Source organism: Pseudoliparis swirei, chromosome 10, assembly GCF_029220125.1.
Source record: "Pseudoliparis swirei isolate HS2019 ecotype Mariana Trench chromosome 10, NWPU_hadal_v1, whole genome shotgun sequence".
In the NCBI taxonomy this organism is placed as follows: Eukaryota; Metazoa; Chordata; class Actinopteri; order Perciformes; family Liparidae; genus Pseudoliparis; species Pseudoliparis swirei.
The window spans coordinates 16,194,422-16,255,802 of NC_079397.1; the positions used below are offsets into that span (position 1 = coordinate 16,194,422).

The following is a 61,381-nucleotide window of genomic DNA, read 5'->3' on the forward strand; positions in this document are numbered from 1 at the left end:
GAAAAGCTTAAAATGTCAACCGAGTACAAGAACAAAAAAATACGGGTAACATTTCCTCAACATGTAACAAAGTACCAAAAAAGAGCTATTAAATTATGTGTTTTTCCTTTGGTTCAGTTTTTGAGGTATTTAACTTTTTCGGGGAAATACATTAATAGATGCAGTGCATAAACTGTATTGAGTTGGGATCATGTTTGCCTGTTTTTAATTTTTATTTTTTATTACACTTAAAAAAGGGGGGGAGGTACGTTTTGTTGTTTTTTGGGGCTGACAGGGCCCCCAAACTGATAAATCCTGGTTTCAAAATTGAGAGCCCTAAAAAAACCCGGGGAACAGGGAATCCCCACCAGGACTGGTGAAGGAGGATTGAGCGGGGTTTGCCGGGTGGTCAGCTTTTTCCCCTTTGGGGGAAGATTTTTGTTTTACTGAAAGATTTTGGGGACTGTGGGATGGGGATTATATTTTGAGGGGGTTTTGATTTTTTTAGGGATGTTTCTTTTTCTTGAGATGTTAATTTGTTTAAAAGGGCAATTGTTTGATGAAATGATTTTTTCCCTATATCATTTTTTCAAATGTTTGAATGGGGAGGGGATGAATAAAATTTGTGACAACCCCAAAAAGCTTGCATTATACTGTACTGTGGATAACAGGGTTCACTCCCAAAAAGCAGGGGGACATGGGGGTGAACCCTACATAGGTTTTTAAAGAGGGAAAAACAAAAGGGCCATATTGTCATTGAAAAACAACTGTTATTTTAAAGGGACAATTTTACATAGTGTTGCTTTGTCGGGGCCAGATTTGATTTTAAAAAAATGTAGTAGTGTATACACAACAGTGGGGGCTCCAGTGTTGCCAGATTGGAAAAAATTGTAAAAAGGGTCAAAAGGTGTAGGAGGATACTTATCTTGTTTTAAATGCCAATAGGGATTTACAAATTAGAAAAAAAATTTTTTTTCGTTTTAAAGAAAAACTATTGTTGTGAATCTCTCAGGTGACTCCGCCCTGTCAGCAGGTTACGATAGCCTATCATATTTAAGTTTGACAGCGGAGGCATGCGTCGTGTTTGACTGCGTGAACCCGTGTGGAGCACACCAGTCAGGTTGGGCGCGATGGGGAGACCGTCACCGGTCCCCTGAACACGTGGAGACCGATTATGACGAGCAGCCTGAACTCAGATTAGTTCCGTAACGTTGATTGCAAGTCTTGCATTCATAAAAGTAGCCCAAGAAATAATAAATTAGCCATTATAACCATGCTTAAGCTAGCTCGTAGCTAGCTCGTAGCTAGCGTTAGCTCGTAGCTAGCGCTAGCTACGAGCTACGAGCGAGTCTGCCAGCAGATGTGTTGATGTACAGCGATCCCGGCTGTTTACCCGGTGTTACCGGGAATATAATGACGGAGGAATAAAGACCGTGGGGCATCACTTTGTTTCAGTGGAACTCTCGCTGTCAGAAGCAACACTTTATTTGTCACGTGTCATCTTCAGTACCTCTGATTGGTTGTTCTCTTTGCCCATCAACACAGTGACATGATTAACCCTATAAGGTCTGCACATGACAATACATATCACATCATATAATGGAGAACATATATTGTGTATGTTAACAGTCTGATATCCGTTGTGTGTCGGTGCTCCATGATAGCTAGTTTACAGGAATATGGCCAAAGAGGTTTTTAATGTCCTCATTGTGCGTTAAAAGAAGAAAGTATCGGTTCAGGCACCTGAGCATATCGTTTTAAAAGGACCAAGGTTTAGCACAATCGTATCGGAAAAAAAACCCAAACGATACCCATCCCTACTTATCGTGTATCTGGCAACCCTGAGATCGGTCGACCAATGACTGTTCTCTCTCCAGCCAGAGCTCGCGCAAGAAGGTGGAACATAAGGGAGATACCATTTCCAAAACTTGTAAGGCGTAAATAATAGTTTGTGAAAGACCTAGAGAAACACAAATATCCGACGAAGCAAAATCCCAGACGTTTTTGGAATCCCTGCCGGACGCATTTTTTAGGTCTCAAAAACAGGACATGTCCGGGGAAAAGAGGACATCTGGTCGCCCTAATTTAAGTGCCACTGAAGTGCTAATCTGTGTTTTACTCCAGATATAGTCGGAAAAGATGTGTTTTTAGTTTCCGGCGGAAGATGTAGAGACTTTCTGCTGTCCTGATGTCAGCGGGGAGCTCGTTCCACCAATGACGAGCCAGGACAGCAAACAGTCTGGATTTTGAATGATTAGCTCGAAGTGCAGGAGCCACAAGTCGGTTGGCTGTTGCCGAGCGGAGCGAACGTGCCGGATGTAGACGGGGCCCGATCCGTTCGTAGCACGGTACGCTAGAACCAATGTGTTAAAGCGGATGCGAGCCGTCACCAGTAACCAGTGAAGAGAGCGGAGGAGTGGAGTGGTGTGGGTGAATTTCTGGAGGCTGAAGACCAGTCAAGCTGCTGAGTTCTGGATGAGCTGCAGAGGTCGGATGGCCTTAGCAGGTCGACCTGCCAGGAGGGAGTTGCAGTAGTCTAGGTGTGAGATGACCAGAGCCTGGACCAGAACCTGTGCCGCCTTCTGAGTAAGAAGATATTCTTCTGATGTTGTGCAGCATGTACATTCCAGGAACGCTATCGCACTGATGTTGGTCGTCAGGGAGAGTTGACTGTGCAGTGCTGACATGGGCAAACTCGGCTGGCCACATCCGCCCGTTAGGCTTTTTAATCCGCCCGCCGCGAACTTGTCCAAATCATACTTTGATTTACTTCCGGTGTGCGTGCGCTAAGGAAAGAACTCGTCATCTACGAAACCCTTCACCGTGATTTGTCAATCCGCTTGTCTGTCAAAATTTCTCGAAAAATACCAACCAATGAACACTCAGTAAATCACAAAGGACCTCCCACCACACAGGTGAGACTCATTTAGAAACAGCCGCAGTGATTCTGGCGAGCATGAACCTGGAGGGCTGCGAGCCACGAGGAGGAACACGCAGCCAGAAGAGGTCCACCTGGACCGGGTAAGAGTCTTTACTACACGTTACGTGTCACGGTGTCCGTAACGTGCGCCCAGTGCTGACTAGTCTTGTATTCTACAGAGAGGATTCACCAGCGCCTTCAGCGCAGCCTGCAGCTCCACCTGCCCGGCCAGCACAGAGGTCTCGTGACACGATGACATGATGTTATTATAGTGAAGCTATATTGTAAATAGTCAATAGTTGTGTTCTGTTTTCTATTTCTCAACATGTATATAATGTAGAATTTTTTTTATTTTATGTACAATACATATTTCTAAAATAAATAAATGTAATGGTCATTTTTTATTTGCACACACCCATGAAATCTTTATCTGCAATATGAAGTCATTTCTCAGTCCCATCTTTATAATTTTGGTGATATGTGACAGGCCTCATTTTACTCAAAAGCAGTAATACAAAATGTGGTTTCCTCATTTATTTAATTCAATTCAGTTTATTTGTAGAGCCCAATTTCTAATTACAAATTTGTCTCGGAGGCTTTACAATCTGCATACAGACATCCCTGACCTTTGACCTCACATAGGATCAGGAACAACTCCCAAATAACCCTTCAGGGGGGAAAAGGGAAGAACCCTTCAGGAGAGAACAGAGGATGATCCCTCTCCAGGATGGACAGGTGCAAGTACATGTATCTAGCATTGTATTCAGATATTACACTGCTTTTGTGAACCTATGACCTTTGGTAAACTAATTTCAAACACCAAAACAGTTCGTCCACATGAGTAAAGGTGTGTTTTCAGAAGAGATATGAATAATTTAAAAAAATTGAACTTCAATTGTCAGCTTTAGGGTCATATTTTCTCGAGTAAAGCGCTGTCAGTCTGTTTGTGACGGGTTCATACACATGCTGACCAGATGACGCCGCACATCGCCTTCACTTTAAAGACCCCTTTCTAGTTTCTGCTGCAGGCAGGATATTTAATACAGTCTATCTCTCAGGACAATCCGTCCATTATTTCGAGGTTTAAAACAATTAGAAATTATTGAGCTTGAGTATTTCGTTGGGTAATTTGTTTTGAATGTTGAAAGTGATTCCATTGATCTCTTTCCAGTAAATAATGATTACTTTAACTTTGCACCTTAAATTGAAATGTATAAAAAACACGCAATCTCCAGGTTTAAAAAATTACATTGCGTGTCCAAAAATACTCTGGCCCTCTGTCACATTTTAGAACAGAATGTGGCCCGCGAGTCAAAAAGTTTGCCCACCCCTGGTCTAGTGTCACCCCGAGGTTCCTGGCAGTCAGGGTAGGGGCCAACACAGAGCTGTTGAAGGTGGTAGTCAGGTCGTGACTGGGAGAGCCTTTCCCTGGAAGGAATAGTAGCTCTGTCTTGTCAGGGTTGATTTTCAGGTGGTGTGCAGACATCCACTGAGAGATGTCGGTCAGACAGGCAGAGATTCGTGCCGTCACCCGTGTTTCAGACGGTGGAAAAGAGAAGATCAGTTGGGTGTCATCGGCATAGCTATGGTAGGAGAAGCCGTGCGAACGAATGACAGAGCCGAGAGAATTAGTGTACAGAGAGGAGGGGAACCAGGACGGAGCCTTGAGGAACCCCAGTAGTGAGAGGACAAGGATCAGACACAGATCCTCTCCAAGTTACCCGGTAGGTGCGGTCGTTGAGGTAGGAAGAGAAAAGGGCGAGTGCAGTGCCTGAGATCCCCAGGTCCTGAAGAGAAGAGATAAGGATCTGGTGGTTCACGGTGTCAAATGCTGCAGAAAGGTCTAGAAGGATAAGGACAGAGGAGAGAGAGGCTGCTCTAGCAGTGTGAAGCTGCTCAGAGACAGCAAGGAGGGCAGTCTGTCGATTGGCCGGCCTTGAATCCAGACTGGTGAGAAGGTTGTTGCTGTGGAGATAGGACACTTGGTTCAAGATAGCTCGCTCCAGAGTTGTGGAAAGAAAAGGAAGAAGAGAGACCGGTCTGTAGTTGCTGACTTCAGACGGGTCGAGCGTGGGTTTCTTCAAGAGAGTGTTGACTCTCGCCTCCTTCAGAGAGTTAGGGAAACAGCCAGTTGAGAGGGAGCTGTTAATAAGATGGGTGAGAGGTCAGGAGCAATAGCCTGGAGAATGTGAGACGGGACGGTGGTCGGTCGAGCGTTGGTCTCCAAGCTAAGAACTTGATTGGGAGACAAGGGGGTGAAAGAGGAAAGAGAGGGGGATGAAGAAGAAGTTGGTGTTGGTGAAGTGATAGATGGATTAGTAAAGGAGGAGCGTATGTCGTCTATCTTGTTTGTAAAGTGGCTCGGTAAAAGGGTGGAAGGGGGAGGTTGGAAAAGATAGAGAAGAGTTTTTTGGGGTTAGAGAAGGAAGACTGAATTTTGGTTAGGTAGAACGAGCTTTTGGCTGCAGAGAATGAGGAGAGAGGAGATTGATAGAGGAGCAGGTCTTCCGCTTGATTCGATTTGCGCCATTTCCTTTCCGTCGCTCGCAAGGTGGCTCTCGCGACACCGAGTCAGACGACCACGGAGCCGGAGAGGATTTGCGAACCGGTCATGTCTCAAAAGGACAAAGAGAATCGAGAGATGAAGACGGGGAAGAGAGGAGAGTGTCTGCGGCAGAGTTAGGCTGCATGAGTGAGAAGGAGTCAGTTGAGGGGAGAGCAGATAGGATAGAGGAGGCCAGAGAGGAGGGACAGAGTCTGTAGATATGGGTGGGTTATCAGTACCAGAGAGTGAGAGAGTAAGAGATGAAGAAGTGGTCAGAGACATGGAGAGGAGTCACAGTGAGGTTAGAGGTAGAGCAGCTTCTTGTGAAAATGTAGTCAAGGTGGTTGCCGGCTTTGTGAGTAGGAGGGGAGGGACTGAGTGAGAGGTCAAAGGAAGACAGTAAGAGTAACAGGTCACATGACTTCTCTGTCTGGATGTTCAAGTCACCCAGAAGGATGAGCGGGGGGCCGTGTTCCGAGAAGTTCGACAGGAGGACGTCTAGCTCTTCCAAGAAATCTCCCAAAGAACCAGGGGGACGGTAGAGAACAACAATGTGTAGTTGAACCGGATGAGTAACCATCACAGCATGGAACTCAAAAGTCAGTGGGGTAGAAAGTGGAAGCGGGTAGAGAGAGAAACACCATTTGGGTGAGATGAGTAAACCTGTAGCTCCACCCCGACCAGAGGGTCTGGGTGTGTGGCTGAAGGAGAAGGCAGAGGAGAGAGCAGCCGGGGTAGACGTGTGATCCAGGTCTCAGTGAGAGCCAAGAAGTCAAGCGACTGCTCCATAGCGAAGCCAGAGATGAAATGGGCCTTGCGGTTGGCTGACTGACAGTTCCAGAGGCCTCCTGTGACAAGGTGCTGGGTGTGAGTAGAACGGGTAGGAAAGATGTTTCTTTATAACTTTAAACTGTCGGAAACAATTCTGGAGGAAGTATTCACATCATGTACTGAGGTAGAGTTACAGGTACTGTACTGCAGTATGTAAACACGTTCATACTTTTTATTATGATACATCACAAAGGTACATATTATACTTTTACTGTAGGCTACTACACCTCAGAGGTACATGGTGTACTTTTCAGATGACAGTTTTTCTTTTTTCAGGTTCTCCCTAAAGAAACCTGTCCTCACTCATTGATAAACCTCTTGAATATTATAGGTCAATATGAGATCCTTAAGATGTATACATGTATTGTATTATTCTGCACAGACGTCCAGCAGCTGTTGGTGACTAAACCAGAGGTTCCCTCTGAGCAGCATGACTGGAGCTCCAGTCTGGACCAGGAAGACCCAGAGCCCCCACACAATAAAGAAGACCAGGAAGACCCAGAGCCCCCACACATTAAAGAGGAACTGGAGGACCCAGAGCCCCCACACATTAAAGAAGACCAGGAGGACCCAGAGCCCCCACACATTAATGAAGACCAGGAGGACCCAGAGCCCCCACACATTAAAGAAGACCAGGAGGACCCAGAGCCCCCACACATTAGAGAAGACCAGGAGGACCCAGAGCCCCCACACATGAAAGAGGAACTGGAGGACCAGGAGGACCCAGAGCCCCCACACATTAAAGAGGAACTGGAGGACCAGGAGGACCCAGAGCCCCCACACATAAAAGTAGAACTGGAGGACCAGCAGGACCCAGAGCACCCACACATCAAAGAGGAACTGGAGGACCCAGAGCCCCCACACGTTAAAGAGGAACAGGAGAAACTCGGGATCAGTCAGGAAGGAGTGCAGCTTCAAGCGCTGGAGGAGGCTGGTATCAAGTTCCCATTTGCTCAGTTCTCAAAGTCCACTAAAAAAAAAAAACATTTGAAAACAGAAAGAGATGGAGAGGAAGTCGGATCCAGATCAGATCCAGAAAGTCCTTTACAACCGACTGCTGATGAGACTTCCCAATCCTCTGAATGTGAGACTGATAACAGTAATGATTGGAAGGAGACTCAGGAACCTCTGTCTCATGTAAACCCTTTGCAAAACAATGAAGTACTTGAAAGTGACGTGGACTGTAATACTGGAAAAACATCAATTTGCTCCTCTGGAAGCTTTGGCCACAAGAGACATCCGAAGAGACACTCTGGAGTCAAAACAGGAGAGAAACTATTCAGTTCAGTTTGTGGTAAAACATTCAGACAAGCGCACAATCTGAAACAACACTCAACTGTCCACACTGGAGAGAAACTATTCAGTTGTTCAGTTTGTGGTAAAACATTCAGACAAGCACACAATCTGAAACTACACTCAACTGTCCACACTGGAGAGAAACTATTCAGTTGTTCAATTTGTGGTAAAACATTCAGACTAGCGCACAATCTGAAAGAACACTCAACTGTCCACACTGGAGAGAAACTATTCAGAGGCTGAGCTACAGGACGCTCTGAGTATTGTCGACTGGGACATGATCCAATCCAGTTCCAGTGACGTCAGCGAGTTTGCGGAAGTAGCAATGAGCCTCATAGCAACGCTTAACGGACACCATCGTCCCACGGTAAAAGTTAGGGTCTTTCTAATCAAAAGCAGTGGGTTGATAGATCCATCGTGAAGCTGTGAACGCCCGTGCTGCCTATAACTCCGGTCTTGTATCCGGCAACATGGACGAGTACAAGGCAGCGGTCTATGGACTGAGGAGGCGGTGAAGAACGCCAAAGGAGGTACCGAGACAGAGTGGAATCACAGATGGAGCAGCGCGACACCAGGCGCCTATGGCAGGGCTACGGACTGTACAAACTACCAGAGCAGACCCCACAATGGTGAGTGCAGCGCATCCCTAGCGGACGACCTGAACTCATTTATGCACGGTTTGAGGCTAGCAACAACAGCGCTAGCTCGCCATGACTAACAACAACACCGTTAGCGTAGCCGAGGTGAGTTCTACCGCTGGGGATGAACACACTCTCTGTGACCGAGCACAGTGTGAGGAGGGCTCTGTTGAGGGTGAACACCAGAAAGCTGCAGGTCCAGATGGCATATCTGGGCAGTACTGAAGACCTGTGCTAACCAGCTAGCTCAGTGTTCACCACAATATTCAACCTCTCCCTGGCTGAGTCCGTGGTCCTCCCGCCTGCTTCAAGAGATCCACTATTGTCCCTGTGCCCAAGAATGCTTCTCCAGCATGTATGAATGACTACCGACCCGTGGCCCTCACCTCGGTGGTCATGAAATGCTGAGAGGCTGATAAAGGACTACATCTGCGCCTTCCTCCTTCCTCCATGGACCCGCTGCAGTTTGCTTATCGCCCAAACAGATCCACGGATGATGCTGTCTCCCAGGTACTGCACCACACTCTCTCATCTGGACAGCCAGAGGGGCTATGTGAGACTACTGTTCATTGATTATAGTTCAGCTTTCAACACCATAGTCCTCCAGACTGGCGGCAAGCTGATTGAGCTGGGACTGAACACCCCCTGTGTGCTTGGATCCTGGACTTCCTGACCGCCAGGCCACAGGTGGTCAGGGTACAGAGACACCTCCAAATCCCTCACCCTGAACACAGGATCCCCCAGGGTTGCGTCCTCAGCCCCTACTGTACTCCTGTACACACATGACTGTGTGGCCAGGTTCAGCTCCAACACCATCATCAAGTTTGCGGATGACACAGTGGTGGTGGGCCTGATCTCCGACAAACGGCGAGAGGCCTACCTGGAGAAGTTGCTGATCTGTCACTCTGGTGCCAGGACAACAGCCTCATCATGAATGTCACCAAAACTAAGGAGCTGATTGTGGACTTTAGGAAGGTACAACAACAGACATGACTCACCACTGGGGATTAACGGGACTACTGTGGAGAGGGTGAGGGTATAAATACCTGGGAGTCCACATCACCGGATCTGACATGGTCAGCAAACACAGACACTCTGGTGAGAAAGGAGCAGCGCCTCTACCTCAGGCAGCTGAGGAAATTTAAAATTTCCCAGAGGATCCTTCAGTCCTTCTACTCTGGAGCTGTAGAGGCGTCCTGACAGGAAGCATCACAGCCTGGTTTGCAACTGCTCCGCTCAGGACAGGAAGGCTCTGGAGAAGTAGTGCGTTCGGCTTACACTATTCTCCCACCCTGCAGGACTTGTACACCAGGAGGTGCAGAACCAGAGCCGGCAGGATCATGAAGGATCCTCACCACCCCAACAACAGACTGTTTCAGCTGCTGCGGAAGTCACGCTGCAGAACAGAGAGACTGAGACGGAGTTTCTTTCCTCAGGCCATCAGGATTGTGAACTCCGACCTCACCAGGACCCCATATCACACAACTGCCTGCTCTTGGGCACACACACACACACACACACACACTTACCAAAATATTGTGTTGTTTTTTATTTGTAAATAGTGTGTACTTGTTGCCCTTGCACATTCCTGCTGAGCATTGCCACTTTCATTTCACTGCACACCCTGTGTGTGTATGTGACAAATAAAACATCTTGAATCTTGAATCTCTCTTGAATCTTCAGTTGTTCAGTTTGTGGTAAAACATTCAGACAAGCGAACACTCTGAAACAACACTCAACTGTCCACACTGGAGAGAAACTATTCAGTTGTTCAGTTTGTGGTAAAACATTCAGACGCGCGCACATTCTGAAATTCACTCAACTGTCACACTGGAGAGAAACTATTCAGTTGTTCAGTTTGTGGTAAAACATTCAGACTACAACACTCTGAAACTACACTCAACTGTCCACACTGGAGAGAAACTATTCAGTTGTTCAGTTTGTGGTAAAACATTCAGACTAGCGAACACTCTGAAACTACACTCAACTGTCCACACTGGAGATGAACTATTCAGTTGTTCAGTTTGTGGTAAAACATTCAGACTAGCGCACACTCTGAAACTACACTCAACTGTCCACACTGGAGAGAAACTATTCAGTTATTCAGTTTGTGGTAAAACATTCAGACAAAGCGCAGGAGAGTCTGAAAGCTTGACATAACTGTCCACACTGGAAAAACAAATTAGTGGTACATTTTCTTAAGAGTATCTCTTCTCTGTGATTTAAGAAAATCACTATTGCATTGATAAGATCAGAAATAAATGAGACATGGTTAAATACTTAAAAACCGGAGGGTTGAATAAATAAGTTCATTCAGCTACGTTGTTGCTTTATGGTCTGTTCGACTCTCAGCCTGACCCAGTAATATCTGAAATGAACATCATGCTGTGTTGAAGACTAGAGATTGAGACATCAACTTGTGTCACAATGTTTACTGAGGAATGAATCAAGAAGGAAGAAGAAGAGTCATTTCTATATCTGTTCTTTACAATCAGACTTGGCCCCTGGTAGCCAGGAAGGAGAATACAAGTTCAAGGCACTTCACCTTGTCTTTCAGGCCATTGGTCGCCACCTGGTCAAAAAGGCAAACTATAATCTTTAGTGTCCAAGAATATGGATTTTTTTCCCTACAGCAACAAGTTGATTAAAACAAAGTGAATCACAATACATAGATAAATAGCACAACATGCACAAGTATAGACAACAATAACGGACATTGTACAACTTCATATGGTATGATAATGTCAGATGTTGTTTTCAGTTTGTTTCTGCACAGTGGGCAAAAACAGAATGTAAAGACATTTACACAACAGTAGATACATAAGTTATACTATATTCCCCTTGTTTTCACAAGGAATTTTAAATAAAAGTGTCCAGACTATTACACATGATAACAGCTATCCTCTTTATAGTCTTATAGTTAGGGCTGAATCAGGTTCACCTGGTCCAGACCTAGAGATGCTGCTATAGGCTGATAAGCTGCTGGGGCGCTTAGGAAACACTGAGCTCCTCTCTCTCTTCTCTCTCTCCTTATGGATGAATTTACATCTCTCCATCACACTTTACTCTGATGTGAGGTCAAAGGTCAGGGATGTTTAATGTGTGCAGATTTTAAAGCCTTCTGAGGCACATTTGTACATTTTTGATATTGGGCTGTATAAAACAAACTGAATTGAAAGATATAGGAAATGATCCTTTAACTTATTTTTGGAATTTATGTTTACATTTTTGTAAGATGACGACACGATATTCCTGGCGATGTATTGTAGAACATTAGTGGTCCGGTCAGGCTCCCGTAAAGCGTCACAGCTCACAAGGTTTTGTTTTCCAGTTTTAACGTAGAATGGAAAAAAGCCACACAGCTGAAGAAGCTGGAAGAAAATGGAGTGGGCCATGCCGGCTCTCCTCCGCGCCCTGAAAGGTGGTCGTACCTGAGATGTTCCAGGGACAGTGAATATCTTTCGAGTAAAACATTTTCATGCGAGATAAACTGGAAACGAATCCGGAAGGATAAGCAGAATAATTAAATTCCCAAAAATGTTGCGTGCATGTGTTGTGAAGCTGCAGGGAGCCGATCCAGCCTGATTATTTTTTTGCCTTACTTTTATGGCTGCCATTATTTTAAAAAACATCTGCTGGAAGGAGCTCTGGAGATAATGCTTTCATGAACTTTAGATAAAAGCTACAGCACATTGCTGCAAACTGCTTTAGCATCGCGCATGTCATCAAACAAACAGCCATATCTCTACCTCTGTTCCTCATTAGCATATAATGAGCCGGGTATTACAATATTTAGAAGAAACAGGATTAAGCAATAGAATTGAAAGCACTGAAATTTTGAATCTCCCTTTTGTTTTGTTTTGTGGTTATTTTGTTGGGTTTGGTTTTGTAAGGGGATCGGTTACTCTTAGGCATAAGGTGAACATAGAAAAGTCCATTAGTAAATGAATCGCTCACAGTCGCATCTACACAATATTTAGTTCATAAAAAGAAAGTGGGTAGTAGCTACCAAAAAAGTCGCTGTATTTGAATTTGCCGTCGATTCTCGATCACGACTATGTTTTATGCCGAACTAGTTTCTTCAGGCGTAATATGATCTTGGTCACGAGGGTGGCGGTTACGACGTGATCGGTCTACACCAATAGAGGTAGCTGCTTTTTGTCAACAGAATGGCAAGATGGCGTCCTCGAGCAGTCACGGAAGATGAAGAAAATACAACGGAATATATGAATAAATCAAAAAACAAACTTTGTTTTATGCATATTACTTCAGTCAAGCACGAGGAGGTACATTATTTCACCACTACGATGGAATACATACAGGACAAGCCTACAAAGCGTGGCTCGGGTTGGACGGTGAGTCTCGAGGCGTGGCTGAGAACTTCAAACACTGTGTCGATGTGGGTTTGACAATATTCCGAGGATGCTGGCTTCCATCACACGTGCTACCGTAGATTCTGGACAAAAATCCATGGCAAAGGTGGAAAGGCGTCTACGCGCGTGAGAAACAAGAAGCGGCGGAAGACCCCGAGGCCATTCCATCGACTTCTGGGCACAGGTCCAACAAAGAAACTGCGATCCAGGTCAGGGCTGCCAATGAGCTCTGGCCCGTTCTTCCTGCCCTGGGCATAATTTGCCAAAAAAGGAGGTTAGTCAACCGAGCAGGCAAACGACAAAGGGATACTCTGTCAAAGGCTGAAACATTAACAGCAGGTAAACACACATACACACACTGTGGTTGAGTGACTGAAAGGTACAATTATGTGAGATATGTCAACAAACTCATGGAGCTATCCTTTTTGTTTTATTAAGGCCAATTGCAAGCTGCCGAGTTGAAGGAGGACCAAAGTATTCTTTTGCATATACAAGACAAAGACTGTGTGGCTCTGGAGGTGCAGGACCACAAAGGCTGTTATAATCAGTACACCAGGTTTTGATGAGGCCTGAAAAACCAGAGAAAGAACAGTAAGTTATTTATTATATTGCATTTCAAGGAGCTACTAACTTAACATTGCATAAGTAAACATTCAATCCGCATTCTGTTGTATGTGCACAATCACAACACATATTCATTTCTTTCCTTCTCATTCATATGTGTTCTAGGAATGAGCCCACGTTTGATGTCAGCGATAAGATATTCTGTGAAAGGATCATTAAAGGCTGCTTGTCAACCAAGAGGTGCTGAGAATGGGCCAGCTGAGGAAGGCCTTCATTGAACTGGTGAAAGCAAATGAAGGTCTTGATGTGTGACTGTTAAGGAGGGTGTACAGTCTGTTCGTGTTGTTGAAGACCTGCAGTGTGATCATGAAGAATGTGACACAAGGGTGTTTTACATGCACAACATGCTGCAGGGAGCATAAAGCTGTCATCATCAAGAGCTCTGACACTGATGTGGCAGTCATTGCTGTAAGTGTGAGACAGATTTCCCATGCAGTTTATATGTTTTCACAGGGACTGGCAACAGGACACGTATCATTGACATTACCAAGGTGTCATCAGCTCTCGGAACCAGTGTGTGTTCAGCCTTGATCAGGTTCACACATTCTCTGGGTGTGACTCCACAAGTGCCTTTTATGGCAAGGGAAAAAAGACATTTTCTGTTGCATGTGAGAAGGTGAGTACCTAAGGCTTTTAAAAGTTTAGGTACTCACTTTAACTGGAGCAGTCAACATTTGCACTTCTTTGCCAGTATGTGCCACTTATATGATCAGCCAGCTGCCGATAATGTCAATGAAGCTAGGTACAAGGCTTTCTGTATGGCATCATCAGCCTTGCCAGAAATATACATTCCCCAACTACTGATGCCCTCAACAGCACTGCAAAGGGCAAACTACCAGGCTGCAATAATGAGGTCCTGTCGCAAACAAAAAATAAGTGCTCCATCACCTGCTGGATATGGTTGGCAAATAGAGGATGGGACCTTGCACATCACCTGGATGACCAGAAATCCGGCCCCTGACAGTGTTTTGCATGTCATACACTGCGGCTGTAAAGGTGCCTGTGAGACAGGAAGATGTTCCTGTTTTTCTGCAGGATTGTGTTGCACAGACTTATATCGTTGCTGTAATTGTGCCAACACCAAAGACACCGAGCAACTGGAAGACAACTGTCCTGACACTGACAGTGAGGACTGAGCGTCCTTAATATGTTATTTCTTTTGTAGTTTTGTACAGTTTTATATATCAGTCATATTTTTCATAAAGATTGTTTCTATTGTTCATCAGTGTTGTTTTCATTTGTGGAAGAATGAATGAACGAACGAACAAATGGTCATTGGTATAAGTACAATTACTGCCTTTTACTGCCAAAAGACTGTACGTCCTACTTTTACTGCCAAAGACTACGTCTTTGCCTTGATTTCTTCAGTGTGTGCTGGGTGTTCACAGTCCATGTTAGATCGTCAGTAAGGTGTATTCCCAGGTATGTCAAACTTGATCTAAATGACTTAACATAAGCATAACATGATCGTATATTTGCCTCATTGTTCTTATTGGACGCGGCTATGTATACAGCACTATTTAGAATCCATTTAGCCCACTTTTAAGGGTGTTTTCCTCTTTATCGGTAACGTTGAATCCAACCACGGGAGCCGCCATCTTGCCATTCTGTTGACAAAAAGCAGCTACCTCATTGGTGTAGACCGATCACGTGTCGAACCGTGCCACCCCTCGTGACCAAGATCCTATTACGCTCTGAAGAAACTAGTTCGGCATAAAACATAGTCGCATCGAGAATCGACGGCAAATTCAGCGGCGGAATTTTTTGGTAGGTTAGCACAACTCGTGCTTTCTTATGAGCTTGCGATTGTGTAGATGCGCGACTGTGGAGCGGGTTGAAACAAAACAGTGTTCACCTTACGGCCTAGTTGTTGTTTCCGTCCGGATTGTCTCCGGTGTCATGACGTCATGACGTCAGCGTGCTAAGGAAGTAGACGGAGCCGAGCGCGTGTGGAGGAAACGTCTGTCCGTGAGTTCGTGAACATGTGTAACGTCCCAGAGCTGATATGTTTAGTGAACCAGCGACTGACTGCGGCTGCTGGAGATATGTGGGCTGTTTGAAGACACAGCAGAGCACGAGGAGGAACTGACTAGTTTAAAGGAGCACGAGCGCCAACGGAAACGACTGGATGCCATGTTCAGCGAAAGTCCGGTTACAACGAGCAGGTTGGTTACGTTACATTACATCACGTGTCATTTAGCAGACGCTTTTATCCAAAGCGACTTACAATAAGTGCATCAACCTAGAGTACAAACTAAGAACAACAAGAATACAGAAAGTAACATTTCCTCAACATAGTCGAACTACAAAAGTACCATAATAAGAGCTATTTAAGTACGGTGACCAGATTTGAGTTTGTGAAAAAGAGGGGGGGGGGGGGTAGTAGTAGTGTATAGCATGCAACTAGTGGAGGCGGCAAGGTGCTCAGTGTTGCCAGATTGGAAATGGTGAAGTATCGTACCAAAGGCTCAAAATGGTCGTATTTGGAGGATAATTATCGTGTATCTGGCAACCCTCAGATCGGTCGACCAATGACTGTTCTCTCTACAGTCAGAGCTCGCGCAAGAAGGTGGAGCGTAAGGGAGATACCATTTCCAAAACTTGTAAGGGTAAATAATAGTTTGTGAAAGACCTAGAAACACAAATATCCGAAGTAAAATTCGGACGTTTTGGAATCCCTGCGGACGCATTTTTAGGTCTAAAAAAGAGGACATGTCCGGGGAAAAGAGGACGTCTGGTCACCCTAATTTAAGTGCCACTGAAGTGCTAATCTGTGTTTTAATCCAGATACACGGAAAATATGTGTTTTAGTTTCCGGTGAAGGTGTAGAGACTTTCTGCTGTCCTGATGTCAGTGAGCTCGTTCCACCAATGAGGAGCCAGGACAGCAATCAGTCTGGATTCCAAGTGAATAGCGCGGAGTGCAGGAGCCACAAGTGGGTTGGCTGTCGCGGAGCGGAGCGCACGTTCCGGGGTGTACGGTGTGACCACATCCCGGATGTAGACGGGGCCCGATCCGTTCGTAGCACGGTACGCTAGAACCAATGTTTTAAAGCGGATGCGAGCCGACAACGGTAACCAGTGAAGAGAGCGGAGGCGGAGTGGTGTGGGTGAATTTCTGGAGGCTGAAGACCAGTCAAGCTGCTGAGTTCTGGATGAGCTGCAGAGGTCGGATGGCCTGAGCAGGTAGACCAGCCAGGAGGGAGTTGCAGTAGTCTAGGTGTGAGATGACCAGAGCCTGGACCAGAACCTGTGCCGCCTTCTGAGTAAGAAGAGGCCGTATTCTCCTGATGTTGTGCAGCATGTACCTACAGGAGCAGCTGTCGCAGTGATGTTGGTCGTCAGGGAGAGTTGACTGTCTCGTGTCACCCCGAGGTTCCTGGCAGTCAGGGTAGGGGCCAACACAGAGCTGTTGAAGGTGGTAGTCAGGTTGTGACTGGGATTTGCACCATTTCCTTTCCGTCGCTAAGGTGGCTCTCTCGGCGAGCACCGAGTCAGGCGACCACGGGCCGGAGAGGATTTGCGAACCGGTCGTGTCTTAAAGGACAAAGAGAATCAAGAGATGAAGGCGGGGATGAGAGGAGTGTCTGTGGCAGAGTTAGGCTGCATGAGTGAGAAGGAGTCAGTTGAGGGGAGAGCAGATAGGATAGAGGAGGCCAGAGAGGAGGGACAGAGTCTGTAGATATGGGTGGGTTATCAGTACCAGAGAGTGAGAGAGTAAGAGATGAAGAAGTGGTCAGAGACATGGAGAGGAGTCACAGTGAGGTTAGAGGTAGAGCAGCTTCTAGTGAAAATGTAGTCAAGGTGGTTGCTGGCTTTGTGAGTAGGAGGGTATGGAGGACTCAAAATGACTTAAGTATAAATAAATAAATAAATGCATGAATAAATGTATAAATAAATAAATGCTTAAATAAATGTATAAATATAGGAATGAATAAATATAAGTTATAAATCAACAGGACATCATTCAATAAATATATCTCTACATTTCTGTATTTCTTCATTTATTTATTTCTCTATTTACGTGTCCACACGTATTTCTTCATTTATTTATGTGTGACATTTACGTGTCCGTATATTCAAATGAGCTGGGGCGGTCCGAACCTTTGTCTAAAGCATGATTGGTCACAGGAGTGTGATGCACCTGGTGTGTTGTGCTCTACTACTTCTGCCTGGCACATGAAGCTGAAGTTGGCTCGCTCAGCTCACCGTTAGCAGAAGTTAGCCTAGACAGCTTTTTGACTTCAGCCGTTTATCATTTCCATGTACACTGAGTACAGACTCGTGTTCTTTTGGAGTCTGGTCTTGGGAGTTTGGTCTTGGGAGTCCAGACTCTAGGGGGCCATGAGACGGTCTTTCTGGTCTTGTGACGTCACCACATCAACTGTTCTTGCTCATGAATTTCCTCCAATTATTCACTGTAAAATACTTTACAGTGGAGTAGAATGTGTTGCGGTGTTCACTGTCGTTTGGCGTGGCTACGAATAAGCAGTAATAACTATACAACGTCTCGTAGCTTTCCTGACCCAGGTCGCTACAATATGAAGTTATGAATCTTAACCCTCAGTCAAATTGACGTTATCTTTTAATAAATAATAAACTCATTCTGCTCTTTAGATCCTCCAAAACCTAATTATATCTCATGTTTAGCCGCTGAGACGTCAGAGCCAGCGGAGCATTTCAAAAGTCCTGCGAGATCAGGCTTCTCTGCTGACCGCCCGGCTGCGGAGCTCAGTGGTCCCATGAGCAGGACCTCAAATCTCCGTCGCATATCCTTATTAGGCTGAATCTCGATAAACCGACCACACATTTTATGCTTAAACTACTAACTTCTCGGCTGAAAACATCCTTAAATTACATTCCGTGACTCAACAACAGTAGTATTTAGAATGTACAGACAAGAATGCATAATAAACGCTGTTCGTCTACAGGTCCAAGTGCTAGGGATCGATTGCTTCTGTCTTGCTCTCCGACTTGACCAATCCTGTTCAACAATGAGGTTCGGACCGCCCAGCTCATTTGAATATACGGACACGTAAATGTCACACATAAATAAATGAAGAAATACGTGTGGACACATAAATAGAGATATAAATAAATGAAGAAATACAGAAATGTAGAAATACATTTATTTAATGATGTCCTGTTGAGTTATAACTTATATATATTAATTTCTGTATTTATTTCTGTATTTATACATTTATTTAAGCATTTATTTATTTATTCTTGTATTTATTCATGCATTTATTTATTTATACTTAAGTCATTTTAAGTCCTCCATAGGAGGGGAGGGACTGAGTGAGAGGTCAAAGGAAGACAGTAACAGGTCACATGACTTCTCTGTCTGGATGTTCAAGTCACCCAGAAGGATGAGCGGGGGGCCGTGTTCCGAGAAGTTCGACAGGAGGACGTCTAGCTCTTCCAAGAAATCTCCCAAAGAACCACGGGGACGGTAGAGAACACCAATGTGTAGTTGAACCGGATGATTAAGCATCACAGCATGGAACTCTAAAGTCAGTGGGGTAAAAGTGGAAGCGGGTAGAGAGAAACACCATTTGGGTGAGATGAGTAAACCTGTAGCTCACCCGACCAGAGGGTCTGGGTGTGTGGCTGAAGGAGAAGGCAGAGGAGAGAGCAGCCGGGTGAGCGTGTGATCCAGGTCTCAGTGAGAGCCAGGAAGTCAGCGACTGCTCCATAGCGAAGCCAGAGATGAAATGGGCCTTGCGGTTGGCTGACTGACAGTTCAGAGCCCTCCTGTGACAAGGTGCTGGGTGTGAGTAGAACGGGTAGGAAAGATGTTTCTTTATAACTTTAAACTGTCGGAAACAATTCTGGAGGAAGTATTCACATCATGTACTGAGGTAGAGTTACAGGTACTGTACTGCAGTATGTAAACACGTTCATACTTTTTATTATGATACATCACAAAGGTACATATTGTACTTTTTACTGTAGGCTACGACACCTCAGAGGTACATGGTGTACTTTTCAGATGACAGTTTTTCTTCCTCTTTCTGTGTCATGACTTATTGATTTCACTTCTGAGTTTATTTTGTTCAGGTTCTCCCTAAAGAAACCTGTCCTCACTCATTGATAAACCTCTTGAATATTACAGTTCAATATGAGATTCTTAAGATGTATACATGTATTGTATTATTCTGCACAGACGTCCAGCAGCTGTTGGTGACTAAACCAGAGGTTCCCTCTGAGCAGCATGACTGGAGCTCCAGTCTGGACCAGGAAGACCCAGAGCCCCCACACATTAAAGAAGACCAGGAGGACCCAGAGCCCCCACACATTAAAGAAGACCAGGAGGACCCAGAGCCCCCACATTAAAGAGACCAGGAGGACCCAGAGCCCCACACATTAAAGAGGAACTGGAGGACCCAGAGCCCCACACATTAAAGAGGAACTGGAGGACCCAGAGCCCCCACATTAAAGAGACTGGAGGACCCAGAGCCCCCACATTAAAGAAGACCAGGAGGACCCAGAGCCCACATTAAAGAGGAACTGGAGGACCCAGAGCCCCACATTAAGAGGAACTGGAGACCAGGAGGACCCAGAGCCCCACATTAAAGAGGAACTGGAGACCAGGAGGACCCAGAGCCCCCACACATTAAAGAGGAACTGGAGGACCAGGAGGACCCAGAGCACCCACACATTAAAGAGGAACTGGAGGACCCAGGGCCCCCACACATTAAAGAGGAACTGGAGGACCAGGAGGACCCAGAGCCCCCACACATTAAAGAGGAACAGGAGGAACTCGGGATCAGTCAGGAAGGAGTGCAGCTTCAAGCGCTGGAGGAGGCTGGTATCAAGTTTCCATTTGCTCAATTCTCAAAGTCCACTAAAAAAAAAAAACATTTGAAAGCAGAAAGAGATGGAGAGGAAGACGGATCCAGATCAGATCCAGATAGTCCTTTACAACCGACTGCTGATGAGACTTCCCAATCCTCTGAATGTGATACTGATAACAGTAATGATTGGAAGGAGACTCAGGAACCTCTGTCTCATTTAAACCCTTTGCAAAACAATGAAGTACTTGAAAGTGACGTGGACTGTAATACTGGAAAAACATCAATAAGCTCCTCTGGAAGCTTTGGCCACAAGAAACACTCTGGAGTCAAAACAGGAGAGAAACTATTCAGTTGTTCAGTGTGTGGTAAAACATTCAGACGAGGACACACTCTGAAAATACACTCAACTGTCCACACTGGAGAGAAACTATTCAGTTGTTCAGTTTGTGGTAAAACATTCAGACTAGCGCACAATCTGAAAATACACTCAACTGTCCACACTGGAGAGAAACTGTTCAGTTGTTCAGTTTGTGGTAAAACATATAGACACGCGCAGAGTCTGAAACTACACTCAACTGTCCATACTGGAGAGAAACTATTCAGCTGTTCAGTTTGTGGTAAAACATTCAGACTAGCGAACACTCTGAAACTACACTCAACTGTCCACACTGGAGAGAAATTATTCAGTTGTTCAGTTTGTGGTAAAACATTCAGACAAGCGCAGAGTCTGAAACGACACTCGACTGTCCACACTGGAAAAACAAATTAGTGGTACATTTTTCTTTTAAAAATTCTCTCTTCTCTGTGATTTAAGAAAATCACTATTGCATTGAAAAGATCATGAGAAATAAATGAGACATGGTTAAATACTTAAAAACCGGAGGGTTGAATAAATAAGTTAATTCAGCTAAGTTGTTGATGTTCATGTTGTTCATGATAAGGTTGAGGAAGTTTTCTCTGCAAGTCTTGACCCTATATGAGTGATCACTGAGTGTTTTATGAGTTCACAGTCTGTGACATCACAGTCGAGGGTTACGCAGGTGTGTGTCTGTCTGTCGATATAAAAAAAATTAACTGAACTGAATATGTGTGATCATTTGACCTGAAGCACTACTGGGCCCTGTTTCTCGTACCTGGCTAACGTAGTTAGCTGGATCGTTTTCAGGATGAGATCACAAGTGAGGCTTTTCGGTTCAACAAAGCAAGTTTGGAACTAGAACTGGCACTCGGTAGAGCGCATACCTTTGCATAGCACAATATTGCAGGCATGAGAATCCCTCACCTTTCGGCGAAATTCACCGTTTTGAAACCAAAATAGGTGACTTACGTGAATCGTGTAGATCCGAAGAGTTTTTGTTTTGGGGTAGGGGGGGGGTGTCAATTGGCCGGCCGGCGTTTATGAGATTGGAGTGGGACACGGAGAAAATGTGGAGTGGTGCTCCGCAATAAAACATCTTTGATGGGACGTGTCGCGTCTCGGCCAATCAGCGTCAAGATGTCTTCAGCGTTTGGTGGTTTAGGTTAGCTTGAATGTTAGCCGCTACTTCTGCTGCTGTCACGCTGCGGTGGGCGATACTAACAAAGTACCCGTACGTTAAGAGCGATGTGATTTAGCATATTTTTAGTCTCAATACTTCATTAAAAGAGCGATCAGAGCGCACGCGCTGCTCCGTGTCAAGTTGTTTGCACAGCGCAGCGCTCACAGCGAGTGCCGTTAAGTGGCGGAATTTTCAGCTTTAAAAATAAAAATAAAAAAAGATGCCAGAAGTGAAATGTTTAAGTTCAGTCTGTAAAGTTCTGTAACTCTACAGCTGCTCATCCTCATGAACTCTGTATCCTCTGGTCAGAGACTAACGGCCTCATCGTGATAATCAATGCTATGACGGCTCCATGTAGTTTCATTAATATCTTGCTGTATTAATACTAATATTACTGGCATTTGTTAAGTGTTGAGACTTGTTCACGCCAACAACAAAAAAAGGAAGTTGGTTCATGAATGACCATATTATACACAATATTACTATTATTATAGTACTATAGGGCCCGATCACTGACTTGGTGTCAGAATGGAGGACCTATAGATTATCATACAACGTCCAACATCGATGTTCATGGAAGTCACCACCAGCACCCCGCGCCTATCCTCCTCACCTTTTCACCCCTGACCCGTTTTCATGCCTGATATTGGGCATTGAATTATGTACATGTTGGCATTAGTTGCATGCCAATTGGATAAAAATTATATTATATTAAATAAAAAAAGATTTTGACCTTTTCATGACCTTGACCTTTGACCCGATCGATCCCAAAATCTAATCAAATGGTCCCCGGATAATAACCAATCATCCACCAAATTTCATGCGATTCGGTTTAATACTTTCTGAGTTATCACGAGTAACACATGCAAATAAATTATCAACATTTGGAAAATAGAGCATCAGTATACTGTGTAGACTCTATACTGATGCTGTATTTTCGACTGTCTCAGAGAGGGTTACTATGACAACAAGCTTGTAATTGAAGTGTCACAGTGTAGAACAACACACCCTGTTCTTACTCCCTTCACCGCTGTCTGATCCAGAACTCTGGATACATGACGACGGCATTCAGATCATAAACATAACACTTTGAAACATCAAGCCATTAAATATGATACATACTGTATGTATTAATATTTAATGTTTTCTGGGCACGTGTGTCAAACCAGTTTCTTCTTCCATAGTGTTGTAGTAAATTTTTCATTACATAGTATTTCAAGATCTCTAAACTGGCGGTCCACATGTGGTACGCTTTACCTTCGCATTGAAAATGCAAAAGGTTATGTTTTGATCGCTGTGTATTTATTTGTATGCGTGTTATTCGCATAACTCAAAAAGTATTAAACCAAATCGCATGAAATTTGGTGGCATGATTGCTTATTATCCGGGGACCATTTGATTAGATTTTCGGATCGATCGTGTCAAAGGTCAAGGTCATGAAAAGGTCAACATCTTCATTCATTTTTATAGTTGATTTCTAGAGGACAAAAGACAACAAGTTGTATCTTTAACATATAGTGTTGTTTCCTATCTATTTCCATAATTAGTTGGAATGCTTCAGCAGTCAAACTATTGTTCTTGTCTTCTTTATTAAACTTTTATATTATTCTATTTATTCCATACCCTATAGAGGGGAAAGACTTTTCATATTTCAAATGTTTCAAATGGTTATATCTTTAAATACTTTAATGTTATTTTTGGTGCATCAGATCCTATGGAGAAAACTTTAAAAGCTTACAGTATCTTCATATTTTCAGAAAATTCAGCTATTTAATTTTTTTAATGTTCACATAGTTTTCCCCTATTGTATATTTTCTAGGGCTGTCAATCGATTAAAAAAAATTAACTAATTAATCGCACATTTTGAAATTCATTAATTGCAATTAATCGCGATTAATCGCAATTAAAAGTTGAAAGTTAAAAGTTCATTCTTTTTAAAGACCAAACTTCACACAGAGCTGTGTTTTCAAAGAGGCTCCTACCTATAAAGTGCCAGCGAGGTATTTAATATTGTGGATGATAAATTGTTTCTTCAGTGAAACATCAGATTAGTAAAAAAAAAGAAGTATATTGAGATCCCATTGGTCCTGTCATCTTTAACACTGAACAGCAGAACCAGTGGCCTTGGTAACTGACTGACATTCACATATGTCATGTTAACCCTCTGGAGCCTGGGCTCATTTTATACATTTTACAAAACATGTAAATTCACCTTTTAAAGGCGTTTGCATACGACACATACCCCCACGTGTTCTACATCAAACATTCCAGAACAATCTCAGCTCTATTCAATGAGGCTCATTGTCCTCGTGCCGTGTTCTCTGCTCTCTAACTGACAGGCTGCTAATGAGCTTCACCTGTGAGGTGGGAGGTCCTTTGTGATTTACTGAGTGTTCATTGGTTGTTTTTTCCCCAAAATGTTGACAGACAAACAGATTGACCAATCACGTTGAAGGTTTCGTGTGACGAGTTCTTTCCGCGCGTCACCCGACACGTCGCCCCTCCGTTCCTCTGTGTATCAGAGGGGGAGACGGGAGGAAGGAGGAGCAGGAGGAAACCCGACTGATTCATCCACAAGTTTAAACTGATTTCTGCTCCTTATTTTCGCGGAGAAATAATTGTTTTAAAAACGGAAACAGTGTTAAACCGTACTGCCGCGGTTTGACACTCGGTTTGAGTGTAAAAACTTCAACGAACACGGAGTAAACAAAGTTGCGTTAATTGCGTTAAAATATTTTAGTGCGTTAGCGGCCAATGTCGCATAGATTAACGCGTTAATGCTGACAGCCCTAATATTTTCAAATATTTTTTATCTTTTTCAAAAAAAAATTATGGAATAAAAAATGAATGGGATCCAATGGTGGACATCTTCAAATCCGCTTAAACTTTTTTAATTTTAAAAGCTTACAATATCGGCATACATTCAGCTAAAGAAACAATCCCACCTTTAAAATGTTGACGCAATTGTTAGCTATAACTTTATTATTCAGCTTTTTTTGATAGCTCTTGTGTTTTTCCGCTCCTCCTGGAGTTTTCAAAAATAAAATAGGTCAAAATAAAAGTCATAGTATAGTGTGCCAAAATATGTCAAAAATAAAAGTCATAGTTTAGTATGTCAAAATATGTCGAAATAAAGGTCATAGTATAGTATGCCAAAATATGTCGAAATAAAGGTCCCCATGACCTTCCCTTCCCTGCTTGGCTCCTATCGTCATGTCTTGTCTTGTTTTATACTTGAGACTCTCTCAGCATCGCTCTTGAACTAAAACCATGGACCTGATCAACTGGTCTCTTATTGACACCGTCTTCTCGACGAAGCTCGGGTTGGGGAACCTGCCTGTCCTGCCGGGGCGTGTGTTGCTGGTTACACGATGGGCGCGTGGGGAAGTGGCGTGTCTTGTGCCTAACAGCCCTTTCCGTGGAGGGCGTGAAGACATCTACCTATTGAACTATGATTACAGGATTTCTGCTGTTTGGATTTGGCGCTGTCCTGGCTTATCGGAAAATTAAGGAAACGGTGACAGCTGTTAAAAGCCCCTAAGGCTGCCCGACATGATTGACGTTGGGTAGAGTTGTTGGCACTCAGACTGTGGCATTAAACCGCCAGAATGACAACATCGTGGAGAAGCTGACGGCTCTGCAAATGAAATTGGATCGATTTGAAATCCTATTGGGAAATGGGAGGAAAATGGAGGAATAGTAGTTCTAAATTGAAATGCAGCTACTGGAAGACCAAACAATCCCAATCTTATCTGCTTTCGGCTCCCTCTAGCAGGACGGGCCTTGGCCAAGGCCGTTACTGGAACAACAACTCCCCCGAAGATCACTGAAGCGAGTCTCTCTCATTCCTTCCCCTATCCACAGACACCTGTGGTTGTTTTCTCCCCAAGACCCTTCAAGGCTATCTCCATGGCAACGACCATCTTGCGGTCTGAGAACTCTGTCTGTTGTGGCCTGGGGGAGTCATTGTATAGTATGCCAAAATATGTCAAAATAAAGGTCATAGTATAGTATGCCAAAATATGTCAAAATAAAAGTCATAGCATCGTATGCCAAAATATGTCAAAATAAAAGTCATAGTATAGTATGCCAAAATATGTCAAAATAAAGGTCATAGTATAGTATGCCAAAATATCTCAAAATTAAAGTCATTGTATAGTATGCCAAAATATGTCAAAATGAAAGTCATAGTATAGTATGCCAAAATATGTCAAAATAAAAGTCATGGTATAGTATGCCAAAATATGTCAACATTAAAGTCATAGTTTAGTATGCCAAAATATGTCAAAATTAAAGTCATTGTATAGTATGCCAAAATATGTCAAAAATATAGTATGCCAAAATATGTTAAAATAAAGGTCATAGTATAGTATGCCAAAATATATCAAAATAAAGTCATTGTATAGTATGCCAAAATAAGTCAAAATAAAGTCATAGTATAGTATGCCAAAATATGTCGAAATAAAGTCATAGTATAGTTGTGTGGGGAAGTCTAGAGCTGTGACACATACTGTGAGTTTATCTTTATGAGTACACCTTTAGGTCATTTTAATCAGATCCCAGAAAGAGATAACATTACTCCTTAGCTGCTCCGCACTGGCTCTCTGTTAAATAAAGTTAGTGTCCTAACTTACAAAGTCTTATTAAATCTTATAGTTAGAGCTGAATCAGGTTCACCTGGTCCAGACCTAGAGATGCTGCTATAGGCTGATAGGCTGCTGGGGGACGCTTAGGATACACTGAGCACCTACCTCCTCATTTCTCTCACCTTATGGATGAATGTTCATCTCTCCATCACACATTACTAACTCTGCTTCCTCCCAGAGTCTTTGTGACTTCACGTCTCATCGGGTCCATTGGACCTGGCTGTGTCTGATGCCTCCTGCCATGGCCCTGGTGATGAGGCCCCCATTGAATGTGTTGTAACTCTGTAATGGCAGCAGATAAGGACTCCTCTCTGTCCTGGTCTTGTTAGACCTTGAGTGCTAGGTGACACCACGTAAACCATGACATCCCTGTTACCAGAGACTGGAGCAGTGGAATTGGCATTTCAGGCTGACACTAATTTGGTTAAATCCTATTTATCAGATGGTCTCAGTTTGTATTTATGATGGCGCCTCGATAACCATAGCGTTAATCACGGAGTTCCACAAGGTTCTGTGCTTGGACCAATTTTATTTTTATACATGCTTCCTTTTGAGCAATATTATCCAGGAAACATCATAGAAAACTTTCATTATTGTAGATGATACTCAACTATATTTATCGATAAAACCAGAGCAACCAACTCTGTAAAATTCAAGCATCTTAAAGACATAAAAAACATGGACGACCTTTTAACTATGATGTTAAGCTCAGACAAGAGCCAGTAATTTAATCGACTGAGCACCTCAGAGATCAATTATCTGGTGATGTGGATTGAGCGGCATTGCCAGCATCCCAACCACTAAAGAATCTTGGCGTTATCTTTGATCGGGACTTGTCATGCTCACGTAAAGCAAATCAGGACTGCATTCTTTCATCTCATCGTATTTCAAAAATCAGGCACATCTTGTCCTCAAAGATGCAGAAAAATTGATTCATAGCGTTCGTTGCCGAGACTGGATTACTGCAACTCCCTTATTATCAGGCTGCTCTAATAAATCTCTTAGGTCCCTAGGCATCCCCTGCTTTATGGTCTGTTCGACTCTCAATGACCGTAATGTACTAAATGAACATCATGCTGTGTTGAAGAAGACTAGAGATTGAGACATAAACTTGTGTCACAATGTTTACTGAGGGAATAAATCAAGAAGGAAGAAGAAGAGTCATTTTCTATATCTGTTCTTTACAATCAGACTTGGCCCTGGTGGCCAAGAAGGAGAATGCAAGTTCAAGGCACTTCCACCTTGTCTTTCAGGCCCGGTGGTCGCCACCTGGTCAAAAGGCAAACTATAATCTTTAGTGTCCAAAAATATGGATTTTTTTTTCCTACGGCTTAACAAGTTGATTAAAACAAAGTGAATCACAATACATACGATAAATAGCACAACATGCACAAGAATAGACAACAATAACGGACATTATACAACTTCATAAGGTATGATAATGTCAGATGTTGTTTTCCAGTTTGTTTCTGCCCCCAGTGGGCAAAAACAGAATGCAGCTTAAATACATTTACACAACAGTAGATACATAAGTTATCCTGTATTCCCCTTGTTTTCAGAATAAATTTTAAATAAAAGTGTCCAGACTATTACACATGATAACAGCTATCCTCTTTATAGTCTTATAGTTAGGGCTGAATCAGGTTCACCTGGTCCAGACCTAGAGATGCTGCTATAGGCTGATAGGCTGCTGGGGGACGCTTAGGATACACTGAGCACCACTCTCTCTCCTCTTCTCTCTCCTTATGGATGAATTTACATCTCTCCATCACACTTTACTCTGATGTGAGGTCAAAGGTCAGGGATGTTTTATGTGTGGCGATTTTAAAGCCTGAGGCACATTTGTACATTTTTGATATTGGGCTGTATAAAATAAACTGAATTGAAAGGTATAGGAAATTATCCTTTCACTTATTTTAGGAATTTATGTTTACATTTTTGTAAGATGACAACATGATATTCCTGGCGATGTATTGTAGAACATTAGTGGTCCGGTCTGTCTCCCGTAAAGCATCACAGCTCACAAGGTTTTGTTTTCCAGTTTTAATGTAGAATGGAAAAAAGCCACACAGCTGAAGAAGCTGGATGAAAATGGAGTGGGCCATGCCGGCTCTCCTCCGCGCCCTGAAAGGTGGTCGTACCTGAGATGTTCCAGGGACAGTGAATATATTTAGAGTAAAACATCTTCATGCAAGATAAGCTGGAAACGAATCCGGAAGGATAAGCAGAATAATGAAATTCCCGAAAATGTTGCGTGCATGTGTTGTGAAGCTGCAAGGAGCCGATCCAGCCTTATTATTTTTTGCCTTACTTTTATGGCTGCCATTATTTAAAAAAACATCTGCTGGAAGGAGCTCTGGAGATAATGCTTTCATGAACTTTAGATAAAAGCTACAGCACATTGCTGCAAACTGCTTTAGCATCGCGCATGTCACATCAAACAAACAGCCATATCTCTACCTCTGTTTCTCATTAACGCATGTAATAGACGGGTATTACAATATTTGAAAGAAACAGGATTAAGCAATAGAATTTAAAGCACTGACATTTTGAATCTCCCTTTTGTTTTGTTTTATTGATTTTGTTTTGTGGTTATTTTGTTGGGTTTGGTTTTGTAAGGGGATCGGTTACTCTTAGGCCGCAAGGTGAACATCGAAAAGTCCTTTAGAAAATGAATCCTGCTCCACAGTCGCGCATCTACACAATATTTAGTTCATAAAAAAGAAAAAGTCTGTCGCTGAATTTGCCGTCGATTCTCGATGCGACTATGTTTTATGCCGAACTAGTTTCTTCAGAGCGTAATATGATCTTGGTCATGAGGGTGCGGTTCGACACGTGATCGGTCTACACCAATGAGGTAGCTGCTTTTTGTCAACAGAATGGCAAGATGGCGTCCTCGAGCAGTACGGAAGACGAAGAAAATACAACGGAATATATGAATAAATAAAAAAACAAACTTTGTTTTATGCATATTACTTCAGTCAAGCACGAGGTACATTATTTCACCACTACGATGGAATACATACAGGACAAGCCTACAAACGTGGCTCGGGTTGGACGGTGAGTCTCGGGACGTGGCTGAGAACTTCAAACACTGTGTTGATGTGGAGTTTGACAATATTCCCGAGGATGCTGGCTTCCATCACACGTGCTACCGTAGATTTACGGACAAAAAAAATCCATGGCAAAGGTGGAAAGACGTCTCGCACGTGAGAGACAAGAAGCGACGGAAGACCACGAGGCCATTCCATCGACTTCCAACAAAGAAACTGCGATCCAGGTCAGGGCTGCCAATCGCAGGCTCTGGCCCCGTTCTTCCTGCCCTGTGCATAATTTGCCAAAAAAAGGAGAAGTTCGTCAACCGAGCAGGCAAACGACCAAGGGATACTCTGTCAAAGGCTGAAACATTAACAGAAGGTAAACACACACACACACACTGTGGTTGAGTGACTGAAAGGTACAATTATGTGTGAGATATGTCAACAAACTCATGGAGCTATCCTTTTTGTTTTGTTAAGGCCAATTGCAGAAAGCTGCCGAGTTGAAGGAGGACCAAAGACAAAGACTGTGTGGCTCTGGAGGTGCAGGACCACAAAGGCTGTTATAATCAGTACACCAGGTTTTTGATGAGGCCTGAAAAACCAGAGAAAGACCAGTAAGTTATTTATTATATTGCATTTCAAGGAGCTACTAACTTAACATTGCATAAGTAAACATTCAATCTGCATTCTGTTGTATGTGCACACAATCACAACACATATTCATTTCTTTCCTTCTCATTCATATGTGTTCTAGGAATGAGCCCACGTTTGATGTCAGCGATAAGATATTCTGTGAAAGGATCATTCGCCAAAGGCTGCTTGTCAACCAAGAGGTGCTGAGAATGGGCCAGCTGAGGAAGGCCTTCATTGAACTGGTGAAAGCAAATGAAGGTCTTGATGTGTGACTTAAATGAGGGAACTGTACATTTTTCTCTCACGTGTTGTTGAAGACCTGCAGTGTGATCATGACAGAATGTGACACAAGGGAAACTGTTTTTACTTGCACAACATGTACCAGTTGGCATAAAGGAGAAGTGTGTGTGTCATCAATGTTGTGTGACACTGATGTGGCATCTTTGCTGTAAGTGTGCTGTAGACAGATAGGTTCTAGCCTGCAATCTGTCTTGTACCACCTGCACCACTCTCTGCTTTTCATGATACTCCTGTGACTCTTAATTGTCCTGTTTTCACAGGGACTGTTGCAGACAGGATATGTTGAAGAAGAGGCTGGCTCATTACCAAGGTGTTTCACATCCCCACAAGCGCAATCTCGGAACCAGTGGTTTTGCAGACCCTGTCAGCACACACTCTGGGTGTGACTCCACAAGTGCCTTTTATGGCAAAGGGAAAAAAGACATTTTCTGTTGCATGTGAGAAAGGTGAGTACCTAAAGGCTTTTAAAAGTTTAGGTACTCACTTTAACTGGAGCAGTCAACATTTGCACTTCTTTGCCAGTATGTGCCACTTATATGATCAGCCAGCTGCGATAATGTCAATGAAGCTAGGTACAAGGCTTTCTGTATGGCATCATCAGCCTTGCCAGAAATATGCATTCCCCCAACTACTGATGCCCTCCAACAGCACTGCAAAGGGCAAACTACCAGGCTGCAATAATGAGGTCCTGTCGCAAACAAAAAATAAGTGCTCCATCACCTGCTGGATATGGTTGGCAAATAGAGGATGGGACCTTGCACATCACCTGGATGACCAGAAATCCGGCCCCTGACAGTGTTTTGCATGTCATACACTGCGGCTGTAAAGGTGCCTGTGAGACAGGAAGATGTTCCTGTTTTTCTGCAGGATTGTGTTGCACAGACTTATGTCGTTGCTGTAATTGTGCCAACACCAAAGACACCGAGCAACTGGAAGACAACTGTCCGACTGACTGACAGTGAGGACTATTTCTTTTGTAGTTTTGTACAGTTTTATATATCAGTCATATTTTTCATAAAGATTGTTTCTATTGTTCATCAGTGTTGTTTTCATTTGTGGAAGAATGAATGAACGAACGAACAAATGGTCATTGGTATAAGTACAATTACTGCCTTTTACTGCCAAAAGACTGTAGGCCTACGTCCTACTTTTACTGCCAAAGACTACGTCTTTGCCTTGATTTCTTCAGTGTGTGCTGGGTGTTCACAGTCCATGTTAGATCGTCAGTAAGGTGTATTCCCAGGTATGTCAAACTTGATCTAAATGAATTAACATAAGCATAACATGATCGTATATTTGCCTCATTGTTCTTATTGGACGCGGCTATGTATACAGCACTATTTAGAATCCATTTAGCCCACTTTTAAGGGTGTTTTCCTCTTTATCGGTAACGTTGAATCCAACCACGGGAGCCGCCATCTTGCCATTCTGTTGACAAAAAGCAGCTACCTCATTGGTGTAGACCGATCACGTGTCGAACCGTGCCACCCCTCGTGACCAAGATCATATTACGCTCTGAAGAAACTAGTTCGGCATAAAACATAGTCGCATCGAGAATCGACGGCAAATTCAGCGACGGAATTTTTTTTGGTAGGTTAGCACAACTCGTTCTTTTTTATGAGCTAAGTATTGTGTAGATGCGCGACTGTGGAGCGGGTTGAAACGAAAACAGTGTTCACCTTACGGCCTAGTTGTTGTTTCCGTCCGGATTGTCTCCCGGTGTCATGACGTCAGCGTGCTAGCAGGAAGTAGACGGAGCCGAGCGCGTGTGGAGGAAACGTCTGTCCGTGAGTTCGTGAACATGTGTAACGTCCCAGAGCTCATATGTTTAGTGAACCAGCGACTGACTGCGGCTGCTGGAGATATGTGGGCTGTTTGAAGACACAGCAGAGCACGAGGAGGAACTGACTAGTTTAAAAGAGGAGCACGAGCGCCAACGGAAACGACTGGATGCCATGTTCAACCCGAAAGTCCGGTTACAACGAGCAGGTTGGTTACGTTACATTACATCACGTGTCATTTAGCGGACGCTTTTATCCAAAGCGACTTACAATAAGTGCATCAACCTAGAGTACAAACTAAGAACAACAAGAATACAGAAAGTAACATTTCCTCAACATAGTCGAATTACAAAAGTACCATAATAAGAGCTATTTAAGTACGGTGACCAGATTTGAGTTTGTGAAAAAGAGAGGGGGGGTAGTAGTAGTGTATAGCATGCAACTAGTGGAGGCGGCAAGGTGCTCAGTGTTGCCAGATTGGAAATGGTGAAGTATCGTACCAAAGGCTCAAAATGGTCGTATTTGGAGGATAATTATCGTGTATCTGGCAACCCTGAGATCGGTCGACCAATGACTGTTCTCTCTACAGTCAGAGCTCGCGCAAGAAGGTGGAACGTAAGGGAGATACCATTTCCAAAACTTGTAAGGGGTAAATAATAGTTTGTGAAAGACCTAGAGAAACACAAATATCCGAAGTAAAATTCGGACGTTTTGGAATCCCTGCGGACGCATTTTTTAGGTCTAATAAAGAGGACATGTCCGGGGAAAAGAGGAACGTCTGGTCACCCTAATTTAAGTGCCACTGAAGTGCTAATCTGTGTTTTAATCCAGATACTCGGAAAAGATGTGTTTTTAGTTTCCGGCGGAAGGTGTAGAGACTTTCTGCTGTCCTGATGTCAGTGGGGAGCTCGTTCCACCAATGAGGAGCCAGGACAGCAAACAGTCTGGATTTCCAGTGATTAGCTCGAAGTGCAGGAGCCACAAGTCGGTTGGCTGTTGCCGAGCGGAGCGAACGTGCCGGGGTGTACGGTGTGACCACATCCCGGATGTAGACGGGGCCCGATCCGTTCGTAGCACGGTACGCTAGAACCAATGTTTTAAAGCGGATGCTGCTCCACCGGTAACCAGTGAAGAGAGCGGAGCGGAGTGGTGTGGGTGAATTTCTGGAGGCTGAAGACCAGTCAAGCTGCTGAGTTCTGGATGAGCTGCAGAGGTCGGATGGCCTTAGCAGGTCGACCTGCCAGGAGGGAGTTGCAGTAGTCTAGGTGTGAGATGACCAGAGCCTGGACCAGAACCTGTGCCGCCTTCTGAGTAAGAAGAGGCCGTATTCTCCTGATGTTGTGCAGCATGTACCTACAGGAATGCGCTGTCGCAGTGATGTTGGTCGTCAGGGAGAGTTGACTGTCTCGTGTCACCCCGAGGTTCCTGGCAGTCAGGGTAGGGGCCAACACAGAGCTGTTGAAGGTGGTAGTCAGGTTGTGACTGGGATTTGCGCCATTTCCTTTCCGTCGCTCGCAAGGTGGCTCTCTCGGCGAGCACCGAGTCAGACGACCACGGAGCCAGAGAGGATTTGCGAACCGGTCGTGTCTTAAAGGACAAAGAGAATCAAGAGATGAAGGCGGGGATGAGAGGAGCGTCTGTGGCAGAGTTAGGCTGCATGAGTGAGAAGGAGTCAGTTGAGGGGAGAGCAGATAGGATAGAGGAGGCCAGAGAGGAGGGACAGAGTCTGTAGATATGGGTGGGTTATCAGTACCAGAGAGTAAGAGATGAAGAAGTGGTCAGAGACATGGAGAGGAGTCACAGTGAGGTTAGAGGTAGAGCAGCTTCTAGTGAAAATGTAGTCAAGGTGGTTGCTGGCTTTGTGAGTAGGAGGGTATGGAGGACTCAAAATGACTTAAGTATAAATAAATAAATAAATGCATGAATAAATGTATAAATAAATAAATGCTTAAATAAATGTATAAATATAGGAATGAATAAATATAAGTTATAAATCAACAGGACATCATTCAATAAATATATCTCTACATTTCTGTATTTCTTCATTTATTTATTTCTCTATTTACGTGTCCACGTATTTCTTCATTTATTTATGTGTGACATTTACGTGTCCGTATATTCAAATGAGCTGGGGCGGTCCGAACCTTTGTCTAAAGCATGATTGGTCACAGGAGTGTGATGCACCTGGTGTGTTGTGCTCTACTACTTCTGCCTGGCACATGAAGCTGAAGTTGGCTCGCTCAGCTCACCGTTAGCAGAAGTTAGCCTAGACAGCTTTTTGACTTCAGCCGTTTATCATTTCCATGTACACTGAGTACAGACTCGTGTTCTTTTGGAGTCTGGTCTTGGGAGTTTGGTCTTGGGAGTCCAGACTCTCGAGGACGCAGGACGGTCTTTCTGGTCTTGTGACGTCACCACATCAACTGTTCTTGCTCATGAATTTCCTCCAATTATTCACTGTAAAATACTTTACAGTGGAGTAGAATGTGTTGCGGTGTTCACTGTCGTTTGGCGTAGGCTACGAATAAACGGTAATAACTATACAACGTCTCGTAGCTTTCCTGACCCAGGGTCGCTACAATATGAAGTTATGAATCTTAACCCTCAGTCAAATTGACGTAACGTTATCTTTTAATAAATAATAAACTCATTCTGCTCTTTAGATCCTCCAAAACCTAATTATATCTCATGTTTAGCCGCTGAGACGTCAGAGCCAGCGGAGCATTTCAAAAAGTCCTGCCGAGATCAGGCTTCTCTCGGCGGCCACACAGCGCGCTGACCGCCCGGCGCTGCGGAGCTCAGTGGTCCCGCGAGCAGGACCTCAAATCTCCGTCGCATATCCTTATTAGGCTGAATCTCGATAAACCGACCACACATTTTATGCTTAAACTACTAACTTCTCGGCTGAAAACATCCTTAAATTACATTCCGTGACTCAACAACAGTAGTATTTAGAATGTACAAACAAGAATGCATAATAAACGCTGTTCGTCTACAGGTCCAAGTGCTAGGGATCGATTGCTTCTGTCTTGCTCTCCGACTTGACCAATCCTGTTCAACAATGAGGTTCGGACCGCCCAGCTCATTTGAATATACGGACACGTAAATGTCACACATAAATAAATGAAGAAATACGTGTGGACACATAAATAGAGATATAAATAAATGAAGAAATACAGAAATGTAGAAATACATTTATTTAATGATGTCCTGTTGAGTTATAACTTATATATATTAATTTCTGTATTTATTTCTGTATTTATACATTTATTTAAGCATTTATTTATTTATTCTTGTATTTATTCATGCATTTATTTATTTATACTTAAGTCATTTTAAGTCCTCCATAGGAGGGGAGGGACTGAGTGAGAGGTCAAAGGAAGACAGTAAGAGTAACAGGTCACATGACTTCTCTGTCTGGATGTTCAAGTCACCCAGAAGGATGAGCGGGGGGCCGTGTTCCGAGAAGTTCGACAGGAAGGCGTCTAGCTCTTCCAAGAAATCTCCCAAAGAACCAGGGGATGAGAACAACAATGTGTAGTTGAACCGGATGAGTAACCATCACAGCATGGAACTCAAAAGTCAGTGGGGTAAAAGTGGAAGCGGGTAGAGAGAGAAACACCATTTGGCTGAGATGAGTAAACCTGTAGCTCTGCCCCGACCAGAGGGTCTGGGTGTGTGGCTGAAGGAGAAGGCCGAGGAGAGAGCAGCCGGGGTAGACGTGTGATCCAGGTCTCAGTGAGAGCCAGGAAGTCAAGCGACTGCTCCATAGCGAAGCCAGAGATGAAATGGGCCTTGCGGTTGGCTGACTGACAGTTCCAGAGGCCTCCTGTGACAAGGTGCTGGGTGTGAGTAGAACGGGTAGGAAAGATGTTTCTTTATAACTTTAAACTGTCGGAAACAATTCTGGAGGAAGTATTCACATCATGTACTGAGGTAGAGTTACAGGTACTGTACTGCAGTATTTAAACACGTTCATACTTTTTATAATGATACATCACAAAGGTACATATTGTACTTTTTACTGTAGGCTACTACACCTCAGAGGTACATGGTGTACTTTTCAGATGACAGTTTTTCTTCCTCTTTCTGTGTCATGACTTATTGATTTCACTTCTGAGTTTATTTTGTTCAGGTTCTCCCTAAAGAAACCTGTCCTCACTCATTGATAAACCTCTTGAATATTACAGTTCAATATGAGATTCTTAAGATGTATACATGTATTGTATTATTCTGCACAGATGTCCAGCAGCTGTTGGTGACTAAACCAGAGGTTCCCTCTGAGCAGCATGACTGGAGCTCCAATCTGGACCAGGAAGACGCAGAGCCCCCACACATTAAAGAAGACCAGGAAGACCCAGAGCCCCCACACATTAAAGAAGACCAGGAGGACCCAGAGCCCCCACACATTAAAGAAGACCAGGAGGACCCAGAGCCCCCACACATTAAAGAGGAACTGGAGGACCCAGAGCCCCCACACATTAAAGAGGAACTGGAGGACCCAGAGCCCCCACACATTAAAGAGGAACTGGAGGACCCAGAGCCCCCACACATTAAAGACCAGGAGGACCCAGAGCCCCCACAACAAACAAGAACTGGAAGACCCAGAGCCCCACACATTAAAGAAGACCAGGAGGACCCAGAGCCCCACACATTAAAGAGGAACTGAGGACCAGAGGACCCAGGCCCCACATTAAAGAGGAACTGGAGGACCCAGACGCCCACACATTAAAGAGGAACTGGAGGACCAGGAGGACCCAGGGCCCCCACACATTAAAGAGGAACTGGAGGACCAGGAGGACCCAGAGCCCCCACACATTAAAGAGGAACTGGAGGACCAGCAGGACCCAGAGCCCCCACACATTAAAGAAGACCAGGAGGACCCAGAGCACCCACACACTAAAGAGGAACTGGAGGACCCAGAGCACCCACACATTAAAGAGGAACTGGAGGACCAGGAGGACCCAGAGCCCCCACACATTAAAGAGGAACAGGAGGAACTCGGGATCAGTCAGGAAGGAGTGCAGCTTCAAGCGCTGGAGGAGGCTGGTATCAAGTTCCCATTTGCTCAGTTCTCAAAGTCCACTAAAAAAACAAAACATTTGAAAACAGAAAGAGATGGAGGAAGACGGATCCAGATCAGATCCAGATAGTCCTTTGCAACCGACTGCTGATGAGACTTCCCAATCCTCTGAATGTGAGACTGATAACAGTAATGATTGGAAGGAACCTCTGTCACATTTAAACCCTTTGCAAAACAATGAAGTACTTGAAAGTGACGTGGACTGTAATACTGGAAAAACATCAATTAGCTCCTCTGGAAGCTTTGGCCACAAGAAACATCCGAAGAGACACTCTGGAGTCAAAACAGGAGAGAAACTATTCAGTTGTTCAGTTTGTGGTAAAACATTCAGACAAGCGCACAATCTGAAACTACCCAAGCGCAGAGTCTGAAACTACACTCAGCTGTCCACACTGGAGAGAAACTATTCAGTTGTTCAGTTTGTGGTAAAACATTCAGACTAGCGCACATTCTGAAACTACACTCAACTGTCCACACTGGAGAGAAACTATTCAGTTGTTCAGTTTGTGGTAAAACATTCAGACTTGCGAACACTCTGAAACTACACTCAACTGTCCACTCTGGAGAGAAACTATTCAGTTGTTCAGTTTGTGGTAAAACATTCAGACAAGCGCAGAGTCTGAAACTACACTCAACTGTCCACACTGGAGAGAAACTATTCAGTTGTTCAATTTGTGGTAAAACATTCAGACTAGCGCACACTCTGAAACGACACTCAACTGTCCACACTGGAGAGAAACTATTCAGTTGTTCAGATTGTGGTAAAACATTCAGACAAGCACGCAATCTGAAACAACACTCAACTGTCCACACTGGAGAGAAACTATTCAGTTGTTCAGTTTGTGGTAAAACATATAGACAAGCGCACAATCTGAAACTACACTCAATTGTCCACACTGGAGAGAAACTATTCAGCTGTTCAGTTTGTGGTAAAACATTCAGACAAGCACGCAATCTGAAAGAACACTCAACTGTCCACACTGGAGAGAAACTATTCAGTTGTTCAGTTTGTGGTAAAACATTCAGACTAGCGAACAGTCTGAAACTACACTCAACTGTCCACACTAGAGAGAAACTATTCAGTTGTTCAGTTTGTGGTAAAACATTCAGACTAGCGCAGAGTCTGAAACTACACTCAACTGTCCACACTAGAGAGAAACTATTCAGTTGTTCAGTTTGTGGTAAAACATTCAGACAAGCGCAGAGTCTGAAACGACACTCGACTGTCCACACTGGAAAAACAAATTAGTGGTACATTTTTCTTTTAAAAATTCTCTCTTCTCTGTGATTTAAGAAAATCACTATTGCATTGAAAAGATCATGAGAAATAAATGAGACATGGTTAAATACTTAAAAACCGGAGGGTTGAATAAATAAGTTCATTCAGCTACGTTGTTGTTGTTCATGAAAAGGTTGAAGAAGTTTTCTCTGCCAGTCTTGACCCTATATGAGTGAACACTGAGTGTTTTATGAGTTCACAGTCTGTGACATCACAGTCGAGGGTTACGCAGGTGTGTGTCTGTCTGTCGATATATAAAAAATTAACTGAACTGAATATGTGTGATCATTTGACCTGAAGCACTACTGGGCCCTGTTTCTCGTACCTGGCTAACGTAGTTAGCTGGATCGTTTTCAGGATGAGATCACAAGTGAGGCTTTTCGGTTCAACAAAGCAAGTTTGGAACTAGAACTGGCACTCGGTAGAGCGCATACCTTTGCATAGCACAATATTGCAGGCATGAGAATCCCTCACCTTTCGGCGAAATTCACCGTTTTGAAACCAAAATAGGTGACTTACGTGAATCGTGTAGATCCGAAGAGTTTTTGTTTTGGGGTAGGCGGGGGGGTCAATTGGCCGGCCGGCGTTTATGAGATTGGAGTGGGACACGGAGAAAATGTGGAGTGGTGCTCCGCAATAAAACATCTTTGATGGGACGTGTCGCGTCTCGGCCAATCAGCGTCAAGATGTCTTCAGCGTTTGGTGGTTTAGGTTAGCTTGAATGTTAGCCGCTACTTCTGCTGCTGTGCTGCACGGTGGGGCGATACTAACAAAGTACCCGTCGTTAAGCGATGTGATTTAGCATATTTTTAGTCTCAATACTTCATTAAAGAGCGATCAGGCGCACGCTGCTCCGTGTCAAGTTGTTTGCAGCAGCTCACAGCGGTGGCGTTAAGTGGCGGAATTTTCAGCTTTAAAAATAAAAATAAAAAAAGATGCCAGAAGTGAAATGTTTAAGTTCAGTCTGTAAAGTTCTGTAACTCTACAGCTGCTCATCCTCATGAACTCTGTATCCTCTGGTCAGAGACTAACGGCCTCATCGTGATAATCAATGCTATGACGGCTCCATGTAGTTTCATTAATATCTTGCTGTATTAATACTAATATTACTGGCATTTGTTAAGTGTTGAGACTTGTTCACGCCAACAACAAAAAAAGGAAGTTGGTTCATGAATGACCATATTATACACAATATTACTATTATTATAGTACTATAGGGCCCGATCACTGACTTGGTGTCAGAATGGAGGACCTATAGATTATCATACAACGTCCAGCATCGATGTTCGTGGAAGTCACCACCAGCACCCCCCCCCCCCCCCCGCGTGCCTATCCTCCTCACCTTTTTCACCCCTGACCCGTTTTCATGCCTGATATTGGGCATTGAATTATGTACATGTTGGCATTAGTTGCATGCCAATTGGATAAAAATTATATTATATTAAATAAAAAAAGAAGATTTTGACCTTTTCATGACCTTGACCTTTGACCCGATCGATCCCAAAATCTAATCAAATGGTCCCCGGATAATAACCAATCATCCCACCAAATTTCATGCGATTCGGTTTAATACTTTCTGAGTTATGCGAGTAACACGCATGCAAATAAATTATCCAACATTTGGAAAATAGAGCATCAGTATACTGTGTAGACTCTATACTGATGCTGTATTTTCCGACTGTGCCAGAGAGGGTTACTATGACAACAAGCTTGTAATTGAAGTGTCACAGTGTAGAACAACACACCCTGTTCTTACTCCCTTCACCGCTGTCTGATCCAGAACTCTGGATACATGCATGACGACGGCATTCAGATCATAAACATAACACTTTCAAACATCAAGCCATTAAATATTATACTTACTGTATGTATTAATATTTAATGTTTTCTGGGCACGTGTGTCAAACCAGTTTCTTCTTCCATAGTGTTGTAGTAAATTTTTCATTACATAGTATTTCAAGATCTCTAAACTGGCGGTCCACATGTGGTACGCTTTACCTTCGCATTGAAAATGCGAAAGGTTCTGTTTTGATCGCTGTGTATTTATTTGTATGCGTGTTATTCGCATAACTCAAAAAGTATTAAACCAAATCGCATGAAATTTGGTGGCATGATTGCTTATTATCCGGGGACCATTTGATTAGATTTTCGGATCGATCGTGTCAAAGGTCAAGGTCATGAAAAGGTCAACATCTTCATTCATTTTTATAGTTGATTTCTAGAGGACAAAAGACAACAAGTTGTATCTTTAACATATAGTGTTGTTTCCTATCTATTTCCATAATTAGTTGGAATGCTTCAGCAGTCAAACTATTGTTCTTGTCTTCTTTATTAAACTTTTATATTATTCTATTTATTCCATACCCTATAGAGGGGAAAGACTTTTCATATTTCAAATGTTTCAAATGGTTATATCTTTAAATACTTTAATGTTATTTTTGGTGCATCAGATCCTATGGAGAAAACTTTAAAAAGCTTACAGTATCTTCATATTTTCAGAAAATTCAGCTTTTTAATTTTTTTAATGTTCACATAGTTTTCCCCTATTGTATATTTTCTAGGGCTGTCAATCGATTAAAACAAATTAACTAATTAATCGCACATTTTGAAATTCATTAATTGCAATTAATCGCGATTAATCGCAATTAAAAGTTGAAAGTTAAAAGTTCATTCTTTTTAAAGACCAAACTTCACACAGAGCTGTGTTTTCAAAGAGGCTCCTACCTATAAAGTGCCAGCGAGGTATTTAATATTGTGGATGATAAATTGTTTCTTCAGTGAAACATCAGATTAGTTTAAAAAAAAGAAGTATATTGAGACCCCATTGGTCCTGTCATCTTTAACACTGAACAGCAGAACCAGTGGCCTTGGTAACTGACTGACATTCACATATGTCCTGTTCACCCTCTGGAGGCTGGGCTCATTTTATACATTTTACAAAACATGTAAATTCACCTTTTAAAGGCGTTTGCATATGACACATACCCCCGTGTTCTACATCAAACATTCCAGAACAATCTCAGCTCTATTCAATGAGGCTCAGTTGTCCTCGTGCCATGTTCTCTGCTCTCTGACTGACAGGCTGCTAATGAGCTTCACCTGTGAGGTGGGAGGTCCTTTGTGATTTACTGAGTGTTCATTGGTTGTTTTTTTCCCAAAATGTTGACAGACAAACGGATTGACCAATCACGTTGAAGGTTTCGTGACGAGTTCTTTCCGCGCGTCACCGACACGTCGCCCCTCTGTTCCTCTGTGTATCAGAAGGGGAGACGGGAGGAAGGAGGAGCAGGAGGAAACCCGACTGATTCATCCACGAGTTAAAACTGATTTCTGCTCCTTATTTTCGCGGAGAAATAATTGTTTTAAAAACGGAAACAGTGTTAAACCGTACTGCCGCGGTTTGACACTCGGTTTAGTGTAAAAACTTCAACGAACACGGAAGTAAACAAAGTTGCGTTAATTGCGTTAAAATATTTTAGTGCGTTAACGCGGCCAATGTCGCATAGATTAACAGCGTTAACGCTGACAGCCCTAATATTTTCAAATATTTTTTATCTTTTTCAAATTTTTAAATGATTAATTTTTTTTATGGAATAAAAAATGAATGGGATCCAATGGTGGACATCTTCAAATCCGCTTAAACTTTTTAAATTTTAAAAGCTTACAATATCGGCATACATTCAGCTAAAGAAACAATCCCACCTTTAAAATGTTGACGCAATTGTTAGCTATAACTTTATTATTCTTTTTTTGATAGCTCTTGTGTTTTTCCGCTCCTCCTGGAGTTTTCAAAAATAAAATAGGTCAAAATAAAAGTCATAGTATAGTGTGCCAAAATATGTCAAAAATAAAAGTCATAGTTTAGTATGTCAAAATATGTCAAAATAAAGGTCATAGTATAGTATGCCAAAATATGTCGAAATAAAGGTCCCCATGACCTTCCCTTCCTTGCTTGGCTCCTATCGTCATGTCTTGTCTTGTTTTATACTTGAGAGACTCTCTCAGCATCGCTCTTCGAACTAAAAACCATGGACCTGATCAACTGGTCTCTTAACGCAATTGACACCGTCTTCTCGACGAGAAGCTCGGGTTAAAGGTAACCTGCCTGTCCTGCCGGGACGTGTGTTGCTGGTTACGATGGGCCTGCGTGGGGGAAGTGGCGTGTCTTGTGCCTAGCAGCCCTTTCCGTGGAGGACGTAGAAGACATCTACCTATTCGGAACTATGATTACAGGATTTCTGCTGTTTGGATTTGGCGCTGTCCTGGCTTATCGGAAAATTAAGGAAACGGTGACAGCTGTTAAAAGCCCCCTAAGGCTGCCCGACATGATTGACGCGTTGGGTAGAGTTGTTGGCACTCAGACTGTGGCATTAAACCGCCAGAATGACAACATCGTGGAGAAGCTGACGGCTCTGCAAATGAAATTGGATCGATTTGAAATCCTATTGGGAAATGGGAGGAAAATGGAGGAATAGTAGTTGCGCAAATTGAAATGCAGCTACTGGAAGACCAAACAATCCCAATCTTATCTGCTTTCGGCTCCCTCTAGCAGGACGGGCCTTGGCCAAGGCCGTGACTGGAACAACAACTCCCGAAGATCACTGGGCGAGTCTCTCTCATTCCCTTCCCCCTATCCACAGACACCTGTGGTTGTTTTCTCCCCAAGACCCTTCAAGGCTATCTCCATGGCAACGACCATCTTGCGGTCTGAGAACTCTGTCTGTTGTGGCCTGGGGGAGTCATTGTATAGTATGCCAAAATATGTCAAAATAAAAGTCATAGTATAGTGTGCCAAAATATGTCAAAATAAAGTCATAGTTTAGTATGCCAAAATATGTCAAAATAAAAGTCATTGTATAGTATGCCAAAATATGGTATGCCAAAATATGTCAAAATAAAGGTCATAGTATAGTATGCCAAAATATGTCAAAATAAAGGTCATAGTATAGTATGCCAAAATATGTCAAAATTAAAGTCATTGTATAGTATGCCAAAATATGTCAAAATAAAAGTCATAGTTTAGTATGCCAAAATATGTCAAAATAAAAGTCATAGTATAGTATGCCAAAATATGTCAAAATATTATGGTATGCCAAAATATGTCAAAATTAAAGTCATAGTATAGTATGCCAAAATATGTCAAAATTAAAGTCATTGTATAGTATGCCAAAATATGTCAAAATAAAAGTCATAGTATAGTATGCCAAAATATGTCAAAATAAAGTCATTGTATAGTATGCCAAAATATGTCAAAATAAAGTCATAGTATAGTATGCCAAAATATGTCAAAAATAAAAGTCATAGTATATTGTGCCAAAATATGTCAAAATAAAAGTCATAGTTTAGTATGCCAAAATATGTCGAAATAAAGTCATTGTATAGTATGCCAAAATATGTCGAAATAAAGGTCATAGTATAGTTGTGTGGGGAAGTCTAGAGCTGTGACACATACTGTGAGTTTATCTTTATGATACACCTTTAGGTCGTTTTAATCAGATCCCAGAAAAGAGATAACATTACTCCTTCATGAGCTGCTCCGCACTGGCTCTCTGTTAAATAAAGTTAGTGTCCTAACTTACAAAGTCTTATTAAATCTTATAGTTAGAGCTGAATCAGGTTCACCTGGTCCAGACCTAGAGATGCTGCTATAGGCTGAGAGGCTGCTGGGGGACGCTTAGGATACACTGAGCACCTCTCTCCTCTTTTCTCTCACCTTATGGATGAATGTTCATCTCTCCATCACACATTATTAACTCTGCTTCCTCCCCAGAGTCTTTGTGACTTCACGTCTCATAGGGTCCATTGGACCTGGCTGTGTCTGAGGCCTCCTGCCATGGCCCTGGTGATGAGGCCCCCATTGAATGTGTTGTAACTCTGTAATGGCAGCAGATAAAGGACTCCTCTCTGTCCTGGTCTTGTTAGACCTTAGTGCTGCATTCGACACCATTGACCATGACATCCTGTTACAGAGACTGGAGCAGTCGATTGGCATTTCAGGCACGGCACTAATTTGGTTTAAATCCTATTTATCAGATCGATCTCAGTTTGTATTTGTAAACGATGGCGCCTCGATAACCACCAACGTTAATCACGGAGTTCCACAAGGTTCTGTGCTTGGACCAATTTTATTTACCTTATACATGCTTCCTTTGGGCAATATTATCAGGAAACACTCCATAAACTTTCATTGTTATGCAGATGATACTCAACTATATTTATCGATAAAACCAGAGGAGAGCAACCAACTCTGTAAAATTCAAGCATGTCTTAAAGACATAAAAACATGGATGACCTGCAACTTCTTGATGTTAAACTCAGACAAAACCGAAATTTTAATCGGCCCTGAGCACCTCAGAGATCAATTATCTGGTGATGTGGATTCTGTAGAGGGCATTGCCCTGGCATCCAACACCACTGTAAAGAATCTTGGCGTTATCTTTGATCGGGACTTGTCCTTTAACTCCCACGTAAAGCAAATCTCAAGGACTGCATTCTTTCATCTCGTAATATTTCAAAATCAGGCACATCTTGTCTCAAAAGATGCAGAAAAATTGGTTCACGCGCGTTCGTTACTTGAGACTGGATTACTGCAACTCCTTATTATCAGGCTGCTCTAATAAATCTCTTAGGTCCCTCCAGTTGATCCAGAATGCTGCAGCTCGTGTTCTCACTAAAACTAAAAGAGATCACATCACTCCTGCACTAGCTGCTCTGCACTGGCTCCCAGTAAAATCAAGAATCACTTTTAAAATTCTTCTCTTAACCTACAAAGCCTTGATTGGTGATGCACCATCATAGCTTAAGGAGCTTGTAGTACCATATTGCCCCACTAGAGAGCTACGCTCACTAAATGCGGGACTACTTGTAGTTCCTAGAGTCTTAAAAAGTAGAATGGGAGCCAGAGCCTTTAGTTATCAAGCTCCTCTTTTATGGAACCAGCTTCCACCTTCAGTCCGGGAGGCAGACACAGTCACCTCGTTTAAGAGTAGACTTAAGACCTTCCTCTTTGACAGAGCTTATAGTTAGGGCTGAATCAGGTTCACCTGGTCCAGCCCCTTGAGATGCTGCTATAGGCTTATAGCTGCCGGGGGACGTTTAGGATGCACTGAGTACCTATCTCCTTTTTCTCTCCTTAAGGATGAATTTTCATCTCTCAATCACGTTACTAACTCTGCTTTCTCCCGAGTCCTTTTGACTTCATGTCTCATGGGGTCATCGGACCCTATGAGGCATAGATCCTATCTGCCTGATGGATCATCGAGGTCTGGGTCGTGGAATTCCTGCTCCTGACTGCGCCACTGTCCTGTTGAGACTCCGCCCACTGTTGAGACTCCGCCCACTCCTCCTCCCCACCGCCATCTGCCTGATGGATCGTGGAGGTCTCCATCGTGGAATATGCCTACTATGAACTATTCATACACTCTGTCATATTCATTGAATGTATTTTAACTCTAAATCTGTCCTTCTGTACACATTACATCTATTGCATCTGTCCATCCTGGAGAGGATCCTCCTCTGTTGCTCTCCTCAGGTTTCTTCCTTTTTCCCCTGAAGGGTTATTTGGGAGTTTTTCCTGGTCCGATGTGAGGTTTTGGGGCAGGGATGTCTATGTGTACAGATTGTAAAGCACTCCGAGACAAATTTGTAATTTGTGAAATTGGGCTATACAAATAAACTGAATTGAATTGAATTGAATTAATGACTCCTTCTGGTCACATGACATCTTTTGCTTCTGTCCATCCTGGAGAGGGATCCTCCTCTGTTGCTTTACTTTTTTTCTGTGAAAGGGTTGTTTCTATTTCTTGGAAGTTGTTCCTGATCCGATGTGAGGTCAAAGGTCAGGGATGTCGTATGTGTACATAAAGCCCTCTGAGGCAAATTCGAAAATTGTGATATTGGGCTATACAGAATAAATTGAATTGAATAGATTAAGGAACATGTCAGAAAAGAAACTGATGATGTTAGAGTAATACAGTAAGAACAGGAAGCACTGAAGCTTGAAGGTATTGAAAAATAATAAAACAAATGCATCTTTATTTTTTAATTGTCATTTTTTAATACTACATGATAAATATGTATTCTGACATTCGTTATTCTTATTTATTTAAATATACGATTTACAGTTTTCCTTCTATTGCTAACATGCAATCAGTCCAAACTATTGTTTTGGTGGTTTCAGTGAGTTTTGGAGGTGCGATGAACGGTTTGGTTAAGTTGCATGTTATGCAATGCAGACTGGGAAGTGTTTTGAAAAGTGACTTCAGTATTCAGCAACTTGTTCGCCAAACAACTGAACAGACTCACACTGCCATCTCCTGGCAGAGAGGGTCAACACGGTGCGTCTGTCTTCTCATCCAGCCTGAGCTCTGCGTTGAAATGGTAAATGCTGGTCTTCCGACCACTCAAAGCACTTTAACACTCCATGACATCATCCACCCATCCACACACACCTACACTGATGGGAGGAGCTAAGGCGCCACCTGTCCATCAGGACTAACATTCACACAACGTAGTCACAGATATGGGAGACATTTGAGGTGAAGCCTGATGGATCACGGAGGTCTGGATCGTGGAATATGCTGACTACCAACCATGCCATGGCCCTGCTGAGACTCCGCCCACTCCTCTCTACCTCCATCTGCCTGATGGATCATGGAGGTCTGGATCGTGGTCCATGCCGACTACCAACTATTCAGACACTGTCATATTCATTGAATGTGTTTTAACTCTAATCTGTCCTTCTGGTCACATGACATCTATTCTGTCCATCCTGGAGAGGGATCCTCCTCTGTTCTCTCCTGAAGGTTTCTTCGTTTTTTTCCCAGTGAAGGGTTGTATGGGAGTTTTTCCTGATCCGATGTGAGGTCAAAGGTCAGGGATGTCTATGTGTACAGATCGTAAAGCACTCTGAGACAAATTTGTAATTTGTGAAAATGGGCTATACAAATAAACTGAATTGAATTAAGCCACGAACTTTGGGTAGTGACCGAAAGAACGAGGTCACGAATACAAGCGGCCAAAATGAGTTTCCTCCATAGGGCGGCCGGGCTCAGCCTTAGAGAGAGGGTACGGAGCTCGGACATCAGGAGGGAGCTTGGAGTCGAGCCGCTACTCCTTAGCGTCGAAAGGAGTCAGCTGAGGTGGTTCGGGCAAAACTCCCAAGAAACAGAAAAAAAGTATTACAGATTGCAAAGCCAAGAGGCACATTTGTGATTTTGGGCTATACAAAATATCAGCCGAAAAATCTACAGATTTATAGGCATCACATGTTCCTCTGTAAATGGAAAGAAAAGGCTCTGAGTTCTATTTTGGAATGGATTTGATTGGCCTTGATGGAGTTATCTAGTTATAATTATTATGACAGGCCTTTTCTTTTGCTCAACTGTAACTCAAACAATATGCCATGCCAGTCATGCCCGTCATGCCAGTCAGCATCCGTGTGCACATTAATCACCACAGCCATCTTTATTCATCTGTGCCAACACACAATAAAGCCGATTATGTTTCTTCTGAGTGTGTGACGTTGAGGCATGGGCGTCGTTAGGCCTATTCTCGGGGGGCTTCAACAATCTCCTGTGTGATGTCATTAAATAAAACTATTGTTTCTCACATGGACGTGTTATTTATAACTCTAACATGCTACATATGTGTGCGCTTTCTGGTTTGTATATTTTCTCCCTCTTCAAATTACAATCCTTAGCCTATCATCTGTCGGATCCGGAGTTTCTGTGTCTTGTTTGGTGTGTTATTTTGAAGTCCCTGTCTCGTGTCATCGGTTTACCTGCATTTCCTGTCCCTGTGATTGTCTCACCTGTTCCTGATTGTTTCCTTCTGTGTGATTGCTAGCCCCGCCCTCATTGTGTCCACCTGTGTCTCGTTCCCCAGTGTCCAATCACCTCCACCTCCCTGTGTATTTAAACCCTGTTTGTCTCATTGCCCAGTTTAGTTGTGTGAGTCCTACTGTTTGGTTTGTGTGTAACCTGTTTTGGAGCTAAAGGAATAAAGTTTCTGTGGAACCGGTTTTGGCATTTGGGTCCAAGCTCTCTCTAGCCTACGACACCCTGACATCATCATACTTATCGATATAACCCCGGGGCACTAGGACCTTGGGGAGGCTGCTGCGCTGGCTGTCTCACTCTGCCAAGTAACGTCTAGTGTCGACGACAGCCAGGAGTTTAGCTCAAAGTCAATGATGCGCAGAGTGAACTGGTAAGTCCAGGTCCTTACAGGATCTGGCAGTCAGTTGTTAACGATTATTACCTGCATACATTTAGGTTTACTTGAAGCAAATGAAAGGGAAGTTAGAAACTGTCGAGTGAATTCGAAATCCAAGAAATAACTATGAACATCTCTCTATTCTTTGCATTATTATATATTATATGTTTCTCTATTGAATGGTATATTTGACACTGAACTAGTTCATCTTTATCTCAGTGATGGAGTCCAAATGAGCATTAAAAAATTACCATGACCCTGGAATTCTGTCTAACAAGGGATATCTGGGGCTAAAAAAAAAATTGCGTCTTGAAATATCACCAGCCTTGGGGCTTAGCCCCTTTTCTTTGAATCCCAAACGCCCCTGCGTGGAGGAAACGGTGACTCTGTGACTGCTGATCTTGGAACGAATGTTTCACCGCTATCAGCCGAGAGATCTGCAGCTAACTTCTGCAGCTGATGGAAACTCTTTACCGTCGGCTCTCTGCATTTAATTAGATTAAGATTCTGGCGCTTCCCCCGCCTCAGCTCTGCCCAGACCGACCAGAGGCCGCCGCTGAAAACAAGCCATTGGAAGATCAATACAGCCTTGGACAGTAAACATGGAACGTTCATTAAAAATGCAAAGACGTGTCTTGATGAAGTCGTCTGAGAACAAATGCCTTTATAGATTTCTGAGGTAGGGGGAGGGGGGGGTTTCAGCAGCTGAAGTGAGTGTCTTTCATAACAGGTATCCTCCTCCAGAATTGTAAACAAGTGGTGTGGCTTTGAACAATGTTCGGAAGCATTTAGACAGAAGAAAACATGGACAACTCTCAGACTGTTACTGTCAATCACAGTAAGCCCGCCCTAAAGCATCCCCTGCTTTATGGTCTGTTCGACTCTCAATGACCGTAATGTACGAAATGAACATCATGCTGTGTTGAAGAAGACTAGAGATTGAGACATCAACTTGTGTCACAATGTTTACTGAGGGAATGAATCAAGAAGGAAGAAGAAGAGTCATTTTCTATATCTGTTCTTTACAATCAGACTTGGCCCCCTGGTGGCCAGGAAGGAGAATGCAAGTTCAAGGCACTTCCACCTTGTCTTTCAGGCCCGGTGGTCGCCACCTGGTCAAAAGGCAAACTATAATCTTTAGTGTCCAAGAATATGGATTTTTTTTCCCTACGGCTTAACAAGTTGATTAAAACAAAGTGAATCACAATACATACGATAAATAGCACAACATGCACAAGTATAGACAACAATAACGGACATTGTACAACTTCATATGGTATGATAATGTCAGATGTTGTTTTTCAGTTTGTTTCTGCCCCCAGTGGGCAAAAACAGAATGTAAAGACATTTACACAACAGTAGATACATAAGTTATACTATATTCCCCTTGTTTTCACAAGGAATTTTAAATAAAAGTGTCCAGACTATTACACATGATAACAGCTATCCTCTTTATAGTCTTATAGTTAGGGCTGAATCAGGTTCACCTGGTCCAGACCTAGAGATGCTGCTATAGGCTGATAGGCTGCTGGGGGACGTTTAGGAAACACTGAGCTCCTCTCTCCTCTTCTCTCTCTCCTTATGGATGAATTTACATCTCTCCATCACACTTTACTCTGATGTGAGGTCAAAGGTCAGGGATGTTTTATGTGTGCAGATTTTAAAGCCTTCTGAGGCACATTTGTACATTTTTGATATTGGGCTGTATAAAATAAACTGAACTGAAGGGTATAGGAAATTATCCTTTAACTTATTTTAGGAATTCATGTTTACATTTTTGTAAGCTGACGACATGATATTCCTGGCGATGTATTGTAGAACATTAGTGGTCCGGTCAGGCTCCCGTAAAGCGTCACAGCTCACAAGGTTTTGTTTTCCAGTTTTAACGTAGAATGGAAAAAAGCCACACAGCTGAAGAAGCTGGAAGAAAATGGAGTGGGCCATGCCGGCTCTCCTCCGCGCCCTGAAAGGTGGTCGTACCTGAGATGTTCCAGGGACAGTGAATATCTTTCGAGTAAAACATTTTCATGCGAGATAAACTGGAAACGAATCCGGAAGGATAAGCAGAATAATTAAATTCCCAAAAATGTTGCGTGCATGTGTTGTGAAGCTGCAGGGAGCCGATCCAGCCTGATTATTTTTTTGCCTTACTTTTATGGCTGCCATTATTAAAAAAAACATCTGCTGGAAGGAGCTCTGGAGATAATGCTTTCATGAACTTTAGATAAAAGCTACAGCACATTGCTGCAAACTGCTTTAGCATCGCGCATGTCACATCAAACAAACAGCCATATCTCTACCTCTGTTCCTCATTAACGCATGTAATAGACAGGTATTACAATATTTGAAAGAAACAGGATTAAGCAATAGAATTTAAAGCACTGAAATTTTGAATCTCCCTTTTGTTTTGTTTTGTGGTTATTTTGTTGGGTTTGGTTTTGTAAGGGGATCGGTTACTCTTAGGCCGCAAGGTGAACATCGAAAAGTCCTTTAGAAAATGAATCCCACAGTCCAAGCATCTACACAATATTTAGTTCATAAAAAAGAAAGTCGTGCTTAGCTACCAAAAAAAAGTCCGTCGCTGAATTTGCCGTCGATTCTCGATGCGACTATGTTTTATGCCGAACTAGTTTCTTCAGAGCGTAACATGATCTTGGTCACGAGGCGTGGCACGGTTCGACACGTGATCGGTCTACACCAATGAGGTAGCTGCTTTTGTCAACAGAATGGCAAGATGGCGTCCTCGAGCAGTACGGAAGACGAAGAAAATACACCGGAATATATTAATAAATCAAAAAACAAACTTTGTTTTATGCATATTACTTCAGTCAAGCACGAGGAGGTACATTATTTCACCACTACACGATGGAATACATACAGGACAAGCCTACAAACGTGGCTCGGGTTGGACGGTGAGTCTCGGGACGTGGCTGAGAACTTCAAACACTGTGTTGATGTGGAGTGACAATATTCGAGCATGCTGGCTTCCATCACACGTGCTACCGTAGATTTACGGACAAAAAATCCATGGCAAAGGTGGAAAGACGTCTCGCACGTGAGAGACAAGAAGCGACGGAAGACCACGAGGCCATTCCATCGACTTCTAGCGGCACGAGTCCAACAAAGAAACTGCGATCCAGGTCAGGGCTGCCAATCGCAGGCTCTGGCCCGTTCTTCCTGCCCTGGGCATAATTTGCCAAAAAAAGGAGAAGTTCGTCAACCGAGCAGGCAAACGACAAAGGGATACTCTGTCAAAGGCTGAAACATTAACAGCAGGTAAACACACACACACACACACACACACACACACTGTGGTTGAGTGGCTGAAAGGTACAATTATGTGTGAGATATGTCAACAAACTCATGGAGCTATCCTTTTTGTTTTGTTAAGGCCAATTGCAGAAAGCTGCCGAGTTGAAGGAGGACCAAAGTATTCTTTTGCATATACAAGACAAAGACTGTGTGGCTCTGGAGGTGCAGTACCACAAAGGCTGTTATAATCAGTACACCAGGTTTTTGATGAGGCCTGAAAAACCAGAGAAAGAACAGTAAGTTATTTATTATATTGCATTTCAAGGAGCTACTAACTTAACATTGCATAAGTAAACATTCAATCTGCATTCTGTTGTATGTGCACACAATCACAACACATATTCATTTCTCTCCTTCTCATTCATATGTGTTCTAGGAATGAGCCCACGTTTGATGTCAGCGATAAGATATTCTGTGAAAGGATCATTCGCCAAAGGCTGCTTGTCAACCAAGAGGTGCTGAGAATGGGCCAGCTGAGGAAGGCCTTCATTGAACTGGTGAAAGCAAATGAAGGTCTTGATGTGTGACTGTTAAGGAGGGTGTACAGTCTGTTCGTGTTGTTGAAGACCTGCAGTGTGATCATGAAGAATGTGACACAAGGGTGTTTTTACATGCACAACATGCTGCACGGGACCATAAAGCTGTCATCATCAAGAGCTCTGACACTGATGTGGCAGTCATTGCTGTAAGTGTGCAGACAGATTTCCCATGCAGTTTATATGTTTTCACAGGGACTGGCAACAGGACACGTATCATTGACATTACCAAGGTGTCATCAGCTCTCGGAACCAGTGTGTGTTCAGCCTTGATCGGAATTCACACATTCTCTGGGTGTGACTCCACAAGTGCCTTTTATGGCAAAGGGAAAAAAAGACATTTTCTGTTGCATGTGAGAAAGGTGAGTACCTCAAGGCTTTTAAAAGTTTAGGTACTCACTTTAACTTGGAGCAGTCAACATTTGCCAGTCTGTGTGCCACTTATATGATCAGCCAGCTGCCGATAATGTCAATGAAGCTAGGTACAAGGCTTTCTGTATGGCATCATCAGCCTTGCCAGAAATATGCATTCCCCCAACTACTGATGCCCTCCAACAGCACTGCAAAAGGGAAAACTACCAGGCTGCAATAATGAGGTCCTGTCGCAAACAAAAAATAAGTGCTCCATCACCTGCTGGATATGGTTGGCAAATAGAGGATGGGACCTTGCACATCACCTGGATGACCAGAAATCCGGCCCCTGACAGTGTTTTGCATGTCATACACTGCGGCTGTAAAGGTGCCTGTGAGACAGGAAGATGTTCCTGTTTTTCTGCAGGATTGTGTTGCACAGACTTATGTCGTTGCTGTAATTGTGCCAACACCAAAGACACCGAGCAACTGGAACTTTTGTAGTTTTGTACAGTTTTATATATCAGTCATATTTTTCATAAAGATTGTTTCTATTGTTCATCAGTGTTGTTTTCATTTGTGGAAGAATGAATGAACGAACAAATGGTCATTGGTATAAGTACAATTACTGCCTTTTACTGCCAAAAGACTGTAGGCCTACGTCCTACTTTTACTGCCAAAGACTACGTCTTTGCCTTGATTTCTTCAGTGTGTGCTGGGTGTTCACAGTCCATGTTAGATCGTCAGTAAGGTGTATTCCCAGGTATGTCAAACTTGATCTAAATGACTTAACATAAGCATAACATGATCGTATATTTGCCTCATTGTTCTTATTGGACGCGGCTATGTATACAGCACTATTTAGAATCCATTTAGCCCACTTTTAAGGGTGTTTTCCTCTTTATCGGTAACGTTGAATCCAACCACGGGAGCCGCCATCTTGCCATTCTGTTGACAAAAAGCAGCTACCTCATTGGTGTAGACCGATCACGTGTCGAACCGTGCCACCCCTCGTGACCAAGATCCTATTACGCTCTGAAGAAACTAGTTCGGCATAAAACATAGTCGCATCGAGAATCGACGGCAAATTCAGCGGCGGAATTTTTTTTGGTAGGTTAGCACAACTCGTTCTTTTTTATGAGCTAACGATTGTGTAGATGCGCGACTGTGGAGCGGGTTGAAACGAAAACAGTGTTCACCTTACGGCCTAGTTGTTGTTTCCGTCCGGATTGTCTCCCGGTGTCATGAAGTAGACGGAGCCGAGCGCGTGTGGAGGAAACGTCTGTCCGTGAGTTCGTGAACATGTGTAACGTCCCAGAGCTCATATGTTTAGTGAACCAGCGACTGACTGCGGCTGCTGGAGAGATATGTGGGCTGTTTGAAGACACAGCAGAGCACGAGGAGGAACTGACTAGTTTAAAAGAGGAGCACGAGCGCCAACGAAAACGACTGGACGCCATGTTCAACCCGAAAGTCCGGTTACAACGAGCAGGTTGGTTACGTTACATTACATCACGTGTCATTTAGCGGACGCTTTTATCCAAAGCGACTTACAATAAGTGCATCAACCTAGAGTACAAACTAAGAACAACAAGAATACAGAAAGTAACATTTCCTCAACATAGTCGAACTACAAAAGTACCATAATAAGAGCTATTTAAGTAGGGTGACCAGATTTGAGTTTGTGAAAAAGAGGGGGGGGGGGGTAGTAGTAGTGTATAGCATGCAACTAGTGGAGGCGGCAAGGTGCTCAGTGTTACCAGATTGGAAAAGGCTCAAAATAGTCGTATTTGGAGGATAATTATCGTGTATCTGGCAACCCTCAGATCGGTCGACCAATGACTGTTCTCTCTACAGTCAGAGCTCGCGCAAGAAGGTGGAACGTAAGGGAGATACCATTTCCAAAACTTGTAAGGGGTAAATAATAGTTTGTGAAAGACCCAGAGAAACACAAATATCCGTGATAAAATTCGGACGTTTTGGAATCCCTGCGGACGATTTTAGGTCTCAAAAAGAGGACATGTCTGGGGAAAAGAGGACGTCTGATCACCCTAATTTAAGTGCCACTGAAGTGCTAATCTGTGTTTTAATCCAGATACTCGGAAAAGATGTGTTTTTAGTTTCCGGCGGAAGGTGTAGAGACGTTCTGCTGTCCTGATGTCAGCGGGGAGCTCGTTCCACCAATGAGGAGCCAGGACAGCAAACAGTCTGGATTTCAGTGATTAGCTCAGTGCAGGAGCCATCGGTTGGCTGTTGCGGCGGAGCGACGTGCCGGGGTGTGCGGTGTGACCACATCCCGGATGTAGCGGGGCGATCCGTTCGTAGCACGGTACGCTAGAACCAATGTGTTAAAGCGGATGCGAGCCGCCACCGGTAACCAGTGAAGAGAGCGGAGGAGCGGAGTGGTGTGGGTGAATTTCTGGAGGCTGAAGACCAGTCAAGCTGCTGAGTTCTGGATGAGCTGCAGAGGTCGGATGGCCTAAGCAGGTAGACCAGCCAGGAGGGAGTTGCAGTAGTCTAGGTGTGAGATGACCAGAGCCTGGACCAGAGCCTGGACCAGAACCTGTGCCGCCTTCTGAGTAAGAAGAGGCCGTATTCTCCTGATGTTGTGCAGCATGTACCTACAGGAACGCGCTGTCGCAGTGATGTTGGTCGTCAGGGAGAGTTGACTGTCTCGTGTCACCCCGAGGTTCCTGGCAGTCAGGGTAGGGGCCAACACAGAGCTGTTGAAGGTGGTAGTCAGGTTGTGACTGGGATTTGCGCCATTTCCTTTCCGTCGCTCGCAAGGTGGCTCTCTCGGCGAGCACCGAGTCAGACGACCACGGAGCCGGAGAGGATTTGAACCGGTCGTGTCTTAAAAGGACAAAGAGAATCAAGAGATGAAGACGGGGATGAGAGGAGAGTGTCTGTGGCAGAGTTAGGCTGCATGAGTGAGAAGGAGTCAGTTGAGGGGAGAGCAGATAGGATAGAGGAGGCCAGAGAGGAGGGACAGAGTCTGTAGATATGGGTGGGTTATCAGTACCAGAGAGTGAGAGAGTAAGAGATGAAGAAGTGGTCAGAGACATGGAGGAGTCACAGTGAGGTTAGAGGTAGAGCAGCTTCTAGTGAAAATGTAGTCAAGGTGGTTGCTGGCTTTGTGAGTAGGAGGGTATGGAGGACTCAAAATGACTTAAGTATAAATAAATAAATAAATGCATGAATAAATGTATAAATAAATAAATGCTTAAATAAATGTATAAATATAGGAATAAATATAAGTTATAAATCAACAGGACATCATTCAATAAATATATCTCTACATTTCTGTATTTCTTCATTTATTTATTTCTCTATTTACGTGTCCACACGTATTTCTTCATTTATTTATGTGTGACATTTACGTGTCCGTATATTCAAATGAGCTGGGGCGGTCCGAACCTTTGTCTAAAGCATGATTGGTCACAGGAGTGTGATGCACCTGGTGTGTTGTGCTCTACTACTTCTGCCTGGCATGAAGCTGAAGTTGGCTCGCTCAGCTCACCGTTAGCAGAAGTTAGCCTAGACAGCTTTTTGACTTCAGCCGTTTATCATTTCCATGTACACTGAGTACAGACTCGTGTTCTTTTGGAGTCTGGTCTTGGGAGTTTGGTCTTGGGAGTCCAGACTCGAGGCGGGACAGTCTTTCTGGTCTTGTGGCGTCACCACATCAACTGTTCTTGCTCATGAATTTCCTCCAATTATTCACTGTAAAATACTTTACAGTGGAGTAGAATGTGTTGCGGTGTTCACTGTTGTTTGGCGTGAGCTCTGAATAAGCGGTAATAACTATACAACGTCGTAGCTTTCCTGACCCAGGGTCGCTACAATATGAAGTTATGAATCTTAACCCTCAGTCAAATTGACGTAACGTTATCTTTTAATAAATAATAAACTCATTCTGCTCTTTAGATCCTCCAAAACCTAATTATATCTCATGTTTAGCTGAGACGTCAGAGCCAGCGGAGCATTTCAAAAGTCCTGCCGAGATCAGGCTTCTCTCGGCGGCTGACCTGGCCGCCCGGCGCTGCGGAGCTCAGTGGTCCCGCGAGCAGGACCTCAAATCTCCGTCGCATATCCTTATTAGGCTGAATCTCGATAAACCGACCTCACATTTTATGCTTAAACTACTAACTTCTCGGCTGAAAACATCCTTAAATTACATTCCGTGACTCAACAGTAGTATTTAGAATGTACAGACAAGAATGCATAATAAACGCTGTTCGTCTACAGGTCCAAGTGCTATGGATCGATTGCTTCTGTCTTGCTCTCCGACTTGACCAATCCTGTTCAACAATGAGGTTCGGACCGCCCAGCTCATTTGAATATACGGACACGTAAATGTCACACATAAATAAATGAAGAAATACGTGTGGACACATAAATAGAGATATTTTTTAGCTCAGTGGGGTAAGAGGGCCGTCCTGCAGGCAGGTTTTGGGGGATTGATCCCCGCTCCCCCCATTAGTTAAGTCGGTGTCCTTGGAGCAAAGGCACTTGCCCCCAGGCGCATCAACCCGGGCGCATCACAGCCACTGCTCTCATGATGGGGATGGTCAGAATGCAGAGACTAATTTTTGGGGATAAAATAAAAAATAAAAGAAGAAATACAGAAATGTAGAAATACATTTATTTAATGATGTCCTGTTGAGTTATAACTTATATATATTAATTTCTGTATTTATACATTTATTCTTGTATTTATTTATTTATACATTTATTTAAGCATTTATTTATTTATTCCTGTATTTATTTATTTATTTAAGCATTTATTTATTTATTATTGTATTTATTCATGCATTTATTTATTTATACTTAAGTCATTTTAAGTCCTCCATAGGAGGGGAGGGACTGAGTGAGAGGTCAAAGGAAGACAGTAAGAGTAACAGGTCACATCAGAATCAGAATCAGAATCAGAAACAGGTTTATTGCCAAAGAATGAATGTTTTCACAAACAAACGAGGAATTTTTTTTGGTGGAAGGTGCAACATTTGGACATGACAAACAACAATCAACAGCATAAGGAGGGAGGAGGAGTGGGAGGAAGAGGAGGAGGAGGAAGAGGAAGGAGCGGAAGAAGGAGGAGAGAGGAAGGTGGAAGAGGTGGTAGTCCTGGGGTGACAGTCAGTCAGTCCCGGGTCCATTGCTGAGCCCGACACCCGTCGGGGAAAAGCTATTGGTGTGGCGCGAGCTCGTGGTCATGATGGACGCAGCCTCCTCCCGAGGGAGGACTCGAACAGGAGTGTCCAGGGTGGGAGGGGTGGCGACAATCTTTCTGGCCCGCTTCAGTGACCTGGAAGTGAACAGGACCTGGAGGAAGGCAGATTGCAACCGATAACCCTCTCGGCCGAGCGGATGATGCTCTGCAGCCTGCGCTTGTCTTTGGCTGTGGCTGCAGGGTGCCAGACGGTGATGGAGGAGCAGATGATGGACTCAACGATGGCGTGTAGAACTGTACCATCATCTTCCCTGGCAGGTTGAATTTCCTCAGCTGCCTCAGGAAGAACATCCTCTGCTGGGCCTTCTTGGAGATGGAGCCGATGTTCAGCTCCCACTTGAGGTCCTGGGAGATGATGGAGCCCAGGAAGCGGTAGGACTCACAGCGTCGGCAGAGTCACACAGGATGAGAGGGGCGGGTGGGGCTGCATTCCTCCTGAAATCACAACCATCTCCACTGTCTTCAGAGCGTTGAGCTCCAGGTTGTTCTGGCTGCACCAGGTCACCAGGTGGTCAGTCTCCCACCTGGGCGGTCTCGTCCCGCCAGAGATGAGTCAATGAGGGTGGTGTCATCCGCGAACTTTAGTAGCTTGACGGACTGGTGACTGGAGGTGCAGCTGTTGGTGTACAGAGAGAACAGCAGAGGAGAGAACACAGCCTTGGGGGGAACCCGTGCTGGTGGTCCGGGGAGCCTGAGACGTGTTTCCCCAGCCTCACGTGCTGCTTCCTGTCGGTCAGGAAGTCTGTGATCCACCTGCAGGTGGAGTCGGGCACGAGCAGCTGGGAGAGCTTGTCCTGCAGCAGGGACGGGATGATGGAAATGAAGGCAGAGCTGAAGTCCACAAACAGGATCCTGGGCGGTTCCTCGGGAGTCCAGATGCTGGAGGATGTAGTGAAGGGCCATGTTGACTGCATCGTCTGCAGACCTGTTGGCTCTGTAGGCGAACTGCAGGGGTCCAGGAGTGGGTCGGTGATGGTCTTGAGGTGTGACAGGACCAAGCGTTCAAGGACTTCATGACCACAGAGGTCAGGCGGGCCTGTAGTCATTGAGTCCTGTGATCTTGGGTTTTGACGGGATGATGGTGGAGGCCTGAAGCAGGCTGGAACGTGGCATGTCTCCAGGAGGTGTTGAAGATGTCGGTGAACACGGAGACAGCTGGTCAGCACAGTGCTTCAGGGTGGAGGAGGCAGAGTCCGGGCCCGCTGCTGCGGGGTTCTGCTTTTAAACAGCCTGTTGACGGCTCTCTCCAGGATGGCACGAGGTCGCTGAGTTGATGGAGGTGCTCCAGAGGTGTGAGCCCCTGATGGGCTGGGGGAGGGTGGGCTGATGGTCTGTGGCTTGTTGGTGGGGCTGTGGGGGATTGTCTCAGGACTGCTCCATTGTCTTTCAAAGCGGCAGTAGAACTCATTTAGCTCATCTGCCAGAAGCACATTGTTCATGGAGTGGGGTGATTTGGGCTTGTAGTTGGTGATCTGCCTGAGCCCTCTCCAGACAGAAGCAGAGTCGTTTGAGAGCTGCTGTTGCAGTTTCTCAGAGTACAGTCGTTTAGCATCTCTCACCGCCTTGCTAAACCTGTATTTGGACTCTGTGTACAGGTCCTTGTCCCCACTCCTGAATGCCTGGTCCTTCTGCAGTCTTAGCTTCCTGAGCTCCGCTGTGAACCAGGGTTTGTCGTTGTTATAACTCACCCTGGAGCTGGATGGAATACAGCTGTCCTCACAGAAGCTGATGTAGGAAGTTACAGCCTCTGTGTACTCATCCAGGCTGTTGGTAGCAGTCCTGAAGACATCCCAGTCAGTACAGTCAAAGCACGCCCGTAGATCCTCCAGAGCCTCACTGGTCCACTTCTTGAACTTCCTCACCACAGGTTTGCAGAGCTTTAGTCTCTGCCTGTATGAGGAATCAGATGAACCATGGCGTGGTCAGAGTTTCCCAGTGCAGCTCGAGGAGCGTGATAGGCCCTGCTGATTGTTGTGTAGCAGTGGTCCAGAATGCTCTTCTCTCTGGTAGGGCATTTAATTAACTGTCTATATTTAGGGAGTTCGTGGCTGAGGTTTCCTTTGTTAAAATCCACGAGTACAATAACTAAAGAGTCCGGGAAGGTCCGCTCCACACACCGTATCTGTTCGGCGAGGGTCCGCTGTGCCTCGTGCACGTTCCCCTCTGTTGACATGTAAACTCCGGCCAGGATGAATGAAGCGAACTCATGTGGGAGTAGAAGGGTTTGCAGTGGATGATAAAGATTCCAGGTCCGGCGAACAGTGCTGTAGAATCACCGTTACGTTGCACCAGTTGTTGAGGTAAAGCAGATTCCTCCACCCTTTTTTTTACGGAGAGCTCCGTGGCCGGTCCGCTGAACAGCTGGAAGCCAGCGAGCTGGGCGCAGAGTCTGGTATCGAGCCACTAAGCCATGATTCCGTGAAACACAGAACGGAGGATGAGGAGAAGTCTCTGTCTCTCCCACCAGCAGCTGGAGTTCGCCCAGTTTGTTGCACAGTGAGCGGACGTTGGAGAAATATGCCCGGCAGCGCTTGCACGAGATCCCGTTCCGTAGCCGTGCATAAGCGCGCTCGACGTTTCCCTCTCCGCGCGAAGCCACCACGTGGCGGTGAGCACACCTTTTACAAAAATGTCCAGTAACTCCACAGAAGTTAAAAACGTTGGAAGTAAATCCGCTGGAGTTGTTCCCCTGATGTTCAAGAGTTCTTCTCTGGTGAAAGAGCTCTGGGAATCCCAGCAGAAAACAGTATTTAAAACGAAAACAATAAAAAACATCGCGCACCAACACACCGAGGCGACCTTTCGCGGCGCCATCAGGATATGTGACTTCTCTGTCTGGATGTTCAAGTCACTCAGAAGGATGAGCGGGGGGCCGTGTTCCGAGAAGTTCGACAGGAGGACGTCTAGCTCTTCCAAGAAATCTCCCAAAGAACCAGGGGGACGGTAGAGAACAACAATGTGTAGTTGAACCGGATGAGTAACCATCACAGCATGGAACTCAAAAGTCAGTGGGGTAAAAAGTGGAAGCGGGTAGAGAGAAACACCATTTGGGTGAGATGAGTAAACCTGTAGCTCCGCCCCGACCAGAGGGTCTGGGTGTGTGGCTGAAGGAGAAGGCCGAGGAGAGAGCAGCCGGGGTAGACGTGTGATCCAGGTCTCAGTGAGAGCCAGGAAGTCAAGCGACTGCTCCATAGCGAAGCCAGAGATGAAATGGGCCTTGCGGTTGGCTGACTGACAGTTCCAGAGGCCTCCTGTGACAAGGTGCTGGGTGAGTAGAACGGGTAGGAAAGATGTTTCTTTATAACTTTAAACTGTCGGAAACAATTCTGGAGGAAGTATTCACATCATGTACTGAGGTAGAGTTACAGGTACTGTACTGCAGTATTTAAACACGTTCATACTTTTTATAATGATACATCACAAAGGTACAT

At 44.0% G+C, this 61,381-nt stretch overlaps 2 long non-coding RNA genes across 2 annotated transcripts; both read left to right on the forward strand.

The window, feature by feature from the left end:
* The first annotated feature begins 29,543 nt into the window (after positions 1-29,543).
* Positions 29,544-30,459, forward strand: LOC130200356 (uncharacterized). The gene is made up of 4 exons (XR_008832995.1): positions 29,544-29,603; positions 29,705-29,841; positions 29,982-30,118; positions 30,433-30,459. It is a non-coding gene; the product is annotated as an uncharacterized LOC130200356 (long non-coding RNA).
* A 21,037-nt stretch (positions 30,460-51,496) lies between these two features.
* Positions 51,497-52,756, forward strand: LOC130200354 (uncharacterized). The gene is made up of 3 exons (XR_008832993.1): positions 51,497-51,794; positions 51,910-52,066; positions 52,207-52,756. It is a non-coding gene; the product is annotated as an uncharacterized LOC130200354 (long non-coding RNA).
* The last annotated feature ends 8,625 nt before the right edge of the window (positions 52,757-61,381 follow it).